The 66,370-nt window shown below is 53.4% G+C and overlaps 7 protein-coding genes across 9 annotated transcripts in view; 5 read left to right on the top strand and 2 right to left on the bottom strand.

The window, feature by feature from the left end:
• UPK1A (uroplakin 1A) overlaps positions 1-5,280 on the top strand; it is an 8,568-nt gene extending 3,288 nt beyond the window's left edge. Inside the window, exons 3-7 of the mRNA XM_065899439.1 lie at positions 1,562-1,636; positions 1,770-1,877; positions 3,575-3,754; positions 5,073-5,156; positions 5,236-5,280. Coding sequence (XP_065755511.1) covers positions 1,562-1,636; positions 1,770-1,877; positions 3,575-3,754; positions 5,073-5,156; positions 5,236-5,280 — 492 coding nt within the window. The remainder of the gene's footprint in view (positions 1-1,561; positions 1,637-1,769; positions 1,878-3,574; positions 3,755-5,072; positions 5,157-5,235) is intronic.
• Positions 5,281-27,882: 22,602 nt separating this feature from the next.
• ZBTB32 (zinc finger and BTB domain containing 32) lies at positions 27,883-31,588 on the top strand. 2 transcript variants are annotated; one of them, XM_065899414.1, is made up of 7 exons: positions 27,883-27,922; positions 29,026-30,011; positions 30,268-30,341; positions 30,458-30,526; positions 30,650-30,814; positions 31,001-31,235; positions 31,266-31,588. In XM_065899414.1, the coding sequence occupies exons 2-7, from the start codon at positions 29,125-29,127 to the stop codon at positions 31,285-31,287; spliced, it is 1,452 nt and encodes a 483-aa protein (XP_065755486.1). In that variant the 5' UTR covers positions 27,883-27,922; positions 29,026-29,124; the 3' UTR covers positions 31,288-31,588. The 2 variants fall into 2 exon arrangements, with proteins under 2 accessions (XP_065755486.1, XP_065755485.1); XM_065899413.1 differs by having other exon boundaries at positions 27,904-27,922; positions 31,001-31,588.
• A 961-nt stretch (positions 31,589-32,549) lies between these two features.
• KMT2B (lysine methyltransferase 2B) lies at positions 32,550-52,455 on the top strand. The gene is made up of 37 exons (XM_065899368.1): positions 32,550-32,918; positions 34,081-34,153; positions 34,391-36,393; positions 36,627-36,740; positions 36,835-36,985; positions 37,270-37,549; positions 37,711-37,766; positions 37,997-38,275; positions 38,560-38,654; positions 38,935-39,033; positions 39,175-39,288; positions 39,410-39,556; positions 39,656-39,751; positions 40,223-40,340; positions 40,836-40,949; positions 41,122-41,306; positions 41,381-41,470; positions 41,556-41,660; positions 41,794-41,867; positions 42,469-42,584; positions 42,680-42,771; positions 42,852-42,989; positions 43,723-43,881; positions 44,118-44,238; positions 44,316-44,394; positions 44,496-44,656; positions 45,734-45,961; positions 46,045-47,341; positions 47,428-47,517; positions 47,595-47,704; positions 50,655-50,792; positions 50,877-50,951; positions 51,057-51,234; positions 51,538-51,645; positions 51,758-51,841; positions 51,960-52,089; positions 52,180-52,455. Exons 1-37 carry the CDS (start codon positions 32,550-32,552, stop codon positions 52,453-52,455), a joined length of 8,142 nt encoding a protein of 2,713 aa, XP_065755440.1.
• A 703-nt stretch (positions 52,456-53,158) lies between these two features.
• IGFLR1 (IGF like family receptor 1) lies at positions 53,159-55,095 on the bottom strand. Its single transcript, XM_065899453.1, is given in 4 exon segments — positions 53,159-53,232; positions 53,235-53,502; positions 54,936-54,980; positions 54,982-55,095. Coding segments are annotated over 4 exon segments (501 nt in total).
• Positions 55,096-55,900: 805 nt separating this feature from the next.
• U2AF1L4 (U2 small nuclear RNA auxiliary factor 1 like 4) lies at positions 55,901-58,202 on the bottom strand. 2 transcript variants are annotated; one of them, XM_065899449.1, is made up of 8 exons: positions 58,030-58,202; positions 57,798-57,885; positions 57,336-57,402; positions 57,203-57,252; positions 57,030-57,128; positions 56,723-56,856; positions 56,517-56,612; positions 55,901-56,160 (listed from the first exon to the last, which is right to left on the bottom strand). In XM_065899449.1, the coding sequence occupies exons 1-8, from the start codon at positions 58,071-58,073 to the stop codon at positions 56,076-56,078; spliced, it is 663 nt and encodes a 220-aa protein (XP_065755521.1). In that variant the 5' UTR covers positions 58,074-58,202; the 3' UTR covers positions 55,901-56,075. The 2 variants fall into 2 exon arrangements, with proteins under 2 accessions (XP_065755521.1, XP_065755522.1); XM_065899450.1 differs by lacking the exons at positions 57,203-57,252; positions 57,336-57,402 and having other exon boundaries at positions 56,076-56,160; positions 58,030-58,073.
• A 27-nt stretch (positions 58,203-58,229) lies between these two features.
• Positions 58,230-59,690, top strand: PSENEN (presenilin enhancer, gamma-secretase subunit). The gene is made up of 4 exons (XM_065899462.1): positions 58,230-58,370; positions 58,504-58,659; positions 59,075-59,179; positions 59,366-59,690. The coding sequence occupies exons 2-4, from the start codon at positions 58,599-58,601 to the stop codon at positions 59,503-59,505; spliced, it is 306 nt and encodes a 101-aa protein (XP_065755534.1). The 5' UTR covers positions 58,230-58,370; positions 58,504-58,598; the 3' UTR covers positions 59,506-59,690.
• Positions 59,691-61,146: 1,456 nt separating this feature from the next.
• Positions 61,147-66,116, top strand: LIN37 (lin-37 DREAM MuvB core complex component). Its single transcript, XM_065899445.1, has 9 exons — positions 61,147-61,390; positions 63,943-64,018; positions 64,180-64,230; positions 64,549-64,578; positions 64,660-64,745; positions 64,831-64,997; positions 65,599-65,739; positions 65,828-65,901; positions 65,988-66,116. Exons 1-9 carry the CDS (start codon positions 61,357-61,359, stop codon positions 66,067-66,069), a joined length of 741 nt encoding a protein of 246 aa, XP_065755517.1. The 5' UTR covers positions 61,147-61,356; the 3' UTR covers positions 66,070-66,116.
• Positions 66,117-66,370: the final 254 nt, after the last annotated feature.

Raw genomic sequence — 66,370 nt, 5'->3', positions numbered from 1 at the left:
CGTGTCTGTCTCTCCTATTAGTTTGTCATTAACTAAGACACAGATTTTTTTTTTAATTGTTATGGGAAATTTCAAACAGACTAGAGGGAATGGCACGGTGCACCCTGTGTACCTATCACCTGGTTTCCACAACATCACCCGCACATCGTCCCCTCTACCCCTACCCTCTGCCTGCCCACATTTTTCTTTCCTGGGGTATTTTGAAGCACATTCCAGACACCAAGTCACTTCCCTGTAAATACCAGAGTGCACATTTCTCTGAGTGATAAGGACATAGTTTTAAAGCAGCCAGGCATGTGTGGCCACATCATCTTGTCTGAGCAGTGGAGCTGGCACATCCACACCCCACGCCCTGTTGCTTTAAGGGTGAGGGGAGGGGACAGCTGAGGATCAGAAAAATAATTTTCATTAAACACCAATTAAAGAGCTTTTTCAGGTTTGGGGTTTTTTGTTTTCTTTTGCTTTCCCCAATCACCATACTGTGGGCACATCGTGCAAAATTCACCCCAGTCCCTTCCTATCTATCTTCCAATACCCAATCTGTGTTCAGATGTCCCTGGTTGTCTCAGGAATGTCTTTATTTTTTTCTTTTCTACAGTAGGCATTCATTTTACTGCATCCAAGCCAACAGTTAACAGTTAAGGGAATACCTTACATATTTTTGTTGATTGCATTGTCCTGTAACGTTTTATTTTTTAAAATTTCAAACATACAGAAAAGGTAAAGACTTGCACGGTGAACACCTGTATATCCCCCACATAGATGTTTCCATTCACATTGTCCTATACTTTTTTTTTTTAACATCTTTATTGGAGTATAATTGCTTTACAATGTTGTGTTCGTTTCTGCTTTATAACAAACTGAATCAGCTATACGTATACATATGTCCCCATATCTCCTCCCTCTTGCGTCTCCCTCCCACCCTCCCTATCCCACCCCCCAGGTGGTCACAAAGCAACGAGCTGATCTCCCTGTGCTATGCGGTGCTTCCCACTAGCTATCTATTTTACATTTGGTAGTATTTATAAGTCCATGCCACTCTCTCACTTTGTCCCAGCTTGCCCTTCCCCCTCCCCGTGTCCTCAAGTCCATTCTCTAGTAGGTCTGCATCTTTATTCCCATCTTGCCCCTACGTTCTTCATGACCATTTTTTTCTTTTAGATTCCATATATATGCGTTAGCATACGGTATTTGTCTTTCTCTTTCTGACTTACTTCACTCTGTATGACAGACTCTAGGTCCATCCACCTCACTACAAATAACTCAGTTTCATTCCTTTTTATGGCCGAGTAATATTCCATTGTGTATATGTGCCACATCTTCTTTATCCATGTCCTATACTTTTTAAAAAATTGTGTTTCTGGGAATTCCCTGGCGGTCCAGTGGTGAGGACTCGGTGCTTTTGCCACCAGGACCAGGTTCCATCCCTGGTCAGGGCATGGCCAAAAAAATAAATAAAAACCATTGCATTCCCATCACGGATCCATCCCTTGAGGGGTGTGACTTCACAGGCTTTGCCCTGCCAGGGCTGCCCTGTGACCCTCCCTCCATCTCTGCGCAGTACCTGGTGCTCATGTTCACCGTCTACATCTTTGAGTGCGCCTCCTGCATCACGTCCTACACCCACCGAGACTACGTGAGTCGGGGGGAGGACAGGGGAGGGGCATGACTTCCAGGGGGAGTTTGGTGAGGGTCTTGGGCCGGCAGTGGAGGTCGATCTCTCTCCCCACCCAGCCCCGCTGGATCCTGTTCTTCCCGGCCCACTGCAGATGGTGTCCAGCCCATCCCTGATCACCAAGCAGATGCTGACCTTCTACAGTGCAGACTCGGACCAGGGCCGGGAACTCACCCGCCTCTGGGATCGCATCATGATTGAGGTGGGCGAGGGTAGGCAGGATGGGTGGGGAGGGCTGGAAGAGCTGAGGCTCTGACCAGGTCTCCCATTATGGCCCCCATCAGGGTTCCCATTATGCCCACGGGTAGATGATATCCACTCCTGTGGTTCTTATGAGGGAGAGGCTCTGGTCCTTGCCATTTTCGGGATGAAAACAGGCCCAAAAGAGGGAAAGTCACTTGCCCAGGGTCATGTGGTTGGTAAGGGGCAGAGCTGGGATCCAAACCTAGATCCAGAGCCCCTGCTCTTAACCATTGCACATGCTGTCTTTTTTTTTTTTTTTTTTTTGGCTGCGTTGGGTCTTTGCTGCTGTGTGCGGGCTTTTTCTAGTTGCGGCGAGCAGGGGTTACTGTTCGTTGAGGTGCGCGGGCTTCTCATTGCGGTGGCTTCTCTTGTTGAGGACCATGGGCTCTAGGCACGCTAACTTCAGTAGTTGCGGCATGCAGGCTCAGTAGTTGTGGTTCGCGGGCTCTAGAGCCCAGGCTCAGTAGTTGTGGCGCACAGGCTTAGTTGCTCCGCGGCATGTGGGATCTTCCCGGACCAGGATTCGAACCCATGTCCCCTGCATTGGCAGGCGGATTCTTAACCACTGGGCAACCAGGGAAGTCCACACCTGCCATCTTAATAGTAACAATAGTAATAATAATAACAGATGGTGGTCCAGTGGTTATGACTCCATGCTTCCACCACAGGGGACACGGGTTTGATCCCTAGCTGGGTAACTAAGATCTGCATAGCGGCGAGGCAGCGGCCAAAAAAAAAAAGAATTGTTCAATTAAAAAAATAACAACAGGGCTTCCCTGGTGGCGCAGTGGTTGAGAGTCCGCCTGCCGATGCAGGGGACACGGGTTCGTGCCCCAGTCCTGGAGGATCCCACATGCCACGGAGCGGTTGGGCCCGTGAGCCATGGCCGCTGAGCCTGTGCGTCCGGAGCCTGTGCTCTGCAATGGGAGAGGCCACAACAGTGAGAGGCCCACGTACCGCAAAAAAAAAAAACAACAAACATTAAAGAGCACTATCTTTTGTTTAGCGCCATTCAAAGCACTTTCAAGCTTATTTAATCCTTACAACCAGTCCATAAAGAAGATCAGCTCTTTAGCGGTGAGGAAACCAAGGCAGGAAGCTGAGGGTTTGCACGAGGTCACGCAGCTGGTAGGTCACAGAACCAAAAGGACTCAAACCCAGGCTGCCGGCTTCCAGGAGCCACATTCTTAATGAAACTCAACAAGATACGGCAGCACGAGAGGAGAATACTGAGGACCCAAGGGGAAGTGAGGTTCCCATTTGGTTCGTCACGCGGCTCGCCTGGACTGAGACCCAGGTTTGAAGGAGCCTGTGTTTTCATCATTTGAGAGTCACAAATTAAACACCCACGGGGGTCAGGAGAAGCTAGAAATCTGCCTTTTGGTGTCATTTACCTCAGGTTTTGTTGACAGCTAATTAAAAAAATTTAAAATAAATCACGAGTGTGGGTTTGAGCCAAATCCCCCATCAGCCTCGGGGTGCTGGGACCAGTATCTTCTGCTCCTTTGCTCACACACAGACACTGCTGCCCCTCTTCGAGGAGGCCCAGGATGTGGGGAAGTGCAGGCCAACCTTATCCTTCCTCGCTGTGTGACCTCAGGGGAGCGGCTGTCCTCTCTGAGCCAGAGTCCTCCTGACCCCTGCCTCTCTCTCCAGCAAGAGTGCTGTGGCACGTCAGGTCCCATGGATTGGGTGAACTTCACATCAGCCTTCCGGGCCACCACCCCAGAGGTGGTGTTCCCCTGGCCCCCGCTGTGCTGTCAACGGACTGGCAACTTCATCCCCCTCAGTGAAGAAGGCTGCCGCCTGGGCCACTTGGACTACCTGTTCACCAAGGTGTGTCTCCTCCCCCCTGCTGTGTCTGTGGGTCTCTCTGGCCCTCTCTGGTTCTTCTTTTTCCCTCCCTGTCTGTCTGTCTGCTCCTCCCTCCCATCTGGCTTTCTCCTTCTCTCCCCTCCCTCTGACTCTCTCAACTCTCCATCTGTCCCTCCCTCCCTCTGCAAGTCAGCGGGCTGAACCCCGGTTCCGGTTTGATCTGATCCAGACCTGGCGGCGCCCGAAACTTTTCTCAGGTTGTCTGGGGATAAGAGCAACAATAACAGTATCAGCAGCACAACGCCAATAACAACCATTTATTGAGCTGATACTTTGTACCAGGCCTCCTTGTAGGCGCTTTAAGTTTTTACCTTGTTTAATTTTCACCACAGCCTTATGAGGTAAAGGTTATAATTACGTCATTTGACAGATGATGAGCCTCGCTAGTGACGGATGGAGTTGGGATGTGATTTCAGGCAGTCAGGCCCCAACCAGGTGCTTTAACTCCTGCAGAGGGAGTGCAGAGGCAGAGAGAGAAACCAGAGGAGGAGAACCGGTCCCCTTCGCTGCATGGGGGCCCTTCACCGTCATGCCTTAGATCAGGTGTCACAGAGAGGGGAGCCTGCATGCAAACCATCACCGCCACCAGAGTCGGACAGCCCTTCCTTGAACCCTGGCTCTCTGCAGAGTGCTTGCATGCATCATCTCACAGAATCACCACGACTGCTTTCGGAGGGCAGTGCTGTCAAAGATCGCCGTTTCACAGATAGCGAAACTGAGGCTCAGAGGGTCAGAATCACAGCTAGGCCCCATAGCCAACAAGCGGCAGAGCTGGCCCCCAGCTCCGTCCTGCCTGACTCCAGGGCACGCACCCTGAACCTTTGTTCTTGGCTGCTTCCAAGTTGGGCCAAGCAGGGGTCTACATGAAGGCGACAGGTGTGGGGCTCTGGGCCCACTCAGCCTTACCTCCAAATGAGGAGGTGTCAGAACTGGACTGATCCTAAAGGCGTATTTCAAACCCTTGGAACTTGGGGGCAGCATGGAAAGCCAGCCCAAAACAAAATCACCCTCAGACTGTCATAGGCACCATCGGGGCAGCACCTGCTCGTGCAGGGCCTGGGTTAACATCACATCCCTGGCTCCCTGAAACCGCCCTGGGAGGGAGACACTGCCGTGATCCGCAGGGTGAGAAACCCACTTCCTCATGGTCCCACAGGTAAGAAAACCAAGGCTCGAGGCAGGAAGTGACTTTCCCAAGGGTGCCCAGTGACTCTTGCTTTCAGCAGCCAGCCTCCCCCCCAGGGCATTTTCTCAGACCCCCCATGTTCCCCCTGCCCAGGGCTGCTTCGAACACATTGGCCACGCCATCGACAGCTACACATGGGGCATCTCATGGTTTGGGTTCGCCATCCTGATGTGGACGGTGAGAGGCGGGAGCCTGTGGGCTGGGTGGGATGTGGCTGTGAGGCTGGGGCGCCCCTCACCTGCCTCCTCCCCTCCAGCTTCCTGTGATGCTGATGGCCCTGCGTTTCTACAGCACGTTGTGAGGAAGAGAAGGGAAGCCCACGTGCACACTCAGCTCCCCTGCCCCCGCTCCCTCCAGCTGCGACGCCACCCCACCTCTCCCTTCCCCACCTCCTCCACCCTTCCCTCCCTCCACTCCAAAGTTGTTTTTTTTTTTGCGGTACTCGGGCCTCTCACTGTTGTGGCCTCTCCCTATGTGGAGCACAGGCTCCGGACGCGCAGGCTCAGCGGCCATGGCCCACGGGCCCAGCCGCTCCGCAGCATGTGGGATCTTCCCGGACCGGGGCACGAACCCGTGTCCCCTGCATCGGCAGGCGGACTCTCAACCGCTACACCACCAGGCCCCTCCAAAGATGTTTTACCAGGTTTCTGAGCCCTGCTGGGAGTTGGGGTGCCCTGAAACCCCTGGACATGTGTGCACGGACCCTTAGACCTTAACCCCATCTCACTTGGCTGATTCCTGGCCCATCTTTCAGTGTCAACTTGAAGTCCTGTCCTGAGGCGGGGGGAGACCCTTCCCTGATCTTACCACCCCACTCGCGGATGCCTGTCTAGTAGCTCCCGGAGCTCCTTCTTCATGCTGGATGTCATCACCATCACTGAATAGTTTGTGATTGTCTATTTAAGCTCTGGTAGACTGGGACTGCCATGAGGGGAGGGACAAGTTCTGTTATGGTTACTTTAATATCCCCAGTATTGCCCGGCACAGGGCTGAGCATGGATATTCAATAAATACTGCTTGAACGAGTTAATTTGTTTTCTTCAGAGGCCGAGGCGAATGAACCAGAACTCTTCCAATGGAAGTGGCAGAAACCCAACTGGCACTGACTGAAACACAGAATAGAAAGTATTGGCTCGCGTAACTGACTCAGTAAGGCTAGCTTCAGGCATGTCTGGATCCAGGGGTTCAGTCTAGGTCTCCAGGAAACCTGCTTCATTCTCAGGCAGGATTTCTCTGGCGACACCAGACTTACATCTTTATAGCTAGGCAACAGAGCGGCGAGAAAGGGCCTCTCTCCCAATAGCTTTTGCCAAGGTCAGGGATTAAATCTCACTGACTTGGTTTAGGTTCTAGACCCACTCTTTGGTTGGGGAAGGTCAGGCTCTATGGATTAACATTCCTGCTAAGGATGCATCCAGGGGTGGTGTTAGGAAAGGGGGTTGTTTACTGAAGGAAAATCAGAGTGCAGGGATGCTGGGCCAGTACAGGTGACAGACATCCTCCTACTAGGGACTAAAGCTTCCAGAAGTTTCTCTAAGGGGTGCATGAGAGCAAACAGTTTTAAGGATCTCATCACTGCTCTTTTGTCCTCTCTGAAGCCGGCTCACGCTCTGGCCACTTTACAGCAATTAGGCCCTGTGAGGAGAGTTTGTCTTCCTTCCCCATCAAATGAGGTTTCTCAGGGTCCTCGTTTACTCTCCTGGTCTGCAGATGGTCTGCAAATGCTGAATTCAGATGTCAGCTTTTGGAAATATACTTTTTAAAAAATCTGTATTGGGTGAATCTATTAGGGTGAAAAATTGGAAACAACCTAACCTCCATCAGCAGGGGGTGGGATGTACAACCGGTGTTATATCCTTGGACTGGAATTCTCTGTGGCTGTTAAAAAGAAGGTAGATCTATGTGAACTGATATAAAAAGATGTCATAATGGTATAAAGAATTAGAAAGTTCATTACAGTAACCTCAATGAACATCAGTAGGGGACTGGTTAAATTAGCTATGCTATGTCTATTCTCTAGAATACCACACACAGTAGTAAAAAGTAATGTTTTAACGTGAAAAAAATCTCCAAGAAATGCAAGTAGAAACACTTGCAAACCACATACGGTACTTTTATCCCTGTAGTTACATATGAAGGGTAGGTCTTGTCTTTTAAAATAAATGGGTCAAGGTTTTTAAAATATTTTTTAGAAGAATTAGGGAAAATACTTTTAAAAGTCATCGATAACTCTTCCACTTAAAAGATTATAAAAATTTACAAATGGAAGTGTCCCATGTTCCGCTCCCCAGTAAACTCCCCCCCACATCTGTAGATAACTGCTATTAGTACATGATAAATGTCCTTTTTGGCTTTTCAAAAGTTTATATCGACATATCTATATATACTTATATGAGCACGCACGTACACACACACTTCAAATATTGCTTTGCAACTTGTTTCCTTCACTTAACTGTATATTTTGGGCATCTTTCCATGTCAGTATATGTGAATTCACCTCTTTCTATTTTTTTTGACTGTTGCAGTGTATTCCAGAGTATAGCTGTGTCATCAGTCATCATGCTCTGTTGTAAGTAGAGAAGGCAAGGAGCAGAATAAGCATAAGGGATTTCATTTTTATAAAAATTCTATATACGTATATATATGGTATGGGATAGAGGGCCCAGAGGAGGAATTTTCTCACCATATATATCTTTATAATGTTTGAAAAAGATGTTCGTAAAGATAACCTATTACTTTTCAAAAACAAAAACTAGTAAAGGGGTTTCTAAGATACTAAACAATGTACAGCTTTGCTTTTCAAGCCAGAATTTTTTTTAATGCCGTGTGGTTGTTACACATACCATATTTTAACACACAAGAGTCCCTCCAGGTTAACTGGCCTAACAGGCTTTTCTGCAGGCCCTGGAATGAAACTTCTCCCCCATGCCTGAGCACATATTTGACCACGTTGTAAACATGTCAAGGAAAGGGGGGACTTCATCCCAATCTACTTTTAAATTCAGGTGTGCCCTCAGGAGCAAGTTCACAGTGACCCAGCCCGTGACTTAGATTCTCTGAGAAAGGCAGAGAGGCAGTACTGGGTTCTCACCACACCTCCACCACACTCTGAGCCTCCATGTGCCCCTCTATAAAATGGGGTTCTAGCAGTCCCTACCGCATAGCTTAGGGTCCAATACATTCTAAGAGCTCCGGAACCCATAGACCTCTTTACTATGAATCAGGAATTTTCTAGATTCTGTGCCATCAGAACCAAATGCAGAAATAAACTGCCAGGTAAGGCTGCTACTGTATCTGGTGAGCCCCAGTTTCAAAGGTTTGGGGCTCCACCGCCTCGATGTACCGTAGCCAGCTCATCGAAGTGACTCACATATCTGTGCTTTCGAAAGTCAAATCATACCTGAAAATGCTTGGTGCTTTCGCTGAGAGATGTTCAACCCATGGGCTCGGCATATGTTAGCGTTAATATAACGCTTTTTGCCTGAGGGTCCTTCAAGAACGTTTGTGGAGTTAGTGGAGATTGATATGGCTAAAATCGAATTTTTCCTTAAACGTCACACTGCAAAAGAATATTTAATGTCGTGGGAGAATACCTTTTTTCACTGTTAAGTGAAAAAAGAAGATTACAAAAAGGCATGCCAAGTATGATTGCTTTTCTGTTAAAAATTCAAGTATGTGTGTGTTTGTGTCAAAGTTGTAAAACACAGTCTCCCAAAGGTTAGCCTTGGTTATCAAGGAAGAAGAGACACTTGAGGGGGATTTTTATTTCATTCCTTGGGCATTTTGGTATTTTCCAAATATTCTATGATGACTCTTGCTTTTGTCCTCCAATAAAAATAAATATTAAGAGAGCTCCTTTCTACTTACTAGACGGGATGCTGCCTAATTCATGACTTGTTAAATGAAACCAATTAGATCTTCAGATTTACTCAGTCGATTTTTCTTAACACTCCTACTCAGAGCTAGTTCTGATCATACAACCACAGCCTCCTGAAGACAGATACTCCTCTCTAGCCATCAATCTCACGTTGGCTATTGCAACGTAACAATGGAGCTCAAATTTGCCCGGTGGAATGGGATGTGATCCAATTTCCGATAGACAGTTCCTGAAGCAGAAGAAGTGGGTGTCCCTCTGTAGGCCTTTCTGTTTCAAGTAAGATCCAAATAAGTGACTGGCAAAGGAAACTTAAAGGCAGCTCACCACTGAGCAACTTCAGAGAGACCAGAGCTGGGAAAACCAGACACCTGCCCCACCCCATCTCCAGCGCCCACTGCAGACAACTACAAACAAGCTGCTCTTGATTTTTCACTTCTGGTAGTAACTGTATAAATAAAATAGATGAATAATAGAGAGACGGATGGATGAACGGGTAATGATTGATAATCTTTTTAAAGAAGAAAAAAAATAAATATTAATAAAAACTTCACTGTAGGACATGAGATGTGTACTGAGAAAAGAATTACCTTGCTAAACATTTTCAGACTTTACCTGAGCCGTTAAAACAGGTCAGGCCTTGTCAGATGCTGGGGACTTGGAGTCAAGCTGGTCTCTGGGCAGCAGGTACGGGGCCTCCGCCTCTGTCCCACATCTGCCACTCCCTTCTCTGGCTTCATCTGGCCACATATTTGCTCAGCTGGAATGGCAGCAGTGCGGCCTGGCCAAGGCAGGCCTCGGCTGGCAGGACGGGTTTGTCTGCCCTGGCCTTTTCACCCAGAGGCCCACTCCTGTGGGTGAGAGAGGAGCAAAGAGTTGAGCGCCAGGTGAGTGAGGCTCCCAGGACCACCCAAGAGTGAGGCAGCCATTCGATGGCTGTTCCTACTGCACCTCTAAAGGACCACGTCTGTCCAGAGCTGGATCCGGCCTCTAACCCTCCGTGGCCCCCCAGTGCCCTCAGCACAAAGTCCAGCTGCTCAGCCTGGCACTGAGGGGCCCCGTGGCCTGTCTCCTTGCTACTTTCCCAAGCCTATCTCTCCCTCCTGTCCCCCGTTTTAGTTTTTTAATTTTTGGCCGTGCCGCACAGCTGACGGGATCTTAGTTCCTCGAGCAGGGATCTAACCTGCGCCCCCTGCAGTGGAAGCGCATAGTCCTAACTGCTGGGCCACCAAGGAAGTCCACCCTCCTGTCCCATTGAACCAACCTCTCTTTCACCACTGGAGATCATAGAATGGAAAGAATAAACTAATGTATATTATAGCAATCAAGCAGGCACACACCTCTGGCTACATACACTGTTGCTTACATTCCTTCCATGAGAGCAAGTTGACTTCTTCACTGAAATGTAAAACCTACACCCCTTTGACCCACCCGATTCCACCTCTGGGAATCTATCCTGCATATACACTCCCGAGAGTGTGCAAAGACCCATGTACAAGGGTAACAGAAAAGCAATAACTGAGAAACAGCCTGAATCGCATCAGAAGAGAACTAGTTATACAATTCATTTTCTCACAGCATACTGCAGCTAAGTTTCAAGGGAGCTACATTTATATTTGCTGATGTGAAATCATCTCCAAGGTAGACTGTTCACTGAGAAAAATGCAACGTGCAAAACTGAATGTATGCCAGAGTGAAGTGAGTCAGAAAGAGAAAAACAAATATCATATATTAACACATATACGTGGAACCTAGAAAAATGGTACAGCTGAACCGGTTTGCAGGACAGAAATAGAGACACAGATGTAGAGAACAAACGTATGGACACCAAGGGGGAAAGTGGCTGGGGGGATGGTGGGATGAATCGGGAGATTGAGATTGACATATATACACTAATATGTACAGATATTATGTAATTATAATTATGTAATTATAATATGTAATAGATAACTAATTGACATATATACACTAATATGTATAGATATTATGTAATTATAATATGTAATAGATAACTAATAAGAACCTGCTGTATAAAAAATAAATAAAATTTAAAAATTAAACAAAGAAAAAACTGAATGTATGCTAAATGCAATGTGATATCCTATATTGGATCCTGAAAAGACAAGACATTAGTGGAAAAACTAGTGCAATCCAAATAATGTCTGGAGTTTAGTTAATAGTCCTGTACTAGTGTGAATTTCTTGGTTTCGAAAAACGTATCATGGCTATGCCTCTAAATTCCATGTATCATTTAGCACAAGGTTAGGTCTTGTGAGTAGAGGGCGCTGGAGGGACACGGCAGAAGTTAGGGGTTCTCTCCAGATTCCGGTTCTTCCTTGTTGTTCCAACGGAGCTGTGACCAGCAGGTGGCTGGGGTTCTTCTCCACGCTTTCCTAAGCCACCTTCATTAACCCAGCTAGGGACGTACCCCTTAGCCCAAGTAAGAAACCTATTGAAAACAGGAAATAGAATCCTGATTTCTCACTGTCTTTTCAGATGGTCTTCAAATGGAAATAGAAAGATGAAAAACAGAGAAAATGGTCTTTTTGAAGAACCACTTCTAGGGCTGCTGGAAAAAATGATCTAAAGATCCTGGCATTTGATCCCTGGCACTAAAATTCATCTCATAAAAATGTATTCAGAAAATCGAGGGGACAGGTCTAGAAACTGAAGGGATTTTTCAGCTTTCAAGATGTATACCCAGAGCCAAAGCAAGTATATTTGTTGCCTAGAAACCGCTCTAGCCCAGGGTATACTGGTTAATTTTGTTAACACGCCAAAACACAGTGACTTAAAATAATGATTAATTTTTAGCTGCTGATTCTGTGGGACCATTTGGGATGAGCTCAGTCAGCCAGACAGCTCTTCAGTTTTTCTCACCCGGGCGTACCCATGCAGCTGCAGTCAGCTATGGGGTGGCTGGGGGCTTGTTGGTCTAGGGTAGCCTCCCTCACATGTGTGGCTGGCTGGAAGTCGGTGTAGGTAGCTGGGGTGAGGGCTCTGACTGGGCCATGTGTCTAAAGAAGGCCAGCCCAAGCACATTCACATGGTGGTGCTTGCAGGGTTCCCAACAGCAGCAAGAAAAGACAAGTCCCAAGGTGCGTAAGCAGTTTTCAATGTTCTGCTTTTGCCACATGTGCCATTGTCGCATTGGGTGAAGCAAGTCAGTGGTTAAGGCCAGACTGAGTATGGGAGGTGTGCAGAAGGGAGGAGAATTATGGAGGCTATTTTAACAATCTAACCAGGATGATGAAAAGGTACCAGCAGGACCCAGCAGAAGTATCAAATGCCTTTATTTGAGAGTATCCCACAGTTGTGATCTCCTCAGACAGCTTACAGTTCCCAGAAGGAAGCTAGATAGGAAATAGTTAATGCCAACAGTAGCCTGGACCTTGAGCCGTTCCTCCAGCAATCAAAGAGTTGTCCTGTGAATAAGTGCTTTTTCCAAATTTCAGATATCACAGAAGTTTGAGACAATGTTTTGACTTAATTCATGTTTCAAAACCCAAGCAGGAGATCTATTAAAGACATCAAGTTTCCCTTAGATAGCTCTCAGATGGCCGCCTCAGATGCCATGGGCACTGGAATGGAAATAAATAAAATATAAAAGGTAAAAAGCTGTGAATTCCCTGGCGGTCCAGTGGTTAGGACTCCACACTCTCACTGCCAAGGGCCTGGGTTCAATCCCTGGTTGGGGGACTAAGATCCCACAAGCCATGCAGTGTGGCCAAAAAAAAAAAAAAGTAAAAAGTAAAAAGCCGAGAAAGTGGTCTTTCTGGAGTTCCACTTAGGTACTGTTGGACACATAATTAAAAGAAGGTCCCTAGGGACTTCCCGGTGGCACAGTGGTTGAGAATCCGCCTGCCAATGCAGGGGACATGGGTTCGATCCCTGGTCCAGGAAAATCCCACATGCCATGGAACAACTAAGCCAGTGCGCCACAACTACTGAGCCTGTGCTCTAGAGCCCACGAGCCACAATTACAGAGCCCACATGCCACCACTACTGAAGCCCGTGCATCTAGGGCCTGCACTCAGCAACAAGATAAGCCACCGCAATGAGAAGCCAGCACACCACAGTGAAGAGTAGCCCCCGCAACTAGAGAGAAGCCCACACACAGCGATGAAGACCCAACGTAGCCATAAATAAATAAAATTTAAAAAACAAAAAAGAAGAAGATCCCTAGTAGTCAAGTTCCTCTTGCTGTACCTAGGATCAAATTGCCAAGGATGTCTCATCTCACCACTCCTTTTCAACATCATACTGGAAGTCCTAGCTAATGGAATAAGACAAGAAAAAGAAATAAAATGTACACAGATTGAGAAGGAAGAAATAAAACTGTCTTTGTTTGCAGATGACATAATTGTCTATGTAAAAAATCTAAAAGAATTGACAAAAAACCTCCTGGAACTAATAAGCAATTATAGCAAAGTTGCAGGATACAAAGTTAATATATGAAAGATCAACTTGCTAGTGCAAGCATTACATCTATTGATCACATCCCTGCCTGATGGCAACTGAGATACCCCCAGGACTTACAGAGGATTGGTCTAGAAATAACAGGTGCAATCACTGACATTTTTTGGAGATTTGCAGTCATGAGCACAAGTGCTGTTCCTTATTAGTTTTCCTGACCTTCCTCAAGAAAGAGATTATCAATCAAATCAAAATAGATGAGTTTATTGTACATTTCCATGCCAAAGTACCAAATCTTTTATTCAGCAAAGGCAAATTTTCTGATCAGGAAGGAATGAGGTTAACAGACACCGTGAGCCACATCATATGCTTTTTACTTAACGATCAAGATATTTCATGGGTAAAAGCCCTATTTTGATCGTAGATACTTGTATTTCGAATGTTTACCATACTAATCCTCAAGCCGAGTATGTGATAAAACCCCAGTCAATTTTAATCTTCTAAAAACATTCTCTTAAAATGCAGGCACGTCTCAGAGATATTGCAGGTTCAGTTCCAGACCACCACAATAAAGTGAATATTGCAATAAAGCACGTCACCAGAATTTTTTGGTTTCCCAGTGTATATAAAAGTTATATTTACACTATACTGTCCTCTATTAAGCATACAATAGCATTATGTATAAAAATACAATGTATATACCTTAATTTAAAAATACATTATTGCTAAAAAAACGCTAACCATCACTTGAGCCTTCCGCGAGTTGCAATCTTTTTGCTGATGGGAGGGTGTTGCCTTGATGTTGATGGCTGCTGACTGATCAAAGTGGTAGTTGCTGAAGGGTGGAGTGACTGCGGCAATTTATTAAAATAAGACAATGAAATTTGCTGCATCAGTTGACTCTTCCTCTCACGAGGAATTTCTCGGTAGCAGGCAATGCTGTTTAATGGCATTTTACCTACAGTAAAACTTCTTTCAAAATTGGAGCCAATCCTCTCAAACCTTGCTGCTGCTTTATCAACTAAGTTTATGTCATATTCTAAATCTTTCCCATTTCAACTGTCTTCAGAGCATCTTCACCAGGAGCAGATTCCATCTCAAGAAACACTTTATTTGCTCACCCATGAGAAGCAACTCCTCATCCGTGAAAAGGTTATCATGACATTGCTGCGGTCCAGTCACGTTTTCAGGCTGCACTTCTAATTCCAGATCTCTTGCTATTTCCACCACATCTGCAGTTACTTCCTCCAGTGAAGTCTTGAAACCCTCACAGTCATCCATAAGGGTTGGAATCAACTTCTTCCAAACTCCTGTTAATGTTGATATTTTGACCTCGTCCCATGAATCACAATGTTCTTAATGGCATCTAGAACAGCAAGTCCTTTCCAGAGGGTTTTCAATTTACTTTGCCCAGAGCTATCAGAAGAATTACTATCTATGGAAGCATAGCCTTACAAAATGTATTTCTTAAATAAGAAGACTGGAAGATCGAGATGTTACCTGGTCCATGGGCTGCAGGATGGATGTTGTGTTAATCTCACTGTACGTCTCCATCAGAGCTCTTGGATGACCAGGTGCATTGTCAAAGAGCAGTAATATTTTGAAGAGAATGTTTTTTTCTGAAAGAGTAGGTCTCAACAGTGGGCTTAAAATATTCAGTAAACCATGTAAACAGATGTGCTGTCATCCAGCACATCTGTTTACAGCATCCATTTATAGAGCACAGGCTAAGTAGACTTAACAAAACTGTTCAGGGACCTCGTATTTTCAGAATGGGGAATGAGCACTGACTTCAACTTAAAGTCACCAGCTGCATTTGCTCCTAACAAGAGAGTCAGCCTGTCCTCTGAAGCCGGACATTGACTTCTTCTCTCTAGCTATGAAAGTCCTAGGTGGCCTTCAAGAACTTTTCCTTTGCAGTGACAGCATGGCTATTTGGCACAAGAGGCCTAGCCTTTCTCACTAAGCTTAATGATTTCCAGCTTTTGATTTAAAATGACAGACATGTAATTCTTTCTTTTTTCTGGCCACGCAGCATGGCCTGTGGGATCTTAGTTCCCCCACCAGGGATTGAACCCGGGCCCTCGGCAGTGAGAGTGTAGAATCCTAACCACTGGACCACCAGGGATTTCCCATGTGATTTTTTTCACTTGAACATGTAGAGGCCATTGTAGGGTTATTAATTGGCCTAATTTCAATACTGTTGTGTTTCAAGAAACAGGGAGGCCCTAGGAAAGGGAGAGAGAAGGGGGGAATGGCTGATTAGTGGAGAAATTACACCAGTAATCCCACAACATTTATTGATTAAGTTTGCCGTCTTATACGGGCGCCGTTTTTGGCGCCCCAAAACAATTACAATAGTAACATCAAATATCACTGATCACGAATCACCATAAAATATAACAATGAAAAAGTTTGAAATATTGCAAGAATTACCAAAATATGCCACAGAAATATGCAGTGAACAAATGCTGTTGGAAAGATGGCACTGATAGACTTGCTCAACGTAGGGCTGCCACAAACCTTTGATTTGTAAAAAAGGCAGTATCTGTGAAGCGCAATAAAGCAAAGCAGAGGGGCTTCCCTGGTGGCGCAGTGGTTGAGAGTCCGCCTGCCGATGCAGGGGACGCGGGTTCGTGCCCCGGTCTGGGAGGATCCCACATGCTGCGGAGTGGCTGGCCCGTGACCCATGGCTGCTGAGCCTGCGCGTCCGGACCCTGTGCTCCGCAACGGGAGAGGCCACAGCGGTGAGAGGCCCGCATAGCGCAAAAAAAAAAAAAAAAAAAAAGCAAAGCAGAATAAAACGAGGTATTCCTGTACTGTTCGTGCTACTGATTGGTGCTAAAAAATTTTTTAAAGCATTTCACAAAATGTGTCATTTAAAAAGCATGCATTATCACTAGATAAAACCAACTATGTGTGTACCTTTCCTCCCTAATAAAGTGTGTTTGTATATTTCCCCCTCTCAGGAGATTTTTGTCCCAATTGCTTTCATTGTCAAGTAGAATGTGTTCAAGGAGAGAAATATTTAAAAGAAAAAGACTGAGGGAGTACTGATGAAATAAGAAAGGCAGAATGTTGATAGCTCTTGCATCTGGGTGATAAGTATTGTACATAGAGGTCCATCAAACCAGTCTCTGTTAGAAAAAAAAAAAATAGACACTTCCTTCTGTGATTCTGCATGGTTCTTAGGAGAATGCCAGCACTCCTGGCAAGGCCAGGCCTTGCCAACTACACCAGGTCTCCCTCTCCCCTGCTTTCCCTGTACCTCCTTGCTCTGCTCTGAGACATTGGATTCTGGGCCATGTTTCCTCTCACCCCAGAGCTCTGGAACCTACTTTCCTACTGCCTGGAAGCCTCTCCTCGCTCCCTAGTCTGGTTAGTGAGTACTCATTTTTCAGACCCAAGTACAAGCATCACTTCCTCCAGGAAGTCTTTCTTGAAAACACTGGCCAGATGAGAGTTTTACTTTCTTAATCTATCTTGTGGTTTTCCTTCGGAGCATTTAGCACAATTTTAATTTTACTTGTAATTAATAACAATAGCCAACATTTAATGAGCACGTACTCAGTGCTAGGGGCTGTCCTAAGGACTTCAAGGGTATCTGCTCATTTGATTCTCTCAAGGCACAAAAAGTGGAAGAAACTTGCTGAAGGTCACATAGTTGGTAAATGACAGAGGCAGGACCCAACCCGTCAGTGTGATTCCAGAGCTGACATCTTAACCATTCTGCTCTGCTCTCTCCACATGTTGTTAATAATATGCATCTCCCCTACCAGGCTGTTTAATCCCTCAGTGGTAGATATTTAGTGTCATAGACTGAATTGTCAATAAGTCCAAATTCCCCAGATTCATGTGTTCAAGACTTACCCTCAATGTAACTGTATTTGAAAACAGGGCCTTTAAGGAGGGAATTAAGTTAAATGAGGTCCTAAGAGCATGAAGCTAATCCAATAGGACTGATAAATAAGTTTGTATTGTTTAAGGACTGATGTCCTTCTGTCTTAGTCTGTTTGGGCTGCTGTAACAGAAACCAAAGACTGGGTAGATTATAAACAACAGAAATGTATTGCTCACAGTTCTGGAAGATGGGAAGTCCGAGATCAAGGCACTGGCAGGTCTGGTATCTGGTGAGGGCCCGCTTTCTGGTCTATAGATGGCTGTCTTCTCACTGTAAACTCACATGGGGCGAGGGAGCTCTCTCTGAAGCCTTTTATAAGGGCATTAATCCCATTCATAAGTGCTCCACCCTTAAGACCTAATTACCTCCCTAAGGCCCTATCTCCAAATATCCTCACATTGAGGATGAGGTTTCAACCTCCGGATCTGGTGTAGTTGGGGGTGTGGGAGGGGGCGGCACAAACATTCAGTTTACGGTACCTTATCAGAAAAGGAAGAGACACCAGTAGTGTGCATGCACAGAAGAAAGGCCACATGAGGACACAGTGAGAAGGCAGCTACCTGCAAGCCAGGGGAAGAGGTCTCAGGAGAAACGAACCCAGCTGGCACGTTGATTTTGAACTTCCAGCCTCCAGAGCTGTGAGAAATAAGTTTGTATTGTTTAAGCCACCCAGCCTTTGGTATTTTGTTACAGCAGCCCTAGCAGATTAATATATTTGGTCTCTTCTTTTTTTTTTTTTTTTTTTTTTTGCGGTACGCGGGCGTCTCACTGCCGTGGTCTCTCCCGTTGCGGAGCATAGGCTCCGGACGCGCAGGCTCAGCGGCCATGGCTCACGGGCCCAGCCGCTCCGCGGCATGTGGGATCTTCCCGGACCGGGGCACGAACCCGCGTCCCCTGCATCGGCAGGCGGACTCTCAACCACTGCACCACCAGGGAAGCCCTTTGGTCTCTTCTTGTTTGCCATTATATGTTTTGGACTAAGCACCATGCCTAGCACATAGTGGGTCCTCCAAAAATATACACTTAGGGGTCACCACCTTCTCTGAAAAGTCTTCCCTCACCCTTCTCCCTCCCCCAGCCCTGGCTTAAGTGCCCCTTCTGGGCTTTAGTTGCTACACTTTCCACTTGGTTTTGGAAGGATATGTTTTAAGGTCTAATTCCTTTCTATAAGGTTAAATCTTTTAATTTAAAGATTTTGCAGGGGCTAAGTCTTCCCTGGGCTTGGCACAGATGGTACATGCTCTCGGAGTTTAATAAATATTCGAGTGAATGCAAGTCTTCTGACCCCTACACATGAGCCCTGGTTCAAGACGACCTGAGTTCTAAGCAACATCTCTAAATCCCTGTGCTTGGACACTGAGCCTCAAAAGTAATCATGGCGGACTTCCCTGGTGGTGCAGTGGTTAAGAATCCGCCTGCCAGTGCGGGGGACACGGTGTTCGAGCCCTGGCCTGGGAAGATCCCACATGCGGCGGAGCAACTAAGCCTGTGAGCCACAACTACTGAGCCTGCACTCTAGAGCCCGCGAGCCACAACTATGAGCCCTTGTGCCACAACTACTGAAGCTCGCACGCCTAGAGCCCATGCTCCACAACAAGAGAAGCCACCGCAATGAGAAGCCCGAGCACCGCAACAAAGAGTAGCCCCCGCTCGCCACAACTAGAGAAAGCCCGCGCGCAGCAACGAAGACCCAATGTAGCCAAATAGAAATTAATTAATTATTTTTAAAAAAAGTAATCATGGCTTTGGGTTTCTCCAGAAATCAAAGCTTGGGTAAAGTCCATTATGCTCTGAAAAGTACAGGGTCGTTTTGATGCCTGTTATGAGCACACGTGCAGTTGGGCTGAGCTCCTGAGTCTTAGTCATCTGCCTGGTTCCAGCCGGACTTCTTGCTGTACCTCAGACACACTAAGTTCACTCCTGTCTCAAGGCCTTTGCTCTTGCTACCTCTTCTGGGAACACACTTCCCCCAGACTTTCCCAGTGCAAATATCCAGCCTTAATTTTCAGTATCTACAGCAGAGTCAAGGCAAGTGATGTTGATTGCAAGGAAACAACTCAGTTTCAGAACACTGGAGAAGAAAAGAGATGCCACTGTTCTATTAGCTCATTTAAAATCCTCTTAACAGGGGCTTCCCTGGTGGCGCAGTGGTTGGGAGTCCGCCTGCCGATGCAGGGGACATGGGTTCGTGCCCCGGTCTGGGAAGATCCCACATGCCACGGAGCAGCTGGGCCCATGAGCCATGGCCGCTGAGCCTGCACATCCGGAGCCTGTGCTCCACAAAGGGAGAGGCCACAGCAGTGGGAGGCCCGTGTACCGCAAAAAAAAATAATAATAAAAAATAAAATAAAATCCTCTTGACAGTCCTGAGAGGTATTTATTATCATTATCCCCACATTACAGATGAGGAAATTGAGGCCAAGAGAGGTTAAGTAACCGGCCAAAGGTCTCTCAACTAGCAAGTAGCAAGGCCAGGACATGAATCCAGGCAGACTGGATCCAGTGTCCAGCTTCTTAACCACAAGGCTTCTCAACATATATTAAAGTGTAGTTAACATAGGGCCTGGCATGGGGTAGTTGTTCCATAACCCATAGTTATTTCTCTACTCCTCTCAGACAGCTTACTCTTCAAATCTTACAGTCCAGCCTCCAGAATGAAACCAACAACCATTCTGACTCCATCCTGCCAGAACCCAGGGTCCCTCACTCCATCTTCTCATGCTTGTACACACTGGGTAGTAGCTGGAATTGAGGGGTCTCAAAGTTCCAATCCAGGCTCCACCATTCACTAGCTCTGTAAACATAGAAATGTTACATCCCGCCCTGGGTCTCAGTTTCCTCACCTGTAAATTAGGGACAATAACAACCCCTATATCCTAGAATTATTATAAGGATTCAGTGAGATGATACATGCAGAATGTTTTCCACCTAGCCTGGCTTACAAAAAGTGTACAATAAATTGTAGCAATTATGATTAAGGCTTCTCAATGAGAAGCCCCCAAAGGCTCTGAGGCTGTGAAATACTCTCCCAACCACCTTTAGGGCCAAAGTTGGGACCAGATGACCTCATTGCTTGCAGACAAGGCTGGCTGGGTATGAGGACTTCTCACCTGACCCAACAACACAGGATCTACCAGACACATACTTCCTGGAGGTAATGTGGTTCAGGGAGTGACCTCTTGGGTCTGATAGACCTAGGTCTGAATTCCAGCTTGGATTTCTCCTCAGCGCCTCAGTTTCTTCGTTTGTCAAATGGGAAGGGAGCAGTGTGAGGAGTGATTAAGAATGTGGGGTGTGGATTCAGCATATTAGGTATGATTCATTCTACTCCTTGCTCAGCCATGGACCAGCTATGTGAGCTGAGTGTCTTCACCTCCATGAGCCTCTGTTGTCTGTTCTAATGAGTGTTGTCATCATTCCTCTTCCTAGAGTGGCTACGAGGATTCCCCAGGACCACGTGTGCCCACGCTCTGGACACTGTAGCTGTTAGGATGACAGGCGTTGTATATCAGTGGTTAGGAGCTTAGGCTCTGGAGTCAAACTGCAACAGGCCTAATGCAAATTCCAGCTCTGACAATTACTCCTGGTGAGATCTTAGGGAAATCAGGTTCTTCTGTCAGCCTCAATATACTCATCTGTGAAGTGAGAAAAATAACAGTAAACATCTGATACAGCTTATGAGGATTCAGTCAGAGGATGCATGTAAAACACTTAAAACTGGCCTGGTTCGGCGTCAGTGGCCAAAAAGTGGCAAAGATATTATGAAGCTGATTTTTAAAATATCCTTTTCTAGAATGCAAATGCATTTGCCCCAGAATTGGAGGAGTTGAAAATATATGCTGAGTGCTGAGCCTTCAGGATGGGATTCAAGTCTAAAAGAAGAAAAACAAACAAGCAAAAAAAACTCATTTATATGATGAAGTAAACCAAGGTCATGTGACCACATCAGACCCCATTCCACATCTATATAAGATCAATCCTACTTAATTGTAGTGTAGCTCGGATGTTGGACTCTCACCAGAACAATGTCGGAGTCCCAGCAATGCCCATACTCACTGTGGAACCTGAGACAAGTGACTTCACCTCTGACCCTCAGCGTTTAACCCGGCTAGTAATAGACTCCCTCACAGAGCTATTTAGAAGGATTCAGTGAGATGATGCACAAAGCGTAGTACATGGAAAGGGCTGTTGTTACTACTACAGCGCCCGTCTTTCCCCTGCTTTTTGAAGGGTTATCTCCCGCGTGCCAGGCGCTCGCCTTAGGTGGTCTCGGTTCCCACTGTCCTAAGCTCCTCTAGTCGAGTCACGCCCTCCTCAGCGGGGCCCCTTCCAGCTCCTCCCCCCACCCCACTCTCCATCCCCATTTCCCCACTAGCCGTGGGGAAGGAGACGCCAGACAACAGTCGCCAGAACCCCGAAGCTGAACAGAAGCAAAGGGGCAGAATTCTAACCACCGCCCGAAACCACTGGGCTGGGCTCCCTCCTCCAGGTCCCCTGATCAATCAAAGGCGAAGAAGCAAGCCTCGGGACCAATCAGAAGTGGAAGCGGTGGAGCAATGCCCGCCTCCTTAAAGCGCCCTCGCGCCTGATTGGATGTGTCCAGGCTAAGTCACTTAGGCGTGGGGCCAGCTGATCGACGGTTGCAATGGCAGCGGGGCCGGGGGAAGGAGGGAGGCAGTCGGCCAGCCACAGATTGGTACGGTGTGTCAGCACCAAAGCCCTGCCTAGTCAGAAAGCCTGTTGGCCGGGTTCTAACCCTGGGCCAGTTAATGGTGGGGCAGCGTAACGGGTCATTCTCTTTACGGTGTGGTGGGGGCTGGTACGTGAAGTACGCAGTTAATCCTGACTCAACAGACAGCTGAGGCGTCATCGTGTATTTGCAGCGCGAGTATCTAGGCCAATGAGGGGGGTCAAGGCACTGCCCTCTCTTGTGTCTTCCCTGTCCCCGCATACTTCCGGATGAGGCAGGGTGCGTTCTGCAGCCAATTAATGGTGGTGCAAGGAAAGAGGCGGGAAAGGGGAGCTGCCCACTGGCACCCAAAGCCTGATGGCCTCCTATCCAATCCCAGTCACTTCTCCACAGATTGTAAGGGGTTGAGAGAAAGGTGAAAGGGTTTGCAACGAGGACTACACAGGATGGAAAGATAGAAGCAAGAAAGCAGTGGTATCCCTGAGCACTTTCAGAGGGAGCCTCCAAAGCTATGCAGGTGAAGGAGGTTCAGGCCCCAGACTCTTCATAAAGAGGGTGGGACAGAGCAATCTGCGCAGCCAGAAAGCATTGAGGACCGGCTGGTGGATGAGCTCTCAGCCTTAGAGCCCTGAAGCCTAAGTCCGCGGACCAATCAGATTTAAGGCCCTGTCCCTCCACAGCGCCAGCCAGGTGGGCGCGAGCTCGGCTCCGCAGCCAATCAGCGGAGGTCGTGAGGCAGAGTTGGGGACCCGGGGGCCGGGAGGGGGAGGGGCGGGGGTGGTGAGGAGTGGAGCTGTCCTAGGTGCCTCCCAGGCTGTTGTGATTCCCTCAGCCGGCGGGAGCCAGGAAAGAGGGTGTGGCCAGCACTGCGGCCAATCAGCGTCTGCTTCGGGATCCAGGGCGACCAGCGAGCTGTGCACGCGGCCCCGACCTCGAGCTCCGAGCCTCGCGCCGCTCCACTTTCTAACGGCTACTCGGGCTTGTGCCGCCCGGAGTGTATGTGGGGCGGAGTGAGGAGAGGAACAGGGTCTGAGTCGGTGAGTGCCATGGATTTTCTTTCTTTTCTTCGGGCTTGGGCCTGGCCCAGGCAAAGCTGAGGTATGGGGGCTTGAGTGGTCGCCCTGAGGATGAGGATCGGGAAGTGGGGGTGAGGGCGTTAGGCTTTGGGGACTCCCCCTGCCCTGGAGAGGCTGGAAATGGGGCCTCCTGGGCACCGTTGGGCCCGGCTGGGCAGAGACCAGGCCGGCATGTCCCCGGTCCCTGAGACAGCCTGATTTGGAAGTGTGTTGTGGGGCAGGTGGAGGCACTTGGAGCTCTGTGTGGGGTCATTGGCCATGAGGTATGGCCTCTGACCTATGAGAGGTTGTCCGGGGTCTCTGGACTGAGACTGGATCTGGTGACTGGAGAGGTCTGTGACTCTCCAGAGGTTCTTGGGAGTCTTTGACCAAGAAATGAAACTAGTGAGAACTTGAGAGGTTTTCTGGAGTCTTTGGATCCAGCCTGGGCTGAGAGTGAGTGTTGATGAAGTCGAAAGCCCAATGGGAAGTCGTCAAGAGTCACTGCATCCTGGCTGTGATGGGAACATGTGGCTGCAAGACTTTTGGGGGATCTGGCTTCTGGGTTGGGGTGCTCATGTAAGATTTTCCAGGACTGGGGCCAGGTTGGACAACGTGGCCAGGAGCTTAGGGCCATGGTCTTCTGGAGGTTCCGGGGTGGGGAGGGTGTCTCTGAATCCCAGCAGGTTTTTTGCCCTCCATGAAGTATTATTGTTTTGTGGTGGCTCTAGATAGAAACAGGATTGAGTCGTGTCTTGGGCCTTTTAGTCCCTGTTCCCATTCTTCCGCAAACTGTTTCTGGTCATTCCCAGAAGACATCAGGCTCTAAGCATGGGGCAGCTGCTTGGAGAAGATGGACGTTGTACTGGAGCACAGGAGGTGTGTGAGATATCCTGCTCTTTAGGAAATCACCCAGGTTGTCTTTACTGAAGATCTTTTTATACTTATGAGGCAGGATGTTGATATCTAATTTCACTCCGCTGTTCAAGCTCTACCTGGTACTAAAGCTTTCAGGGTACTTTCATGTACACCCAGAGTTCTTAAACCAAGGGTGGAGGTGCATGGGGGGAGTCTATGAGTGGATTACAGGGTCTGTGAGCTCCTGGAAATAATCCAAAAAACTGTATGTGTGTTGGCGGGGGCAGGCGGTAAAAGCAGCCACAAGGATGAGGAGTGAAGCCTGTCCAAGGGTGAGTTTCAGAGCAGTCTGTGACTCTCTTGTCATTCATATGCAAAATGGTATGAGAATCTACAGTTTTCTGATGTAAAGAGTTGATTCCACGACTCACAATTTTAAAAAGCATAGTGACCCCCTGAGAGGTTAAGAACCACTAAAATAAAGCAGGCTCCCATATTATTTATGGGGCTTAGGCAAGACTAGAAATGGAGATTTCCCCTCTTATCCCCACATCTGGTGTTGGCACATACTTCAAGGTGTCTCACGTACTAGCCTGCATGTCCAAGTTCCGTCTACGTGCCCCTCCCACCCAACCAGGGCCACACAATTACATCAATCACATAGCCCACTCAGAAGAGTATAGACCTGGGTCTGAGGCCAATGTAAACCCAGGAAGTGGGCTATTTGGGCCAGGAGGTCCAGGGTTCCGAGTTCCCAGAGCATGGTCTAGAATTGGGGTGCACAGGTTCCAGGGGGGTACTTCCTAGATACCCTTGGACTCCTCAGCCCATGGGGAGGGACACAACTAGAGGTCAGAGTGGGGCCCTCTGTCTGGATTTGAGGCAATATGGATATTCAATACTGGTCTTGAAAATAGTCCCTATGAGGAAGTTGAGGGTCTCAGAAGAGTTAACCCCATGTTAGTGCTGAAGAAAAAGGCAGTCCACTGTGAGGATGCAGTAGAACCTAAGTTGTTTTTACTTCTCATCTGGTTGTTTTGCCACTTAATCCACAAAAGGTGTGCTATGATAGGGTCTCTATGATCTAGATTCAGCTCACCTGCCTATTACTATATCCAGATCTTGGGCTATGTAGAACATAGATTTAAGGGAAGAAAGAAACTCATTCATCCTGTAGTGTCTCTCCTCTGGTATGTGTTGGATGTACTTAACTAAAAAGAGTGAACATGTGAAGATTTATGTAAGGTTTGGATAATTGGTTTTAATCTATATAAAATGAGGCAGGGAGTTTAACCACCTTAATTTGCCGAAAGTGATGTGTTCCTGGGAAGAGTGGAAAGTTCATAGAACTTTTCTGAATTGAATCTTGTTTAACCTGGCTTTTGGAGGTACTCAATACCTCAATACGTGAGACCAAGGGAGAATATTTTCATAAGACAAATAATCATCCCTCTAATTGGCATATTCTGATGGTTTCGTTTTAATTATAATATTTGAAGAGACTCTACACTTGTTTTGCTGTGTTGACATTTTTACAGCAAGCTGGGTTGTACCTGAAGGTCAAGTCTATCAGTAAGAATAAAAGATATCAGATTTCAAACTTTATTTAGTAATATGAATATTAGAAAGGATTGAGAGGCAAAAATCATACCTCCTTTTCCCACATTCTTTTCTTCCAATTATATCCTACCTAACCTCTCCCACCTACGGCACCCTCTCCCAGGATGCAGGCTTGTGTCCTCATGACCTGTGGTTTCCTGGCTCCGCCCCAGAGAGACAACTGCAGGAGATCCCTACTGAGTCAGCCTGGGAAGTGGAAGGTGGGCAAGGTTTCTGAGGCTGGGGAGGAGAGTCCTTTCAAGAAGGGAAACAGAAGACTTCCCTGGTGGTCCAGTGGTTAGGACTCAGGGCTTCCAATGCAGGGGGCACGGGTTCGATCCCTGGTCAGGGAAGTTTTGCATGCCGTGCAGCCAGAGAGAGAGAGAGAGAGAGAGAGAGAGAGAGAGTCAGCAGTGTCCCTCCCCTTCCAAGTCAAAGAGGTATTTGCTTCTGCTTCTGCTGTCACTGCTCAGTGCAAGGTGGTTCGGACCGTGCAGTCAAGAATGTAGGCCGGAAGGGCTGAGGGTAGAGGCCTGGAGGTACCGCTAAGGAGGCAGTCTCTAAAGGGGTGTCCTTAGATGGGGTAGACACCAAGTGGGAGGAAAGGCGGGGCTTCCCAATCTGGGGGCTTTTGTTCACTGAATGGAGAGTCCCCTTGCCCCTTGCCTGCGCTTCTAGGTTCCCTGAGAGCCCGCTGGCACTCCCTGTCAACTGCGTAAGACGACGCTGCCCTTTGAGCACAGCCTCCAACTCTTTTGAACATCAGTGGGCAACCACCAGGAGGGGAGCCGAGTCATGGGCACATGATGTAGGCCTGGGAGGTGAGGAGACTCTACTCCACTGGGTGCTGATGTAATCTTCCAGACCCCTATACCTACACTTGGGGTTTCTCCTTCATGGCTTTCCCCACCTATCCCATATCCTCAGGGAGTGTGTATTTCTGTATTGGAGGAAGGATGTTTCCCTCTGTATACCTACATGTCAGGGATTGGTGCATTTCTGTGTCCAAATCAAGCGTCTTTTATATGGGTATCTAATGAGTCCCTGGGCGTGGTGGTGTGAGGAGTTAGAAAGCTCAGAAATGGAAAATATTTAACGACCAGAGTAGCAAATGAATACAGCTTGCCCATTTGCATTTTCCCTTTCACTCTGACTCATCTTCCCCTCTCCCCACACTATTATTGCCCCTCCACTAGCCCCACCCATTGGCACACCCTGTCTGATCTAGGAGGGATTAACATCCGTTTGCACCCAAGCTAGAATGAGAGGTAGAGGGAAGGCATATTAGGTCTGGAGAGAGAGTAGAAGGATGGTCTGAACATTGGGGGGTCCTGGAGCCAAAAGGTGAAACAGGAGTTTTAGAGACATAATATTTGAGTCTAGGAGGGGACCAGAATCTAAGAGAGAAGCCCAGGGGGAACCAGACCGTGTCTTGGCACCAGAGCAGCCTACCAGTGCCTGACTCGTTAACCTTCCAGTTATTTACTAGGCACATATCGTAAGCGATTTAGCAGCAGTTGTTCTGTGAATGAAAATTCTGCCACAGGACGAGGAATAATGAAATAGTAAGAAACAGAGAAAGAAATTTGAGTCTCTCAGAGCTCATCTTTTCCCCAGGTTAAGGGGTGCTAAAGTGTGAAAAGAGGGGAAATCTCTGAGGACCTTCACCCCCTGGGCAGGAAGTCAAAGAAACCTCGGAGTCCTGATTTCAGAGAAATGTCATTTGTCATCAACCCAAGAAAAGGAGTTTTTCTCTTCGAAGACCACCACAGGCCCTTCCTGGGGTTGCCCCCATCAGAGCCTGATGGGAGGATCTGAGTCACTCACACACCCAAGTCCCCAGTGATGTCCCAGATGACAGGGGTCATTCCCACAGAGCAGTTGAGGCTTCCTAGTACCAAGGCAGAGAGAGGGAGGAGGAGGCATGCTTTTGGCCTCCTTCACTCTCTCCTTAGAATGCAGATGTTTCAGTCCTTTTTACTTTTGAGGTAGTAGGAAGAGCTTCCAGCTGCTAGAGATCTACTGACACCGCTAAGAAACAGAACTAATACTATTTGAATGATGCTATGTACCGAGAAACCACTTTCACATACATCATGTCATTTCATCTTCACCCCACCTCCAAATGAGGTAAGCAGAGGTTATCCCTATTTCATGGATGAGTTAACTGAGGCTCAGAGAGGTGACTTGCCCAAGGTGACTCAACTAGTAAATGGCAGAGATGAGACTCAAACGCAGGTCTGATTATCCCAAAGTTCTTATTGCTTTAGATACACTTCTTTGACTCTAGGGATTCACAAATGAAATAAGGAGACAGGAGGTTAGGAGGCAGAATGCCAGGGCTCTGGAGGGGAGGAGTGGTCTCTCCTGGAGGAGTGAAGCACAGCCAGGGTATAAAACCACACCCCTTGGAGGACTGTGGCAGACTGATACTTGGGACACCCAATGGATGACTGTGAGGTCAGGGGCGGGGCTAGCTCCAGGGTGGGGGTGCCCAGGAGCCCCAACAGCAGTTCAGAGCATGCGGTGTCCAGGAGGAAGCTACAACCGGTGAGTGGCTGCTTCTCCCCAGCTGAGACTTTCCTCCCACTACACCCCTCTTTCTGTCCACTTCCTGCCAGCCTGTAGCCCTCTCCGTGAAGTGTCCAGCTAGTAACCCTCCCTCCTATGGGGTCCATACTCATGGTGAGCCCACACCTAGGAATATGCCTGCTGGGCACTGCAACACTTAGGTGCGTCTCTTTATATCTGGGTTCCCAGTTTTCTTAAAAGCCAATGTGGTGGTTTTGATGTGTGATAAATTTCTGCCTTGTTCGGTTCCGTCCTTCTGTTCTTCACTTTTGCCTTGTGAAAAACAAAATTGAACCGTCCCCTTATCCTAATCTTGAGAGGAAATAGCCTCTCCGTCTATAGTTCCCATTTCCCTTTCTCTGGCTTCCTCAAGGGTCAAAGCCTTCTCCAAAGTCTCTCCATCTTCGGATGAGGAGCCTTCTCTCCTGTGGCTTCTGACCTGCTCTCTTATCTCACTGCATGGGAGTCTTTGGTCTCTTCCAGTTCCTTCTCTGAGGATGGGTTCTAGAAGTTTCGTCCTCAGGTAGATGATTGACTGATGCCTTAGAGCCTGCCCTCCTGCAGTGACGACCCCTGTCTTGCTGCCCTTTCTTCCTCTCGGGACCCTCAGCTCCACACGATGGGCTTGCAGGGGGAGGACACACCAGCTTTCTAACCTCACCCATGAAGCTGTGTCTTGCTCCATCCCTAACTTCCAGGGCTGACTGGGTTTTGTGGTGATCTTCTTGTCTGGAATGAGGAGAGCATGACCTACTCAGAGGTCTTTCCCTGCAGAGGAGCTTGGAGAAGCAGAAGTATCAGTGTTTGCTATCCTTTAAGTCAGACATTGCCAACTGGCAGGACCCATCTATACTAGTCTTAAATCCACTACTTGAGATAGTTCTTAACTGTCTGGCCCTTGCTCTTTAAGTCCTGAATTTGGTCTAATTTCCATTCTCCCACCACCCCACCTCTACCCCTGGCCCCTGCTATGATTCTGGATAAGCTCAGGTCCTCTCTCGGGTCAGTTTATCTGTTCCATTCAGGACAGAGAGCTCTGATTCAGAACCAGCAACTCACTCTTTCTCCCCTCACCTCCACAGGCTTGAGAATACGCTGTTCCTGCCTCCCCTTTTCACCATGGACCCCACACTGTGGCCCTTCTCTCAGAACCTCTGAGATTGGTACCCAGGCAAGGCACAATGCCCACGTCCCCAACAAGACTGCCTAGTCCCTATGGCTCTGATCGGCTGGTACGGCTAGCAGCCAGGCTCCGGCCAGCACTATGTGATACCCTGATCACAGTGGGGAGCCAGGAGTTCCCTGCCCACAGCCTGGTGCTGGCAGGTGTGAGCCAGCAACTGGGTCGCAGGGGTCGCTGGGCTCTGGTGAAAGGCATCAGCCCTTCCACCTTTGCCCAACTTCTGCACTTTGTTTATGGGGAGAGCCTAGAGCTGCAACCTGGGGAACTGGGGCCCCTTGAGGAGGCAGCCAGAGAGTTAGGGGTGCAGTCCCTGGAAGAGGCATGCATGAGGGCTCGAAGAGATACGGCCAGAGAAGAGCTGGGTCCAGGGCTGAAGGAACAACAGGAGGAGCCAGAGAAACCCACAAGGGATTCTATGAGAGGAGTGGGGGGCTTTGGAGAGAAGCAGAGACCACAGAAGTTTGTTAGAGCTGGTGGGAAAGAACAGGAGACGTTGCACAGGCACAGGCCACCAAGAGAGAGCCCTGAGATGGCAGAGGCAACTCTGGAGGAGCAAGGGGAGCAGATGAGACCAGAGGAGAAACTCAACCAATCCCCTGTTGGCCGCGGAGGAGTAGATGGGAAGCAAGAAGTGATCATGTGGGTGAGGGACAGTCCAGGGGGCTCTGAGGAAAGTCTGCGGGAGTTCCCTGGCCCCCTTCCCCCACCAGGTTCCCTCCAAACCGGCATCACCCCTAGGCCCTGGTGGGCTGAGGCCCCTTGGTTGGGGGAGGGCCAGCCTGCCCTGTGGAGCATCGTGCTGTTGCCGCCCAGATATGGCACTCCCTTCTCCCATAGCACCCCCATGACTGCAGCCCAGCAGGAGGTCTGGCCTCGGGACCAGAGGTGAGTTGAAGGGCCTATGGAAGACCTCCGGCTGGGAGGGGGTGGCTTAGGAGAGGCAGCAGTGAAGGGTGGAAGTGCACCACATCTCTTATCTCTACTATACATTTCCTGAGCTGGGGAAAGGACAAGAAGCTCCCACCACAGGGAAACCCAAAGCCCAGCCCCTGAGGACTCATGACACCTCCCTCTCCAGAAAGGAATTGGCCAGGATCCCAGGTGTAGCCAAAGCTGTAACTCTTCCCCATCGCACTCCCAGGATCCCACTGTCCCTGAACCTCCACAAAGGCCTCTGGAGCCAGAACCAGTTGGCCTCCTGCAGCCCCACCCCAGGTAAGCCCCTCATTGCCCTGCATGCACCCCGTAACATGTTCTCTCAGCTGGGGCTGAGGCTGGGGCTCCAGGAGTCCAGCCTGAGCAGAGCCCCTACTTCACTCTGCTCCCTTCAGGTTCCCTCCCCCAGGGCCCCACACAGCTCAGCCCTGGGGAGATGGAAGAGTCTGATCAGAGGCACACAGGTGAGTAGGGTGAGGGCACTTTTGCTTCAGCCCCACTGTAGCCCCTGATGTCTTGCCTGAGTGTTCCAGTGATCCGGCTCTGGGATTCCCAGCCCTGCCCTCCTTTGCCTTTTGTCGCCACAGGTGAACTTGCAACCTGTGTGGGTCATGTGAGCACAGCAAGCCACCCATCTCACCAACACCCTCCCCCACCCCCTCCTGCTCGGTCTCGGCCCTATTCTTGTTCTGTCTGTGGAAAGAGGTTTTCACTCAAACATCAGATGGAGACGCACTACCGTGTCCACACAGGTATGGGCGCCCTGCCCTGTGTGAATTGTCTACCTCCTTCCAAACTCCAGTGGGCCCGCTCCTAAGTCCCTCTCTGAGTGTCTGGCTACCCCACAACGACCTTGCCCAGTTGCCCCAATCTACCCCTAGGCCAGCCTTCGCTCCTTTCCTCTTTCCTTCATGGGTCTTCCCCTCCACGTGCCCTAGGAGAGAAGCCCTTCTCCTGTAGCCTCTGTCCCCAGCGCTCCCGGGACTTCTCAGCCATGACCAAGCACCTGCGGACGCATGGGGCCGCACCCTACCGCTGCCCTCTGTGCCAGGCTGGCTGCCCCAGCCTGGCCTCCATGCAGACGCACATGCGCGGCCACTCGCCCAGCCAGCTCCCGCCGGGATGGACCATTCGCTCCACCTTCCTCTACTCTTCCTCCTCCTCCTCCTCGAGGCCATCTCGGGCCTCGACCTCTCCCTGTAGGCCCCCTTCCTCAACCACCTGACAGGGTGTCAGTAGCTTCTTTGGCTTCAGCCAAGCGTACAGAATGAAAGATGGGCCGGCGGGCCTGCTAGGCTTCTGACCTCGCACCGCGGCTACGGCCGCCTAGCAAACTCTGCTCCAAGAAGCGTCGCAGGAAGGGCGCCAAGAGCCCTCTCCCAGATGACCGCGGGCCACAGAAACCTGGGCCAGCGAGCCCGTGTGGGGTGAGGGCAATGAAGTGTGCACGAGTGAAGGTTAACTGTGCGGGGACTGGCGGTTCATCACCAAAATAAAGAGTTTCCTGTGCCCTCCTCTTGGGACCAGAAAGCCGAGTCCGGACTTTAGCCTGCGGGCGGGGGACAGCCTTGCCCCTAGTCCTGTAGCGGCCCCTGGTGGTTCATCGCGGCGGCCACCTCCTCCGTCTCCCGGGGCTCCCTCTCCTCCCCCAGAGGCAGAGGGCCGCGAGGACTCGGCGTCCAGGCCGACTTAGCCCTGTGTGGGGAGGCTGTCAGAACCCAAGTCACCCGTCCCTTCCACAGCAAGCAACTGCGCGCGGAGTCTGAGTCTGGGCCTCCAGCCGGGGGCTCGAGAGGAACGCGTGCTCCGCCCTGCTTTCGGCCACCCTCCTCCTTTCCTAGAGCACAAGAGCCGAAAGGCCGCAGCCTCTCCAGCATCTTCCCTCCAGGCTGTACGAAACGGCTGCCGGGTTTAGCTCCGAACTGAGACTAATCTTTTGCCGCCGCCCCTTACCCAGCCCACGCCTCCTGCAGAACCGAACTTCATTTTCCAGTGTCTCTGGCGTTCCCAGGGTCCGAGGCCCACCGCACTCTGGGAGTGGTAGTTCACACGGGCCGCTGGCCTCGACAAGAACAATGGGAGGAGTCTGGGTCAAGAACCACATCTCCCGGTGGCCCCGGAGATCGCTTTCTGGGTCGGGTCAGGACCCCATAGTCCCAGCTCTCGCGGCCCTAGCTCGCCAGGAAGGAGCGAGGCGCTCGAACTACATTTCCCAGAGGGCCCTGCGCCTCATCCTCTCCCGCCGCGACGCGGGGGTCTATGCTCTTCAGATGCGGTCTAAGGGTGACGGCCGGCAGGCCTCGGACTCCCGCTCCCGTGGTGCCCCGCGCGCGGCCGGCCCAGCCCCCGGCTCCCGGCGACCCCGCGGCGGCGCTGGTGGTTGTCGTGAGCCGCCGCCGCCCCGCCCCTCCTCTGCTCCCCTCCCCCCCGGCCCTGCTTACGGGCCGCCCCTCCCCCCGCCTCCCCGGCCCCTCTCACGGTGCCAAGATGGCGGCAGCGGCGGGCGGCGGCAGTTGCCCCGGGCCTGGCTCCGCGCGGGGCCGCTTCCCGGGCCGGCCGCGGGGCTCTGGCGGGGGCGGGGGCCGCGGCGGACGGGGCAACGGGGCCGAAAGAGTGCGGGTAGCTCTGCGGCGCGGCGGCGGCGCGGCGGGGCCGGGCGGAGCCGAGCCCGGGGAGGACACGGCCCTGCTCCGTTTGCTGGGGCTCCGCCGGGGCCTGCGCCGGCTCCGCCGCCTGTGGGCCGGCCCGCGCATTCAGCGGGGTCGGGGCCGGGGCCGGGGCCGTGGCTGGGGCTGGGGCCCGAGCCGGGACTGCCTGCTGGAGGAGGAGAGCAGTGACGGGGAGTCCGACGATGAGGTGAGGCAGTCGGAGGCGTCCCCATCGTCGGGCGGGGCGGAGGTGGGGGGCTTCCAGGGGTCTGGGTGGCCCCGAGGGGTGGCGTGGGGAAGCGTGGTCCTCAAGGCCTCCTGAGGAGGGAAAGGGCCCTGGAAATAGGCATGGGAGGAGGTAGGCTGCACGGGAGCTGTCGGAGGAAGAGGCCTCTGAAAGTGGGTAGAGAAGCCCGGGCTGCAGCTGGGCACTTGGGCCCGAGGCAGGTCCTGCTGAAGTGTCTTGGGCTGATTCTTCTTGGTAGTTGGCAAATCCAGGGCAGGAGAGGTTTGGGCTAGGAGGCTGTGGGGACTGCACGCCCAACCGGTGGTTGACAGCAGCAGCGTGGCTCGAGTGGACCCAGGCTAGGGCTCTCTGGGCTCTTACCTGCAGGCTGCCCCGCCCGGCCGCATAACGTCCGGCACATCCCTGATTTCACCAGCGCCCCAATTCTTTTTCTGACTTAAAGTGGAGAGAGGGTAAAATGGTGGAGGTCTTCCTCTTGGGGGTACAGGTTGAAGAGAAATGGAATGCAGGATGAGACTGGGCACTCTAGCAGGTCTGAGTTCAATTCAGGATTTATCACCAGTGTCTCAGAAAAGGCAGGAAGGTGTGCGTTTTATTACTTAGGACAGTTTGTAGCCACCTGAGGACTCAGGGCAGATTATAATATGATAAACCGCTTGATACACACACACACACACACACACACACACACACACACGAACACAAACACACACCCTGCTTGGGTGCCCCAATTCCCATTTTCACTGAGGAAGAAACTACAGCCCGAGAAGTTATAAGCAGAGGTTCCACTTTTTTCTCAGTCGGAGAATGAGGGAATCTGAGGGTAGTGCCTACTGCCTGATCTGAGGAGACCCTCTTCTGTTCCCTTTGAACCAGTGAACCACTGATGGCTGTGCTGGTGTGGTCTGGAACGGGGTGCAGGTTCAAAATACCCTCTGCCTCCATCCCTAGGAGGAGACTGTCTTTTCTTTTTCCCTCACTTTCTAGTCTTTTTAGTTCTTTTGTAAATAGGGATATGTTAAGGGGGAAGCTGGGGATATTCCTCGGAACCTGAGTCTCACATGAAACGAGGGCTTTGGCACTGACTGCTGTTTCTCCCCTCCACCCCGGTCCCCTAAATCAGGAGTTTCAGGGTTTTCATTCAGATGAAGATGTGGCCCCCAGTTCCCTGCGCTCTGCGCTCCGATCCCAGCGAGGTGAGTGACGGGGAAACTCTACCTCTATAGCTTTACAAGAATGTTATTCTTGCTTTTCGTGTCAGCTCTTCCCTGTTCAACTAGAGTCTTCATCAGTTACCAAGTGTGTTCTGTGTTCAAAGCTCAAGCTAGGCTGGGCTGTCGGGGAAACAGACAAGACTTAGTCCCTGCCCTCCTGGACTCCCTCAGTCTGCAGGGCTACCTTGACCCATCTCCCCACACCTATTCTCCTTTTAGGTCGAGCCCCCCGAGGTCGGGGCCGCAAGCATAAGACGACCCCCCTTCCGCCTCCTCGCCTAGCAGATGTGGCTCCTACCCCCCCAAAGACTCCTGCCCGGAAACGGGGTGAGGAGGGCACAGAACGGATGGTGCAGGCACTGACTGAACTTCTCCGGCGGGCCCAGGCACCCCCAGCCCCCCGGAGCCGGGCATGTGAGTCCTCCACCCCCCGTCGGTCTCGGGGGCGGCCCCCAGGACGGTCAGCAGGCCCCTGCAGGAAGAAGCAACAAGCAGTAGTGGTGGCAGAAGCAGCTGTGACAATCCCCAAACCTGAGCCCCCACCTCCTGTTGTTCCAGTAAAACACCGAACTGGCAGCTGGAAGTGCAAGGAGGGGCCCGGCCCAGGACCTGGGACCCCCAAGCGTGGAGGACAGTCTGGGCGAGGAGGCCGTGGAGGCAGGGGCCGAGGCCGAGGCGGGCTCCCCCTCGTGATCAAGTTTGTTTCAAAGGCCAAAAAAGTGAAGATGGGACAATTGTCCTTGGGACTTGAATCAGGTCAGGGTCAAGATCAACATGAAGAAAGCTGGCAGGATGCCACTCAAGGAAGAGTTGGGTCTGGACAGGGAGAGGGCCCCTGCTGGAGGAAGGAGCAGAAGCTGGAGGAGGACGGAGAGGAGGAGAAAGAAAGGAAAGACAAGGAGGAGGAGGAAGAGAAGGAAGAGCGAGCTGTAGCCGAGGAAGAGATGGTGCCAGCTGAGGAAAAGGAAGAGGCGAAGCTGCCGTCACCACCCCTGACTCCTCCAGCCCCTCCACCTCCTCCTTCCCTCCCACCCCGCTCAACATCTCCTCCGTCCCCACTTTGCCCTCCACCACCCCCAGTGTCTCCTCCGCCCCCACCATCCCCTCCACCGCCTCCTGCCCCAGAGGAGCAGGCAGAATCCCCTCCTCCCGTGGTCCCAGCTACATGCTCCAGGAAGAGGGGCCGGCCTCCCCTGACTCCCAGCCAGCGGGCAGAGCGGGAAGCTGCTCGGGCAGGGCCAGAGGGCACCTCTCCTCCCACTCCAGTCCCCAGCACCACCACAGGAGGCCCTCTGGAAGACAGCCCCACTGTGGCCCCCAAAAGTACCACCTTTCTGAAGAACATCCGGCAGTTTATCATGCCCGTGGTGAGTGCTCGCTCTTCCCGTGTCATCAAGACGCCCCGGCGATTTATGGATGAAGACCCGCCCAAACCCTCAAAGGTGGAGGTCTCACCTACTCTACGGCCTCCTGTTGCCACCTCCCCACTCGCACCCCAGGAACCAGCGCCAGCCCCATCTCCACCGCGTGCCCCAACTCCTCCACCTACCCCAGCCCCACTCCCTGAGAAGAGACGGTCCATCCTAAGGGAACCCACATTTCGCTGGACCTCACTGACCCGGGAACTGCCCCCTCCTCCCCCTGCTCCTCCACCAGCCCCACCCCCGCTTCCTGCACCCGTCACTCCGTCCCGGAGGCCCCTGCTCCTTCGGGCCCCTCAGTTTACCCCAAGCGAAGCCCACCTGAAGATCTACGAATCGGTGCTTACTACTCCTCCTCTTGGGGCCCCTGAAGCCCCTGAGCCAGAGCCGCCTCCTGCCGATGACTCTCCAGCTGAGCCTGAGCCACGGGCAGTGGGCCGCACGAACCACCTCAGCTTGCCTCGATTTGCCCCTGTGGTCGCCACTCCTGTTAAGGCCGAGGTGCCGCCTCCTGGGGCTCCAGCTCCAAGCAGTGGGCAGCAGCCTGAGGCTCAGCTGCAGCAGCCCGTACAGGCCTTGCACAGCCAGCTGCTGCCTCCAGCGCTCCCACCACAGCAGTCACAACTACAGCCGCAGTCACAGCTGCAGCCGCCGCCACTGGAAAAGGCCCGGACTGCAGGCCTGGGTTCCCTGCCACTGTCTGGTGTGGAGGAGAAAATGTTCAGCCTCCTCAAGAGAGCCAAGGTGCAGCTAATCAAGATCGACCAGCAGCAGCAGCAGAAGGTGGCATCTTTGATGCCGGTGAGCGTGGTACTGGGGCCATGCCCCTGCACCAGCCTCAATTCTCTGCAACCCCTGAACCTCGTTCCCTCCCTAGACGCCCTCCAGCATTGCAGGGAACCTTCAGAGCCAGTCCTTCCCCTGTCCCCCAGCTTCCTGTGTTCCTTCCCTGGCCCCATCCCTCCCCATTGCTAGTCTCCTGGCCCCATTTTTTCTCGCTCTCTAGCCTCTGACCCTGTTTATTCCCCCACCAGTCAAGCCCTGGAGGGCAGATGGAGGAGGTCGTGGGGGCTGTCAAGCAGATCCCAGACAGAGGTTCTGTCAGGTCTGAAGATGAATCGATGGAAACTAAGAGAGAGAGACCGTCGGTATGGAGTGGGAAGAAGGCCCTCTGAAGAAGGCTGGTTGCGGGGCCACAAGGGGCAGTGCTCCACATATGTTCCTGCTTTCTCCTCCCCCCAGGGCCCCGAGTCCCCTGTGCAAGGCCCCCGCATCAAACATGTCTGCCGCCACGCTGCTGTGGCCCTTGGTCAGGCCCGGGCCATGGTACCCGAAGACGTCCCCCGCCTCAGTGCTCTCCCTCTCCGGGATCGACAGGACCTCGCCACGGAGGGTAGGGACGGGCATGTTGGGAAATTTGACAGCTGTGTCAAGTTTGGGGGCAAGTGAAGGTATCAAGAACCTGGGAGAATGGCAGCTGAGTCGGGTGCTTGGGGCCAGGTGGCAAGTGGGTTGGAGTGCTAGGTCTTAGAGCAGATTTGGGAGCACCTGGAATGGGAGCACTGTGGGAAAGTGGGGACCAGAAGGCCAGTTGAATGGAATCTAGGGGAGGTTAGGGAAATGAGGTAGAACTCCTGGTGGCTTTGTGGCTCCATCCCGGCCTCTCCGCTGCACTAGATACGTCGTCAGCATCTGAGACTGAGAGCGTCCCATCTCGGTCCCGGCGGGGAAAGGTGGAGCCAACAGGGCCTGGGGGAGACTCAGAGCCTGCGGGGTCTGGAGGGACCCTGGCACATGCACCCCGGCGCTCACTGCCCTCCCATCATGGCAAGAAGATGCGGATGGCACGGTGTGGACACTGTCGGGGCTGCCTGCGTGTGCAGGACTGTGGGTCCTGTGTCAACTGCCTGGACAAGCCCAAGTTTGGCGGCCCCAACACCAAGAAGCAGTGCTGTGTGTGAGTAGCTGGGGTGCAGCCTCCATTCCCACCCATGGTTGTCGGTTACCCAGGCCTCCTGCCCCAGCAGAGCAGTGGGATTGGCATCCTTGTGGAGAGCTTCCTCTCTTCCCCCAGACCACCAGTCCCCTACCCTGGTGACGTGCTGCTCCCCTCCCCAGATACCGGAAGTGTGACAAGATAGAGGCTCGGAAGATGGAACGGCTGGCCAAAAAAGGTAACGAGGTTTGAGGAGCATTTCTTTACACAATCTTACTGAGATGCGTGGTACGGAGAAAACCATGTCTTCTTTGCTCTCCTCCCCATACCTTTGCAGTCCACCACCTTTCTTTTCTTTTCCATCGTGTGCTTGTTCGCTTCTGCCCCACTTTTTTCTGGCTTTTCTCCATCCCAGTGTCCCATGTCCCTGGCTGAGCTCAGATCCTACTAAGTCCCCTGTTCCCACAGGCCGGACGATAGTGAAGACGCTGTTGCCCTGGGATTCCGATGAATCTCCTGAGGCCTCCCCTGGTCCTCCAGGCCCACGCCGGGGGGCGGGAGCTGGGGGGCCCCGGGAGGAGGTGGTGGCCCCCCCGGGGCCCGAGGAGCAGGACTCCCTCCTACTGCAGCGCAAGTCAGCCCGGCGCTGCGTCAAACAGCGACCCTCCTATGATATCTTCGAGGACTCGGATGACTCAGAGCCCGGGGGTCCCCCTGCTCCTCGGCGTCGGACCCCCCGAGAGAATGGTGCGAATTGTTCGTGGCTTCCTCTGTCAGTCAGTCCTGTGTCTTTTGTGTGGAAGGGTCAGGACTCCCAGACCCAGGGCTTGTCGGTCTCAGTGTAGGGAAGGGGGGTGGTTTTAGTGGAGGGTTTTAGGGAGGACGGGTGCAGGAGGTTTTCAGTAGCCTGCTGAACAAGGCCCAAGTCATCCTAGTGGACCTCGTCTAGTTAAAGAAGGCCCTGGGGATCCAGGTAACAATTGGGGGTTGTAGAGGAGGGGGAAACCTCACCGCTCACGTGTCCTGCCTAGAGCTGCCAGTACCAGAACCAGAGGAGCAGAGTCGGCCCCGCAAACCCACCCTGCAGCCTGTGTTGCAGCTCAAGGCCCGAAGGCGCCTGGACAAGGTCAGCATAGCCCCACACCAAGAACCCCGAGTCCTGTGGAAGGCATGGCTCCATCCCAAGGAGCTTCCTGGCAAGTCAGGGTAACAGGCTCACCTGAGTGCCGTGGTGTGTCCACGCCAGAGGACAGGTCCTGAGCGGGTGAAGCAGGCCTATCCTTCTGGAAGGCCAAGTAGGATCTGGGCAAAAGGCAGGGTTGGGAAGGCTGGAGGAGAGGGCGGTGAGGAGAAAAGTTGGTAAAGGGTGGGGCTGGCAGCACTCTGAGCACCACCATCTTCCCTAGGATGCTTTGGCCCCTGGCCCTTTTGTCTCTTTTCCCAATGGCTGGACTGGAAAACAGAAGTCCCCTGATGGCGTGCACCGGGTTCGTGTTGATTTTAAGGTACGGCATGGAGCAGGGGAGGGTGGTGGGGACTACGGTGGGAAGAAGCTGGTTAATTATGCGTGAGAAGCCAGGGCTCTAAGGTTGGATCTGGCTTGTGTTCCTGGCTGCCCTCTGACCCCTTGTCTTCTCTTCCCTCAGGAGGACTGTGATCTGGAGAACGTGTGGCTGATGGGCGGCCTGAGCGTACTCACCTCCGTGCCAGGGGGACCACCGATGGTGTGCTTGCTGTGTGCCAGCAAAGGCCTGCATGAGGTTGGACCCCTGCCTCTTTTCACAGCCCCCCGAATCTGGTTTCTCGGGCCCTCTCCACAGGGTCACGTTCCCTAGCCTTCTGGCCTCACGCTCTGCCTGTCGTTCCGTCTCCCCACCCCAGCTGGTGTTCTGCCAAGTCTGCTGTGACCCTTTCCACCCATTCTGCCTGGAGGAGGCTGAGCGGCCCCTGCCCCAACATCATGACGCTTGGTGCTGCCGCCGCTGCAAGTTCTGCCATGTCTGTGGGCGCAAAGGCCGGGGATCCAAGGTTTGGGCACGAGGGCCATGGCAGTGGAGGCATGAAAGAGAAGGGGTATCCCTGTGCCAGTAGGTTCTGCCATTGCTGTCTTTCTTCAACATCCAACAGCACCTCCTGGAGTGCGAGCGCTGCCGCCATGCTTACCACCCAGCCTGCCTGGGGCCCAGCTACCCAACCCGGGCCACACGCAAACGGCGCCACTGGGTGAGAGATGAGGCCCCCATCCTTTACTTTGGAGTTCTGATTAATGCCGCACACCACCCCCAGACTTGCTCTAGGCCAGGGTTCTCAGGAGGAGGGGAAGGGTGGAGGTCCTTCTGAGAGTTTGATAAGCATTACACGTCCTCTTCAAGAATTTCACATAGACAAGATTTATGTGCAGAATTTGTATGTAATGGTTTTATGGGCTCATGCATTCCATGGCCCCCAGCTCACAGCCCCCTCCTGCTCTAGCCTAATCTCTTCCGTCTCACTCTAGCGATCTCCCCACTTCATTTCTCTCCTGCCCTGCTTCTTTCCTTCTCCCTTCCTCCTCCTCTTCACCTCTCCTGCACACCTTTTCTCCTCTTACCCATCCTTCCTCATCTGTCTCCTGCCTCCTTTTTGCCCACCCCCGCTTCGCACTGCTCCAGCCCGGTGTCTGGCTTTCCCCCTAATGTCGCCCTGCCCTCCCAGATCTGCTCAGCCTGCGTGCGCTGTAAGAGCTGTGGGGCGACTCCAGGCAAGAACTGGGACGTCGAGTGGTCGGGAGATTACAGCCTCTGCCCCAGGTGCACCCAGCTCTATGAGAAAGGTGGGGACCTGGCAGGGGACCGGGGCCCCGGGGGCCACCGGGGAGTGGGCCAGGTTCCTAGACAAGCAGTTGGAACAGATACTCTTCTCTAGTGGCTTTCTACTCTCTTCTAACTATGGAGCCTTTCCTTCCACTCAGAGTACTCTCCCACTGAGGGCAATGGGAGTGGAGGGCGTGGAGCCCACCCTTGTGGTGGTCCCTGAGATGCCTCCTGGAACCTCAAGTCTCCACTGAGCTCTTTGAAGACCTGGGCTTCCTCATTTACTCAGGCAGCATGTTTAGCAAAGCTCTTTACTTTGTGAGGCCTTGGGGCTGCAGAGTTAGGAAAACAGCCTGTCCTCAGCCAGCTTTTGGGGAATGGTAGGGACCCAAGTGGGGCATGATAGAGGCAGCTCCTGCAGCAGTCAAGGGGTGGCTGGCCTCTGGACAGGGGCTCTGAGGGCAGCCAGTGGCACCAGCCCCCTCTGACTTGTCCCTTCTTCTCTCTCGCTCCAGGAAACTACTGCCCGATCTGCACACGCTGCTATGAAGACAACGACTACGAGAGCAAGATGATGCAGTGCGCCCAGTGCGACCACTGGGTGCACGCGAAGTGCGAGGGGCTCTCAGGTGAGTGGGTGGATTACCTGGGGGGTGGCCTCAGTCCTTTGGGGATCCCTGTTCTACCCTTCACCACAGGCCCTCAGGGGACAGGGCTGAATGTTCTTGGTGATCTGGGGGCTGCTGAAAGCCCTCACATCTCCCTAAACCATTTTTTCCTTTCCTGCCCTGGCTGTTCTAGATGAAGACTACGAGATCCTTTCGGGGCTGCCAGACTCGGTGCTGTACACCTGTGGGCCATGTGCTGGGGCCACGCACCCCCGCTGGCGAGAGGCCCTGAGTGGGGCCCTGCAGGGGGGCCTGCGCCAGGTGCTCCAGGGCCTGCTGAGCTCCAAGGTGGCAGGCCCACTGCTGCTGTGCACCCAGGTCTGGGGGCCCAGGTGGCAGGACGGGGTGGGCCTAGGCCCAGCACGAGCCCTGCTGACTTCCCCTCTTTGCAGTGTGGGCAGGATGGAAAGCAGCTGCACCCAGGGCCCTGTGATCTGCACGCTGTGAGCCAGCGCTTTGAGGATGGCCACTACAAGTCAGTGGTGAGTGGGACACTGAGAGGAACAGGTGGGTGCCAGGAGGAGAGGATTGGGGTCGAGGCTCGAGTCCTGACAAACCCCCTTACAGCACAGCTTCATGGAGGATGTGGTGGGCATCCTGATGAGGCACTCGGAAGAAGGAGAGACGCCGGAGCGCCGGGCTGGAGGCCAGACGAAGGGGCTCCTACTGAAGGTGAGCTCTTTGGGGGATGCCTGGAGGGTAGCTAGTATGGTAGTGGGGAGGAGAGAGTGGGTCCTTTAGACCCTGCCCCCGCCAGCTCTCCTGAGGAAGCCAGTTCTTCTCATCCTGTTAACCTGCTCCCCAGCTGCTAGAGTCTGCGTTCGGCTGGTTCGACGCCCACGACCCCAAGTACTGGCGACGGAGTACCCGGCTGCCCAAGTGAGCGAGGCTGGGTAGCAGGAGGGGAACCAGGGAGTGAGGGCAAAGGCAAGGGCACCTAGGAATCCAGGGTCAAGCTGGACTGAGAATAGACGAGGAACAGGGTTAGGGTCTGGAGGGTGGTGGAACCAGCATGAAAGTCCCCAGTGGTTCTAGACGAGCAGAGACTCAGATTGTGTAGTTAACTCGTACTTCGGTTCTACTTTATGCAAGGCAGTGTTGGGGACAGCAGTGGGCGAGCCATTTTTGGGAGGTTGGGCAGGCACTGATGACCCAGACAGTCAGGGCACTGATGGGGAGACCCAGGGGCTGTGGGAGCTCAGAGGAGGCGCCTGCCTAGGAGCCTAGGGCCTGAGGCTTTCCGGAGAGATGACATCCAAGCTGAGAAGTGGAGGGAAAGTATTCCGGGCATGAGGAACAGTGTTTCGTGGCCCAAAGGTGGCATGAGAGGGCCTGGCTTGTTTGGGAGCCTGAGAGAAATTCCACGTAGAGAGAGGACAGAGGGTGTCATGGCATGTTCAGGCTGATACTGTGGGTGGGCCCCAGTGCATCCCCCACCCCGTTAAGAGACGTGTCAGAGGCTGACCCTGCCTGTCCACAGCGGAGTCCTCCCCAATGCCGTGTTGCCCCCTTCCCTGGACCATGTCTACGCTCAGTGGAGGCAGCAGGAACCAGAGACCCCAGAATCAGGGCAGCCTCCAGGGGATCCCTCAACAGGTACTGGGAAATTGGGGCTGGAAGCCAGATCCCCTGGTTGGTGGGCCAGGCTCCAGGTCCTCATTCTTGGACCTTCCTTCCCTCACCCCTTCCAGCTTTCCAAGGCAAGGATTCAGCTGCTTTCTCACACCTGGAGGACCCCCGTCAGTGTGCGCTGTGCCTCAAATATGGGGATGCAGACTCTAAGGTGAGGGCTACTGCATGAAGCCCAGGCTGTGGGATTTGGTCTCTGGGTCCTCCCCTCCTGCCACCCTCCTCTGTCCCCAGGAGGCAGGGCGGCTTCTGTACATCGGGCAGAATGAGTGGACACACGTCAACTGTGCCATCTGGTCAGCCGAAGTGTTCGAAGAAAATGACGGCTCCCTCAAGAACGTGCACGCTGCTGTGGCTCGAGGGAGGCAGATGGTGAGGGCACGGGCCTGGAGAGGTGGGCAGTCCTCGGGGCTCTGCTCCACTCGGAGACAGCTCTTGTTGAGTCTCTGCCACAGCTTGTCCTTCTACTGCTGGTCCTAGGTACCTTTCTTGGTTGTCCCAGCACTGTGGTGCTGCAGTGACAGCAGCTCTTTTCCTGTTTGTGCTCTCTGGCCATAATATGGGCCTGAAGCCTGGGAGACTAAAAGTTAGTCTGTTGAATCTTGTTGATTAAACCTGTGCTGGATGCTTTCCATACAGTGTGGCATCTAGCTCTTATTACATCCCTATGAGGTGAGGTGTAGCCTGAGTTAGAATCACCCTTACAAGTTTCGAACCTGAGTCTGGTACTGTAGAACGTCTCCAGCTCACCCTCAGAAAGATGATAGACGTACTACGGAGGGCAGATGTGAAGATTAAATGAGATAATACAGGTTCCATGCTAGAACAGCATGAGGAAGATGGTAAGGTAAATGCCACTCTCAGCCTTAGCTCTTGTTATTTTTCTTCCTATTGCAATTCTGTATCAAACAGTCTGAAATGGTTTTGATGTGTACCTGGCCCTGGATGCAGCTAGGGGAGAGGTAATGTTTGGTGAGTGCCTTTGCTTGGTGAGGTGCTGGGCTAGGCAGGGGCCCAAGCAGAGTCTCAAGGACAACGATGCTGAGTGTCAGACCCTGGCTCGGGTCACTGGCTTCTCCCTTTAGCAGCCCCTTCCCCCCCACAGCGCTGTGAGCTCTGCCTGAAGCCTGGAGCCACGGTGGGCTGCTGCCTTTCCTCCTGCCTCAGCAACTTCCACTTCATGTGTGCCCGGGCCAGCTACTGCATCTTCCAGGATGACAAGAAAGTTTTCTGCCAGAAACACACAGACCTGCTGGATGGCAAGGTGGGCCCGCACCCTGGGGGAGACAGCTCCCCACTGCACTCTCTTCCTCTTCCACTCAGGGAGCTCCGTAGCCCCTCAGGCCTGGCCCCAGCTGCCTCTCAGTGTCTCTTCCTTGTTCCCTTACCCCCCGCCCCCAGTCCTTTAGTCAAGCCCCTGACTGACCAGTCTCTGCCTCCAGAGCCTTCCCTCACATCCCCCTCACCTGCCAGCAACCCCATTTGCCACCCCCCTCCCAGGAGATCGTGACCCCTGACGGTTTTGATGTTCTCCGCCGAGTCTATGTGGACTTTGAGGGTATCAACTTCAAGCGAAAGTTCTTGACGGGGCTTGAACCTGATGCCATCAATGTGCTCATTGGTAAGCAGCTTGCTCTCTACCCTGGTCTTCCTGACCCTGCCTGCGCCCACCCTCCTGACCTCTCCTCTGCACCATAGGCTCCATCCGAATCGACTCCTTGGGCACTCTCTCTGACCTCTCAGACTGCGAGGGACGGCTCTTCCCCATTGGCTACCAGTGAGCAGCCCAAGGGACATTGGTGGGGCTGGAGGTCTCCAGGACTGGATCTTGTTTCCTAAGTTGTCCTGACCCTCTTGTCCCACACGCCCACCCGTCAGGTGCTCCCGTCTGTACTGGAGCACAGTAGATGCTCGGCGGCGCTGCTGGTATCGGTGTCGAATTCTGGAGTATCGGCCATGGGGGCCGAGGGAAGAGCCGGTTCACCTGGAGGCGGCAGAGGAGAACCAGACCATTGTGCACAGCCCCGCCCCTTCCTCAGGTACAGCCTTGGAACTCCTTCATTTTCTTCCCTGAGTGCTGCCCTCCCCAAACAGTTACCCACCAGCCCTGACTCTCCTTGTGCCCTAAGGAAACCCCAGGATGCTTGCCGTTGTGCCACTTGTTGTAATGGCAGTAGTTTGCGATGACTTAATGGCTGCGCATAGTGTGCGGGGGCTGTGCTCAGCGTCTCCCAGGACGCTGAGGGGAGAGAGCCATGCTACCTGCTTGTGCACAAATGCAGGGAGCATTTATGGCCACCTGACTTGGGGCTGCGTGCTCATGTAATGCTCCCCGCAGCCCTTTGAGAAAGGTATAAGCTCCTCTGTACAGCTCAAAGAGGGCAGTAGCTCTCCACAGTGACCTAGTGGTAGAGCCAGGATTCAGACCTAAATCTGCTCATTTCCCAAACTGGCACCTTCCAATCTGTGCTAGCACTGAGGGATGTAGCTGAGTGCTGGATGGCACAAAGCAAAGAATGGGCTTGGAGATAGGTAGAGGGAGAGGTCCTTGTGGACCGAATGGGAGAAGGAGGAGATTTGGATTGCACTTGTGGGTGAGGTGTTTGTTCTGGGTTGGAGCGTGACACAGGGTAGAGAGGGGAGGAGGGTACAGCCATCCTGGCTGGAAACAAGGAAGTGTTGGGAGGAGGCAGCAGAGATCAGCTTGCACAGATTGGGTGGAGCCAGGTAATGGGGAGCCGCAAGCACCAGGACGGGGTGGATGCATTTGATGTGGCAGGGATGTGCAGAGCAGGTAGGACTGGCCGTGCTGGAGAGAGGGCAGTGCCCTGTGTGGGGCCTGAATCAGAGAGCAGTAGGCAGCCAGGAAGTGGGGAGATGGCAAAGGATGGGTGAGGAGGGGTCACAAAGGAACTCTGACCCAGGTGTGTATGGACGTTTTGCAGAAGCCACAGAGGGGTTTGGGACCTGGGTGATGACTGGGAACCCATGCACCTTCCCCAGCTCAGGGGCCAGGCAGAGAAGGTGCGGTTGGTTCAGAAGAACAAAGGGTATGTGAGGGGAGGCTTTCACAAAGAGCCCCTGCCACCCATGATGCCATTCTTTTGCCTCTTTAGAGCCCCCAGATCATGTGGACCCCCCACCAGATACAGGTGCCCTTATCCCTAGAGCTCCTGAGCACCACTCACCCGTTGAGAACCAGGACCCCCCACTTCGGCCGGATCCAAGCAGCGCCCCACCTCCAGCCCCCCGCTCCTTCTCGGGGGCTCGAATCAAAGTGCCCAACTACTCACCATCCCGGAGGCCCTTGGGGGGTGTCTCCTTTGGACCCCTGCCCTCCCCTGGTGAGTACCTGGGAGTGTCTGGGAGAGGGGTGGGGCAGGGTGAGGCAGGAGCTCCTGGCTGACCCTGACCCTTCTCCCTATAGGAAGCCCATCTTCTCTGACTCACCACATCCCTACGGTGGGAGACCCGGACTTCCCAGCTCCCCCAAGACGCTCCCGTCGTCCCAGCCCCCTGGCTTCCAGGCTGCCACCATCACGGCGGGCCTCTCCCCCTCTCAGAACCTCTCCTCAGCTCAGGGTGCCCCCTCCTACCTCAGTCGTTAGAGCCCTCACACCTACCTCAGGGGAGCTGGCTCCCCCTGGCCGGGCCCCATCTCCTCCACCACCCCCTGAAGACCTGGGCCCAGACTTTGAGGACATGGAGGTGGTGTCAGGACTGAGTGCTGCTGACCTGGACTTTGCGGCCAGCCTGCTGGGGACTGAGCCCTTCCAGGAAGAGATTGTGGCTGCAGGGGCAGTGGGGAGCAGCCACGGGGGCCCAGGGGACAGCTCGGAGGAGGAGGCCAGCCCCACCCCCCGCTACGTCCACTTCCCTGTGACTGTGGTGTCTGGCCCTGCCCTGGCCCCTGGAGCCCTCCCTGGAGCCCCCCGCATTGAACAGCTGGACGGAGTGGATGATGGCACCGACAGTGAGGCCGAGGCAGTCCAGCAGCCTCGGGGCCAGGGGACTCCACCTTCAGGGCCAGGAGCAGGCCGGGCTGGGGTCATCGGGGCTGCAGGGGACAGGGCTCGACCTCCCGAGGACTTGCCGTCAGAAATTGTGGATTTTGTGTTGAAGAACTTAGGGGGGCCTGGGGAGGGGGGCGCTGGGCCTAGAGAGGAGCCACTCCCCCCAGCACCTCCCTTGGCCAATGGCAGCCAGCCCCCTCAGGGCCTGCCCCCTAGCCCAGCTGACCCCACCCGGACGTTTGCCTGGCTCCCTGGGGCCCCAGGGGTCCGGGTATTGAGCCTGGGCCCTGCCCCCGAGCCCCCCAAACCTGCCACATCCAAGATCATCCTGGTCAACAAGCTGGGGCAAGTGTTCGTAAAGATGGCAGGAGAGGGTGAACCTGTCTCACCCCCAGTGAAGCAACCACCTCTGCCCCCTCCCATCCCCCCCACGGCCCCTGCTTCCTGGACTCTGCCCCCAGGACCCCTGCTGGGTGTGTTGCCAGTAGTAGGGGTGGTCCGCCCTGCCCCTCCCCCACCCCCGCCTCCACTGACGCTGGTGTTGAGCAGTGGGCCCCCCAGCCCACCCCGCCAGGCCATCCGCGTCAAAAGGGTGTCCACCTTCTCTGGCCGTTCCCCACCAGCACCTCCCCCAAGCAAAACTCCCCGGCTGGAGGAAGATGGAGAGTCCTCGGAGGACCCCCAGCAGGGTCCAGGGCTTTGTGGCAGCGGGTGAGTGAGCGTGCCCAGGCTGCGGAGTGGGAGAAGGGTGGGCAGGAGAAGGCAGCTCAGCCTTCTCACAGTCCACTCTGCACCAGGTTTAGCCGAGTGAGGATGAAAACGCCCACTGTGCGTGGAGTTCTCGACCTGGATGAACCTGGGGAGCCCACCTGGGGGGAAAGTCCGAGGTGAGTGGCCAGCCTCCCTTCCCTGGAGGCTCTGGAGCCTCTGCCGCTTCCTCCTGCTGACAGGTCTCTCCTCACAGGCCCCTCCAGGACCGGTCCCCTCTGCTGCCACTTCCAGAAGGTGGTCCTCCCCGGGCCCCCGATGGTCCCTCTGACCTGCTGCTTGAGTCCCAGTGGCACCACTACTCAGGTAGGGGCCAGCGTTTCCCTCTCACTGCGTCCTTCCTGGTGCTTGCCTCAGCTGAGTAACTCACAGATACAGAATTGGTCCACTTAAAAAAACACACACACAACGCACTGGGTGTTGCACATTGCACACCTACCTGGGTACGGCCTGAGGTTGGGTGTTAGAGTTACAGAGACACCCTTGGGAGCTTATGGCCTGTGTCAGAAACAGACACATGCCTGTTCAGTGTGCCCAAGAGCCCAAGGAAGGGCTTCAGGAGCTCGTGCACCGGGGTCAGAGGTTAGGTACCTAGTAAAGCCAGAGATGAAGTTTTGGGGATCATCCACAGAGGATGGAGCCCACCTAGGACCCAGAGGAAAGACAAGAACAGTGGGAAGGAGATCAGAGGAGGGTGGTGTCCCAGAGGCTTAGGGAAGGGAGTGGTCAGCAGTCCCAACTGCCACAGAGAACACCAGGCATGTGGGGTCTCGGGTTGGTGTACTGTCTGGGCAGATGGCACAGGGTAGGTAGGATGTTGTGTCAGAGTCCAGAACCGAAGACAGTGTTTGCCGAGGAAGCCAGAACAGCAGCCAGGCACCTTGCCAAAAAGCTCAGTTAAGAGTCTGGGGTGGGGGTTGGGGGGAGCAGCTCAGAGGGGTTTGGTGTGAGGGCTGTGACAGCAAAAGCAAGGATGAGGGTGAAGGGGACTCGTGGATGGAAAAGGAGGTGGGAGGAGACATAGTGGTCAGGTTTGCATAAGAGACCCCTGAGATGGAGGGAAGGACATGAGGAAGGTGTACAGGCGTACCTCGTTTTATTGCCCTTTGCTTTGTCACGTTTTTTACAAATTGAAGGTTTTTGGAAACCCTGCATGGAGCAAGTCTATCAGCGTCATGTTTCCAGCAGTATTTGCTCACTTTGTGTCTCTGTGTCACACGTTGGTAATTTTCTTAATACTTCAAACTGTTTCATTATTTGTTACGGTGATCTGTGATCAGTGATCTTTGCTGTTACTCTCGCAAAAAGATTACAACTCCCTGAAGGCTCACGATGTTTAGCATTTTTTTAGCAATAAAGTATTTTTTAATTAAGGTATGTACATTGTTTTTTTAGACATAATGCTGTTGCACACTTACTAGACTACAGTATAGTATAAATGTAACTTGTATATGCACTGGGAAACTAAAAGATTTGTGCGACTCACTTCGTTGCAATATTCGCTCTGTTGCCGTGGTCTGGAATTGAACCCGCAGTATCTCCGAGTTATGCCTGTACTTGCAGAGATACGAGACATCAGTATGCAGGATGGGGGCACGTGGAGCAGTTCTGGCTGATGGACTCAGTGAAGCTGGAAGGGCAGTGCTCTGTTGGTCATGGAGGGCAGTGGGAGAGGGAGTAGGCTACAGCCAAGTAAGCTGATAATTGAGCAGACTGAGGCTTGGAATTCCCTGTGGCCCCAAGTCCTGTCCTGATGTGTGGATTTTCTCATTATGTAGAGCTAAGCTGCTGTCTATGGAAGTGGAATGAAGTAGACTGAGACTGTTTTACTGAAAGGCTACTTACAGGGGTCGGAGATGGCATGAGGATATGGCAGTGACCATGACAGACAGGTCCCTGCCCATAGGGACCAGACCACATTTTGCTAGAGGAAACAGATGCATAATTAACAAGCGCATTGATTCTAGCTGAGGATGAGCACCATGAGAAAGAAGAAAGTGAGAGTGTGCCCAGGCGAGGCCTCTGTGGTTGTGCTCAGGGAACAGAATGGAAGTGAGGGTGGGGAAAGGTGGCAGAAGTCAGAGGTGGACCCTAGGGCATTGCGGACACACAGCGAGAGTTAGGTTTAGAGTCTTGCTTAGGGCTGGAAGGGCATATAGGCAGGTTGGCCCAGAGCAGTTCTGTGGGGAGAAAGTGTGGCCATGTGACTCCTGCCCCTCCTAAAGTATGCTCCACTCAAACGTATGCCCCCCACCCCACTCAACCCAGGTACAATGGTCAGGCCTCAGTCCACATCCTGCTTGAGCCAGTAGCAGCATTTGGTGTGCTGATCCCTCCCTCCTTGAAGCACTTCCTTTCCTGCCTTCCAGCACCCCAGCCCTCTCCTCACCTCTGGCTGTGCCTCCTCACTGCCCCAGCCTGTCAGCTTTGGTGTGTCCCAGGGCTCTGGCCTTGACTTCTCTAATCTCCACTCACTCCCGCCCGAGTGCTCTTGTCTAACTTCCTGACTCTAAACCCCATCTCTAATTCTGATAGCCCCCAAATCACTAGCCAGGCTCTTATATCCTGCTGCCTGTTCGCCATCTCCACAAGCAAGTTGAAAGGGGAGGTTTTCTAAGAGGAATCTCAGGCTCAACATGTTCCAAACTGAGTTCTTGACCTTGACCCCAAACTCGTTTCTCCCTCACCTTCACCATCTCACTCAGTGACCATTTTATCCTTCCAGTTGTTCAGGCTCCACACCTCAAGAATTGTCCTTGACCCCCCCTTTTCTCTCACATCCACCTCACCTGTGTCAGCTAGTCCTATCTGTTCTAGCTTTAACATTTTTAGCCCCTGAGAAATCCATCATAGTGTACATATACTTGATTGTGTGAGTATGGGCCTTTATAATAATATATTGGTAATCTTTACAGCAATGTGGTACACATAAGAAAAATACATGTGCAAAATGTAGTAGTTCTCCAGTATTTTAAATTTTGTGTGAGATGCAGAGAAATGAGGAATAGATTGGCATTTACGGTAGACTGAGTTTGAGTGAGCCATAAGCATGTCCTGCAGTAAAGAGACTGTAGGCCCTTTAGAAAAAATAGTGTCCATTCTATAGGGTTCACTGGGCAAATATTGCAGGAGGAAGACCCTCAGACCCAGCAACTGTGCTTATACACGGGGAGGAAGGAAGGGCAGAGGGGAACCAGGGGCTTTTGAGTCCAGGAGGGGTGATCGTCACCAACTCTGATCTGCTCCTTGGGACCAGGTGAGGCTTCAAGCTCTGAGGAAGAGCCTCCATCCCCAGAGGACAAAGAGAACCAGGCCCCTAAACGGGCTGGCCCACACCTGCGTTTCGAGATCAGCAGTGAGGATGGGTTCAGCGTGGAGGCCGAGAGCTTGGAGGGTGAGTTTGGGAGTAGCATTGACAGGGAGGGAAGGTGTCCCGTAGAACACCATTCTGACAGCTCTGGCCCTGCCCTCTCCCCAGGGGCATGGAGAATTCTGATTGAGAAGGTGCAAGAGGCCCGAGGGCATGCCCGGCTCAGACATCTCTCCTTTAGTGGTAACTGAGGGGTTTCACAGGGATGCTGGGGGCCGGGATGACTCCCTGTTGGCAGGATGGGCCTCCAACATGACTTATGTGTCCTCACTTTTGACTCTCCCCCAGGAATGAGTGGGGCAAGGCTCCTGGGCATCCACCACGATGCTGTCATCTTCCTGGCAGAGCAACTGCCCGGAGCTCAGCGCTGCCAGCACTATAAATTCCGCTACCACCAGCAGGGAGAGGGCCAGGAGGAGCCACCCCTGAATCCCCATGGGGCGGCCCGCGCTGAGGTCTATCTCCGGTGAGAGGTCTGGGGTGTGATGCCTGAGTCGGGGTAGCCCTGTAGGAGTTCTCAAGGGTGGGAATTAAGTCTTACAGATTAGAAACTGAGGTCTGAGGAGAAGATACTAGGTCACTCCAGAAGTTATTCCTAGAGTTCACATCAGAAGAATGAACCTCATCTGTTCCCCGTTTGCTGTGTCTTCAGTAGTAGCAGTATTGCTCCTACCCTACCAGCAGCAGGCCCAGGCCAAAGAATATACGGGCAGCATCTTCTTGAAAGAATGGCTATGAACCTCCTTCCTTTCCTCCCTCCCACCTGCAGGAAGTGCACCTTTGACATGTTCAACTTCCTGGCCTCCCAGCACCGGGTGCTCCCTGAGGGAGCCACCTGTGACGAGGAAGAGGATGAGGTGCAGCTCAGGTCAACCAGGTACGGAGGGCAGGCCAGGGTGCTGGGGATGGAAAGGTCCAAAAGAGGGTGATCGGGGCAAGAGAGGTCATTCCTGGGTACCAACCTGTGTGACGCTGCCGTCCCCCACCAGACGCGCCACCAGTCTGGAGCTGCCCATGGCCATGCGCTTTCGCCACCTCAAGAAGACATCCAAAGAGGCTGTGGGTGTCTACAGGTCAGTGGGGTTGGGGGGAGGATGCCCCTTGGGTGGATGGACCGGTGCCCTAGTGTGGGACTACCTTGGTTCTGTCCCCCTGCCCCCTGACCTCGCCCTTGTCCATGCAACCCTGCAGATCTGCCATCCACGGGCGGGGCCTGTTCTGTAAACGCAACATCGATGCTGGCGAGATGGTCATTGAGTACTCTGGTATTGTCATTCGCTCCGTGCTGACTGACAAGCGGGAGAAGTTCTATGATGGGAAGGTAGGCTCTGCCAGGCCATGGGAATGAGACGGGTGAAACAGTGTGGTCCACGGGAACGGAGCCCCTGACCGCCCCACCCTATCCCTGTAGGGCATTGGGTGCTACATGTTCCGCATGGATGACTTTGATGTGGTGGATGCCACCATGCATGGCAATGCCGCCCGCTTCATCAACCACTCGTGTGAGCCCAATTGCTTCTCTCGAGTCATCCACGTGGAGGGCCAGAAGCACATCGTCATCTTCGCCCTGCGCCGCATCCTGCGTGGCGAGGAGCTCACCTATGACTACAAGTTCCCCATTGAGGATGCCAGCAACAAGCTGCCCTGCAACTGTGGCGCCAAGCGCTGCCGTCGGTTCCTTAACTGAAGCTGTGGCTGCCTGCCACGCCCCCCGCTGCCATCTTGCCCCTCGTCCCTCCCAGAGCATCTCACCCCACCCTCATGTTCAGGGTGGATGTGGGCATGCAGGTGGCAAGGGCCCTGCCTCCACCCCTCCAGCCCACCCAGCAATCGCCCCCTTCTTTCCCTGGGGGCCCAGGATGTAGATATTGTACAAAAGTTTCTAAATCCCTTCTTTTCTATGCACTTTTTTATTTAAGAGGGTGGGATCCCAGGTGGGAACCCCCCACAATAAAGTCTGTCAATGTTTGGAGAGGTGGTCTTCCATTTGTATGGTGCTGGGGGCAGGTAGGAGCTTCTGTTCCTCTGCGCCCCACTCATCCTGAGCCAGGGGAGGCGAGAGGGCATCGTTCAGAATTAGAAGTAAACTGGGGGGGTCTGTCAAGGCTCAGCATAAATGACCTGTTCCAAGTCAGAACGCAGATGGCTCCCTATAGATGAACCCTCCCAAGGGGAGCAGGGCCATTTCTCAGAGGGGACCCTGGTTGCCCAGAGGTAACCCACATCTGGTCTTGTGTGTGTGGTGGGATTGGCCCATTCCCTGAATGGGGAGGGGAGTGAGAGGATGTCTGCTGGGTTTTGGCCCAATTAAGACTATTTTAAGAGGACCCGTGATGAGGCCCAGAGACAGCAGGCACTTACTTCAACGGAAACTTTATTTTTATCGGGTACTAGGCCGGGCAGGCCCCAGCTCAGCCAAGCTTGGACAGCACCTGCAGTGCATCTGCCCGCCCTCTCTGGGCAGGTGTGCGCCAACCTGGCCCGGAGAGGCAGAGGGCTCCCTTGCCACCACCGCCTCCATCAGGGCCCACCGAGGCCAGCGACTGGGCTGCACGGAGTAGGCGGAAGTGGACCAGGCAGCAGGCAGTCCATATTTTGCAGCCAGGTGTCGAGTGCTGCCACAGGCTCTCCCCCATCCTGGCCCAGGCTCAGGATCCAGCAGCACGATCAGCTCCTCCAGCACTTCCAGCTCATCCAGGAGGCGAGACAGCGGCTGTGATTCCAGACTTGGCAGCTCTAGGAGACAAAGGGAGGGGTGAAGGGGAGGAAGCGCAAGCTTCCAGCCCACCTCCCCCCGGCCTTGGTGTATCCTCAACTAACCCCTGCCTAGGAGTGGAGGCGGAGGGACCTCCTTCCCTGAGTCCCCTGCCTCTGAAGCCTCCAGGGAGCCTGGAGGGGACAAGTGCCAGGAGAATAGGGTGTGGGTGTTGAGGTGGTTGCAAACCAAGCCAGGACAGGGGTGTTGGACAGCTTTCCCCTGGTGGTTGCGACGGCGGTGCCTTTGCAGGGCGAGCAGGAGAATTTTTGCTGAGGTCATGAGCAGAACCAGCACCAGGGACAGGTCAAGACTCCAACTCGGCCAGGCCTAATGAGGGACTTTGTGCTCAGATGTCCACAGGAGACTGGAAATCGCCGGTAAGCTGGGCTCCTGGGAACTAAGGACGCTCAGCTTTCCACGTGTCAGGGGGCAGGGCTCCTTGTTAGGGACCGGCTTCTGGAAATAAAGTGGGAAGCATGCCCTACTCCTGCCTCCTCAGCACAAACTTCCCATCCTTAAATCCCTCAATGGGACCACATCTCCGCCTGATCCTGCCCTCCCAGCCCCCCACCCCGACTCCTTTAACCCCTGATACTATCAATACTGTGCCCCCATCCCTGTCCTCTTCAGTTAGGTTACACCCTCCCTTCCCTTGATACAGACGCCACCCATCCAACCCCAAGCCACGCTCCCCGCCCCCGCCCCACTCTGGCGGGCTGCACCTTGCCCAGGCTCTCCGGAGCCCAACCAGCACCTGTCTGCCGCGCCTCCGGGTCCCGCCGCGGCTCCCCAGGGAAGTGGGGGCCGTTGCTCCGCCGCCACAAGGGCTACATAGCTCCTCGCTGTTGGGGTTGCACTGCCCAGGAGGACACTCTTTGAAGGGGTGCGTTACGTGATTGCCCGCATCATCGGGCCCGCAGTTTTCCGAAAATTCAGTCTGGTGGGACACAGCGTCTCACGTGCAACCGCCAAACCTGCCTCCTCTGCGCTAGCTACGTGCTTCCCCCTTTGTCCTATCCCAGCAGTCCCCGCCCCTTGCACTGTACTCACCCAACCTATCAGCGGACGTGCCCATCTCTCTATTCCCCCCTCAACCCCCCCCCCCGCACACTAGCCCTGCCAGTCTCCCAACCTTCTCTACATAGGCCCCGCCCCTTTCATTCCCCCGCCCGCCTCTTCCTCGCCTCTCGGTTCCCGCCTGTCTAACCGGCCACACCCCTTAACCATGACCGTCTTAACTCACACTGTCCCTTTCTTCGCAGGCTCATTCCCCATCCCCACTTTGTCTACGTACGGCCCACCGCCCCCACCCCGAAGCAGACCCCACAGACCTCGCCCCTTCCCCCTTCCCTATCACCCCTTAACTCCTCCGCCTGAACATATGCAAACGCCCAGTCCCGGCTCCTTACCCGAGCAGGGGGCGGCCCGAAGCGCTGCAAGCAGCTGCCACACACAGCACAGGTCCTCAAGGTTCCAGTACTCGAGGCGGCTGCAGTGCTGAGAGGCCTTCCTCGGCGCTGCCTGGGCCAGGAGCAGCACGGCAGTCAGGAGGAGGCATAGGGGCCCCATCCTGGCGGAGCCTGCCTTCTGGGGGACCATGACCACAGGACTTCCTGCCACAGCACCTCTGCCGCACTTGCCAGGAAACCGGGGCAGAAGGAGGAAGCAGTGGATGTGGGGGCATAGGATCCCCAGTCCCCTTTGGAAGCCAGGAATCTACTCTCCAGCCCCAGACCAGCTCCTGGCCCGTTATCAGAGCGGCCACAAGGCCTCAAGATGGCTACAGCGAGGACTCTGGAGCCAGACTGCGTGGATTTATATCCCATCTCTGCCATCTTCTTGCCCTCTCTTTTCCCATCTGTAAAATGGTATAATAGTACCTGTCTTAGAAGGTTATTGTGGAGAAGTAAAACCATTACTGGAAGTAAAGCATTTAGAACACCTGGCACCTGGCATCGTGTAAGCTTAAGTATTAGGTACTACCTATTCCCATCTCAGGGCAGTGGGCATGGAGGACCCAGCCAATCACCCACTGGAGACTCCCACCCAACTCCCAGCAATCTTACCTTAGCTCCTAACCCCAATCTCCTCCAGACTGGGAATCCTCCGACCTGCCACAACCAAGCATCTCCCCCTTGAGAATCCTCTGATGGACGTGCTGAACTTTCAGCACAAAGGCAGCCCCACCCAACCAGTCCCACTTGGGGGTTTCTAGGACCCTGGGCATGCTGCTTTCCCACCTGTTGTTGGAAGTTTCTTGGCTGAGGTTGTGGCCAGAGCCCAGCCCTACTTCCCCTTTTCATCAGCAGATGTGGGGGTGGAAGGAAACCAGCCCACAGCCAGGCTCAAGCTAACAACGAAGCTCTAAACCCTCAATATAGAACTTTATTAGGGGCGGGGCGATAGAAGGTCCCTGTGTTGAAGGTATTACATCATGGAGACCCGGAGCATGGAAAAGATGGCACTAGGGAGTTAAGGGGGCTTTGAGGAGGGGTCCTGGCCAGGAACATATGTGCCTGCCAGGGGTGGAGGGCAAGGAGGTCAGCATCTCAGAAACGGCCATGCCGGTGGTCTGGGGACCGTCGTCGATTTCTTTCTCGGGGACGGTGGCCAGTATGGGACCTTGGGGGTGACCTGGGGACAGGAGAGAGGAGGATCAGAGCCATGGGGATGGTGTGCAGATCCCCCAGTTCTGCCTCTCTGCTCTGGGATAAGGCATGGCAGTTGATGAAGTAAGTAGAGTTCCTGGGGGTGGCCTCAGGATAGGTGCACAGGCGCTGACCTCAGGATTGGAGATCCAGGATGGACTTGGGTTTGGGGTTCAGGCTGGTTTGGGGGTTGGGACTTAGGTGCTCGTCTTCAGATGGGGCTCAGGGCTAGTCTTAGGGCACAAAAGGCTTGAGACACTTATTGGGGCACAGGATCAGATTCATCTCAGGATACAGGGGCCTTGGGATACGAGAAGTCTTGGCAGGCTGGTCCTGAGGTACCTGCGCCTGGGTCCCCGCCCATAGAGCTGCCGCCGGAGGTTGCGGGAGATAGGTCGCAGGTGCATGAAGTTGCAGAAACCACCCCGGGTACATTCCCTGGGTAAAGCATGGATGGACGGATGAGGCCATTGTCACTGACAGCCCCCGCAACTCATACACAGAAGTCTGGGACTCCAGGTGCCCATCCCACCCCTGCACTACCATACCCCATCTCATACTGCCGACAGCACGACTCCCGGAAGTCAGTGACGGGAGACAGCTCGGCGTGCACAGCCTGCCCGTTGAACCAGCGGTTATTGAGTTCAGCCACTGCCCGCTCTGCATCCTCCTCGCGCCGAAACTGAGGGAAAGTCGGTCAGGGTCAGCAATCAAACTCAGAAATCAGGGGATTAGCTAGCAGCTCAGGGTCTGGAGTGGATTTAGTGATGGACCTCAAGCTGTGAGGCTTCAGCGGTGGCCGTTAGGCATTGAAATGCCTCCACCTCTAGGCTCTAATGGGGAGACAGCAGGCACCTTGACATAAACATTGCCCACGAGGTGATCCCCCAGGTTGTCGCACACATTCATCTCTTCAATCTCCCCGTACTTCTCCTGCAGTTCCGTGAACACTTCCTGTGGAAGACCACGAGGAACTCAGTTGAGCTGCTGGCCCACAGGAAACTGAACCCACCCCTGCCAACCCTCACCTCGAAGAAGTTATCATAGTGTTCTTGCACCTCCACGTCGCTCACGTGACCTGGTGGAGGTGGGCAAGGTGGAATCAGGGCGTGGCCTGCTGGGAGCTGTCCGCCCTGCCCCCAAGACAGGTCCCTCACTCACAGTGCGATCCGTCTGCGGTTTGGGCGGTGTTCTGTGGATTCCGGTACAGGTTGAGCAGCACTATGGTCTGAACAGAATTTAAAGGGGGCGGGGCCTGAGCTCAGAAGGCGGGACTATATGCAGAGGGATTGGGTATGAAGGTTGGGGGTGAGACCTTGCGCCAGAGAAAAAGCATAAGCATCTTGAGTGCAACAGCAACGCCTGCCCCTCAGAAAACCAGAAGAGGGGATACCTAGCAGAGAGGGACAGCCCAGGGGTGTGGTCTTTACGTACGGGGGCGTGCCCAAGTTCCTGGGAGAAGGGCCTGAAGGTTGGGAGAGGAACCTGCAGAGCTCCGACGAGAAAAACGCCGGGCGGTAAGGTGGGCCCTAGAAATCCGGAAAAGGCGGGACCTCGTGATGGTAGACAACAGCAAGGGAATGGACAGGAAGTTAACCCCCCACGCTCCGTGCCGGGTCTCACCTGGCTGAAAGTCGGTTTGTTGTGAAGCCGGGAGCACCGGTCCCCGTGCCGGCAGGCCCCGATCTTAAAGTAAAAAGAGCAGTTAACCCTGGAAGAGGTGCAGAGACAGAGGTGAACCGAGGGCCGGGGAGCCGGACACCCCAGAAACACCGCCCCACGCCGCCCAGCCACCAGGGAACCAAGTGCCTCGTCCTTGGGCTCCCGAGGGGCCACTCCCTGCGCCCGTTCTCACTTGTCCTTCTCAGTCCCGAATATCGAAGCTAAATATTCAGCCATTTTTACCCGAACCCTCCAACTATGTCTGCTATTACGTCACTTCCGTTGCTTAAGGGCATTGGGAAATGTAGTTCTTCGTGGCCTCCGGACACTCAGAAACTCCCTAGTGCGCTTGCGTGATGGAGGCTCTCACCCTCCCCACGGGACTCACCCACTGGAATTTCCTGAAAGCGCATGCGTGCAGCGTTGCCTGACCAAAAAGACTACAAGGTCCAGAGACACTTGCGGCATCTCGCGCAAAAGTCCGTAGTTGAAAGTGGCAAAGGGGTCCAAACAGGAGGAAGTAAGACTCCACTGGTGAGTTAGGGGTCGTCTCCGTACCCCAAAAAACATAAAGAGCGTCTCAACCCAGTCAGCTTGCTGGTGGGGGCGGGAGTACCCTTCTTTCAGAAAACCCACCCTTCAATTTCTCTCCCTTTTGTCGTAATAGGGGCGTGGTTGTTTGTGATCCTTGCATCTGTCACTTGGGGTCAGGGCTTGGGTCTTGCCCTGAAGACCCTCGGAAGACCCGGCCCCAGCGCAACTATGAACTTGGAGCGGGTGTCCAACGAGGAGAAGTTGAACCTGTGCCGGAAGTACTACCTGGGTAAGGGCTGTTATCTTAGGGTCCCCGGAGAAGAGAGGGGACGGGACTAGAGCGCCTGGGGGAAGAGGGTCTGGGGGCCTGGATTCTTGGGTCTAGAGGATGAAGTGGCTAGGGACGCCGACTCCTGGGTCCCAAGAGAGGAAGGGCCTGGGTCCTGAGGAAGGAGGAGACTGGGGCTTCAATTTCTGGGTCCCAAGAGAGGAGGGGAGTTGGGGGCCTGGTCTCCTGGTCCTGCCGAAAAGATGGTTGAGGACTCAGATTCCTGGATCCCGAGGAGTCAGGATTCTTGAATTCCTGATAGCAGAGATCTCCATTTGAATTTGGGTATGGGAGAGGACCTTCCAAATTGGTCGGCTACATGGGTGTTGGGAGGATCCTCATTGCCTTAAGTCCCAGTTTATTTTCTTCTCTTTAGGTGGGTTTGCTTTCCTGCCTTTTCTCTGGTTGGTCAACATCTTCTGGTTCTTCCGAGAGGCCTTCCTTGTCCCGGCATACACAGAACAGAGCCAAATCAAAGGCTGTGAGTCCAGGGCACAGATGAAGGGAGGCCATCGGGTGTGGGGAGGGGGACTCTGGGAGCCTTGGTGGGAAGGGACAATGGAGGTTCCAGAATTCTGGGACTCTGTGGAAGAGAAGAGAGGGCCGGTCTCGGGGAGACCAGAGAGCAGGTGGTGGCCAACCTTTCCCCTCCTGTTACCTCTTACAGATGTCTGGCGCTCAGCTGTGGGCTTCCTCTTCTGGGTGATTGTACTCACCACGTGGATCACTATCTTCCAGATCTACCGGCCACGTTGGGGCGCCCTTGGGGACTACCTCTCCTTCACCATACCCCTGGGTACCCCCTGACAACTTCTGCACAGGCCTGAGGACCAGGATGGGCTCCTCTTCTCCAAGCCCACTCTCAAGCCCCTAAGACTTGTTTCTATCTCCTGTGTTCTCTGCTGACAACCCCTAATAAAGGACCCTAATTCTCAATATTGATTTCCTGGGATCTTTTGGAGGTTGAAACTTAAAATGATTATTAATATTCAGAAACATTTATTGATTGCTCACTTTGTGCTAGGCTTAGTGCTTCATACATGATGCGCATTAGTTCACTGTATACTACTCATAACCCTTCAAAAATAGGAACTTTCTTGCTTGGGAACCCTATTGTACAGATCTGGAACCAAGGGAAGGAATAATACTTCCATTACTAGGGACTGTTATCCTGTACAGGTAGTATGTGAATTTGAAAACATTACTTCCCCACTCGCCCTCATTATTCTTATCGGAAGTGTGGATCACAATGCTTCCCCCTAGAATTTATGCCAAGGCACATGTGGTAAATGGAAGTTCCTCATTTTCTGAAGGAAATTGTCTGCAGCAATAGACATGTATTCAAGAGATTTATTAGAGGAGGTTTCCTTGATCCTCCTATTTAAAATTTCAGTCCCCACCTTGGCACCCCCTGTGGAGCCCTACATCAAGGACACCCTACATCAAGGACACAGGACAAAAACTCTGGAATTAACCGAGCCCCCATAGCAACTGTTGCCATGGTCTCTCCTAATCTAAACTGGACAGCCCCCCCCCCGCCCCCGCCTGACTCCATATTAGGTAAAATATTCACCATGTAGTAACCTTGTAGCTTCCTGACCAATCACCTAATGCCATCCTGCTCGCAGGATTTTTCTTTGTCTTGAGGCTATAAAAGTTGGCTGCCAGCCCACACAGGGGGTTGACTTTCCCTGGCTACCAGGAAGTTGGCCCGCTGTTCTTGCAGCGACCCTTCTCTTTAATAAACTCTATCTTCCTTACATTCTGCCTTGTGTCTGGAAATTCTTTTCCAACCCGCGCTCGGGCCACCACACTCCCTACGTCTCAGGCTATATCCTTTCTCCTCTTACATTTCATTTAAAATGTTCTACTTATTTATTGTTCGTCTTCCATCCTCTAAAATATAAGCTCATTAGGGCAGGGATTTTTGTCCATTTTGTTCACTGCGGTGTCCCCAGTACCTAGGAGAGTACCTGGCTCAGGTACTTAATATTTGCTAAGTGAATGAGGCTGCACGTTAAAAGAGTTTAACAGGTAGCTGGCACTCACCTAGTGAGTGCTTAGTTAAGAGGGAACCCAGCCTAGCCCCAGAATTGTTTTCCTCTTAGGGACCAAGAGAGACTCCCACGGTTAAATAACTCCTGTTCAATAGCCAAATTTGTGTTACTCAAAGCTTCTAATACTATAAGTGCCAAGCAGCCTCGCGACGCTCTGATCCTTGGTCTCCCACCGTGCCTCGCGCGGCGCAGGCGCCCTTACTTCGGCTGAGTCTCGGGAGCTAGAACTACACCTCCCAGGAAGCGCCCTGGGATATTGTTGGTTTGTTTCCGGAAACCTGGACCCCCCCCCCCCGCCCCCCGAAAGGTGGGACTTAGAGCTGGGAACCGACAGCGGCAGCTGTGAATTGGCCAGGGTACGAGATTGACGGTTGCATTGACTAATGGAAACAAGGGACTGCCGAAGGGCCCGCCCACAGAAGGTGAACTGAAGGAGGTGGCAGCTTCCGCGGCCGTCGCGGCCGGACACTGCTGAGGGCGGAGGACTGCCCACACACGAAGCTTACCTTTGACTTCTCCCCGTCTGCCTCTGGCCTTGACTTGTGACCGTAGGCTCTTTTGGGCTTCTCTGACCCAGCTAGCCAGACCCCAGACCCCAACCATGTTCCCGGTGAAGGTGAAAGTGGAGAAATCAGGTGAGGACCCCGAGGTCGGGGGCCTGTAGGGGAGCACCGGACTGATCAGGGTGTGGGAGTCCCTATAGACAGCATTATCGCGATAAGGCGGACTACGCGACTTCTCCCCGCAGCCCATCTGACTATCGCTGTCAGGCATCGAGCGATTCCTGCCACCTTGATACCCTCCCGATGTGTGTTCAGGATAGCTTTGAGGTTGAATGGTGGTGACTCAGGCAGTGGTGTGGTGCGGTAAGACATGGGGATCCCGAGCCGTGTGACTCAAAGAAGGACTCTTTTCTCCGTTTCCCCATTTCTCGCAGTGGTCATGAGTCCAGCATTTGCTGAGCACCTGAAGTACGGGAAAGCTTTTAATCCTCGTAGTCACTGTATCCCAGTAATCCTAGGACGTGGGAAATGTGGTAGATGGGGAAACTGAATCTGAGAGAGAGGAAGTCATTTTGGGTTGGGGCCAAGCTTGATGGGAACCCAGGACTGGCACGTTAAGGGTGGTGGGAGAGGCATGGAATCCAGACAACAAAATAATACTAAAATGACGTGAGATGTTAAATGCTATAAGTGGTAATAAAACGAAACAGGAGAAGGTAGGGAGATCAGGAGTGAGGCCAGGTGAGGGAGAGAGCGACGAGGATAAGTGAGGGAACAGCAAATCTGACAAAGGAAATAGCTTTGAAACAGCGGAGAGGTGAAAGCCTTGTCCGGAGTGTTCAAGGGCCAGCACGGAGGCCAGTGTGGCTGGAGCAGAGTGAGTGATGTAGAAAGTGTGAGGAGATGAGAGCAAAGTGGGGGGGGCGGGGGGGGCGGCGGGTCAGGTCTTTGGCTTTTGCTCTGAGGGAAATGGGGAGCCAAGGGAGGGTTTTGAACCAAGGAGGGAGTTTTACAAGACGGCCCCCCAGATGCCAAAAAATGCCCCAAAAATCGTGGGTGGAAAAGTGAAGGGGACCTGACCACAACAAAATGATGGTGAGGAAGGAGTAGGCAGGGTCATGGAGGCCTGTGAACACCAGGCTGAAACACTCAGACTCTGCCCCAGGGGGGCACTGCAGAGTCGTGGAGGGTTCTAAGCAGGGAAGGATCAGGGTCAGGTTTGGGTTTAGGAAGATTCCCCTGGCCACCTTGTGGAGAGTTCATTAGAAGGGGAGACTGAGTCTGGGAGCCCAGGGGGAGGGAGAGAAAGGACCCGGGTGGGCAGACTAGGGAGGGGGGAGGGGGGAGAGACACTCAGGGGACCAAGTGGACAGGCCATGGGGTGGGCGGGGGAGGGAGAGAAGTGACCTTGTTGAGGCCCAGGGAGGGATGGGGTGACAGTGTGGATAAACCTGAGAAGGGGGTCCAGGAAAAGGGATAAGTTTAGAGAGACACTGAGGCCAGTGTGGGACCCAGTAGGTGGCAGGAGCCTGGGGGATATCAAGGGGAAAGTGTCCAGGGTCAGGAGAGAAACAAGGACTAGGGAAAGAGAGGTGGGCATGATCCATACCTTGGCTCCTAACCAAGGCTCTTTGCTAGAATCTCAGCTGCCCCCAGCCCTGCATCCCCACCCTGTCTCTCCTCTGAGTCATGTCTCCTGGTCTCTTCAGGAAGTCTCAGGGCTAGCAAAGCATGTCCCCAAGTGTCCTTCCAGGCTCTGAGTGCTGGGTCAGAGCTCCTACTAGTTGGAAGAGAAGAGTGAACACCCCACAAGAGTAAGAGGAGAATATTTATAACATCATCACCTACTTATGTTCCGTGATGAAGAGAGGCAAACACACAGGCTGACAGGGCCAGGCAGGGGCTGTGGCATGCAGGAAGGTGGGCCCAGATCTCATTTCCTGGGGGGAAAAAAAGCCAAAAATGGGTATTTGAGATGAAATCTCCCAATTATTAAATGTAGTCATCTTATTCAGATTTAACTCAGATTTAAAATAACACACCTACCTCAGCCAAACAGAGCACATCTGGCGGCTGGATTCTGCACCCAGTTTGAGTCCGTGCCTTATAACTTCAGCTGTGGAGCCAGATGACCTGGGTGCAAATCCTCAGCCTTGCGATTTCCTAGCTGTGTGACTTTGGGCAAGTAGCCTAACATCTCTGTGCCTCAGTTTCATCATTTTTAAAATGGGAATAAACATCATATTTACCTGCCAGGGTTATTGTGAAAACTCAATGGGTTAATATGTGTGATGTGCTTGGAACAGTGCTTGGCACATAATAATAATAGCACTCTATATATGTTACTCATTATTATTGCATCCTGCTAAGAGATTCATATACAACATAGGTTTGTTTAAACCTCAAAACAGTCCTAGCAGGTAGATATCATTCGGAGACCCATTTTCGAGATGAGGAAACAGGCTCAGTGAGGTAAGGTGATTCACCTTAGGTCACACATGAGCATGTGGGTCAGCCCTGGAAGCCAGAGCTCTTGCTCATCATTTCAGTAGTCTCTGCCCACTGTACCCTCCCAGCATGCCTGGGCCTGACCGAAGGATTGGATACACATGCCCTTCCCCGGCCCAGTGGCTGCCCACCTGCCGTGGGCCTGGGAAGTGACTCCTCGGTACCCTCTTCCCCAGAGTTGGAGATGGCAAAGGCCCGGAACCAACTGGATGCTGTTCTGCAGTGTCTGCTGGAGAAGAGTCACATGGACAGGTTGGGACCTGGCCCAGCATGGGGTCATAGGGAGTCGGGGGCCCTGGGTGGGACCCCAGAGGCTGGCTTAGGGAGGAAGGGGCCCAATGGATGAGGCCACTGGGTGCCTTCCCACCCTGGGCCCTTGGAACCCTGAGCCTACAGTTCTCCTCTGCTACCAGGGAGCGTCTGGATGAGGAAGCTGGGAAGACCCCCTCAGACACCCACAACAAGTAAGTTTTATTGATGGGATCTGTGTTTGAGGGTTTGTGGTAGATAACTTCTTTCCTCATCCAAGCCCTGACCACCCTGCCCCATGCTTTCTCCACCACACTCCTAACCACTCTCCGTGTACAAAGGCCCTGGGGCAGCAGAAGCTTAGGTCCCCTGATGATGCCACCTCGGGCCCCGGTGTGGGGGGAACACAAGGCCTAAGGAGTTGGTGGCGTCTATATGAGCTTGATCACAGTACCCCAAGGGTGCCCTTTGGGGGGTTTTGAGCAGGCATTTGTTCAAGGGTAAGCCTGCTGACGCCTTGTCTCTCCCCACAGGGATTGCTCCATCACGGCCAGCGGCAAACGGTAAGGTGGCAGGGGCCCCAGCCAGCTGATGAGAGGTCCTCAGTCCCCACCCCGGTCCTGAAATTCTCCCTCCCCACACAGGCCATCTGCCCGATTCCCCCATCAGCGGAGGAAGAAGAGGAGGGAGATGGATGAGGGGCTGGCCGAGGGAGGGCCACAGCGATCCAGTGAGTAGTCGGTGGCCCTGGAGGGCAGGCAGTGATGGCGGTCTACGTGACGATATTCATACCCCTCCCACTCTCACCACCCTAGACTCGTACGTGATCAAGCTGTTTGACCGGAGCGTGGACTTGGCTCAGTTCAGTGAGAACACACCGCTGTACCCGATCTGCCGAGCCTGGATGCGCAACAGCCCCACAGTGCGCGAGCGTGAACGCTCACCCAGTTCACCGCTGCCCCCACTGCCTGAGGATGAGGAGGTGGGATGGGTGGTAGGCCCCCGCCCAGCAGCCAGGGAGGGCAGTGGGTCGACAGTCGCAAGGTACTTTCCCCCCAAGCTAATGGGATAGACAAGCATAGGTCTCTGTGTCTCTCGGGTAACTCCTGGATCCGGTGAGGTACACAGATAGGAACCCTTAGGCCAGGGGAACGGTTGGAGTGCCCCAGAGCAGACAGACGTGGCTATCCGGTCTGGGAGGGAGAGGGGACAGGGTTCCTCTGGGCAAATAGATGTGACCTCCAAGATCAGGGGTTCCCAAGAGCTGGGGGACTGGGCAGGGGTTCTTAGTGCAAACAGGTGTAGCCACCTGGCCTAGGGGAGCAGATGGGGACCCCTTGGGCTGGGAATGGAAGTCTCCCTAGATGGAGGTCTGTGTGCTGGGCAGGAGTAATTGAGGAGATCCCTGGGTTGGATAGGAGAAAACAGGGATCATTGGAGCAGACAGACATGACTCCTAAGTACAGGTCCCTGGTGAGACCCTCATGTCTTTTGTCACTGGGAAAGGAAGGAGGTGTGAAATGTGTGCCCCTGGCCCTCTTCTCTGACTCTCTTGGGCTTGGTGTGGGGTCCTGTATCCTCAGGGTTCAGAGGTCACCAACAGCAAGAGTCGTGATGTGTATAAGCTGCCTCCACCCACAGCTCCCGGACCGCCCGGAGATGCCTGTAGATCCCGAATTCCATCCCCACTGCAGCCTGAGACCCAGGGTACCCCTGATGATGAGGTGGGTGTGCAAGGCCGGCCTGGGGCAATGGGGCAGGAGTTGTGGGGCTCGGGCGTGGCCACCCAGCCTGGCCTCTCTGTCCATGCAGCCCTCTGAGCCTGAGCCCTCACCCTCCACACTCATCTACCGAAACATGCAGCGCTGGAAACGCATCCGCCAGAGGTGAGCATCCCCCAAATGCTTGTTCCCTGTGGCCTGTGCTCCAACTGCTGAGTCCTCCCTCTGCCTTCCCCCCACCCCAACTGCAGGTGGAAGGAGGCATCCCATCGGAACCAGCTTCGTTACTCAGAAAGCATGAAGATCCTACGGGAGATGTACGAGCGACAGTGATGTTCCCCTGTCCCCACCCCCACCCCAATAAACATTCCCCTCCTCCACACTGGCCTCCGCTTTCTCCAGCCCATCCTTCCCAGATCAGACATAAAGCAGTTGGCACAGTTCTAGCACATTTATTGGGGGCGTGAGGAGACGGGGCATCAGGGAATTTGAGGCGAGAGAAAGACTGTGGGGAATCAAAGAAAGTGGCTGCTTGTTTGGGTCTTGGAGAATAAGGGGAGGGGTGTGGAAGGTGGATATGTGGTTGGAGACTTGGGGGTCAAGACAGTGACTGGGGGGTTCTGGTTAGAGCTGG

This window comes from Phocoena phocoena, chromosome 20 (assembly GCF_963924675.1).
Source record: "Phocoena phocoena chromosome 20, mPhoPho1.1, whole genome shotgun sequence".
Lineage (NCBI taxonomy): Eukaryota > Metazoa > Chordata > Mammalia > Artiodactyla > Phocoenidae > Phocoena > Phocoena phocoena.
Note: the sequence above shows the minus strand (reverse complement) of the source record. Positions and strands in the feature narration are given on the sequence as shown.

Excerpts from the sequence above, each read along its gene's own strand:
- ZBTB32 (XM_065899413.1), top strand. The coding sequence starts at position 29,125 with ATGCCCACGTCCCCAACAAGACTGCCTAGTCCCTATGGCTCTGATCGG. Across the intron at positions 30,342-30,457 it reads CTCCTGCAGCCCCACCCCAG|GTTCCCTCCCCCAGGGCCCC; the intron begins GTAAGCCCCTCA and ends TGCTCCCTTCAG. Across the intron at positions 30,527-30,649 it reads GTCTGATCAGAGGCACACAG|GTGAACTTGCAACCTGTGTG; the intron begins GTGAGTAGGGTG and ends TTGTCGCCACAG.
- KMT2B (XM_065899368.1), top strand. The coding sequence starts at position 32,550 with ATGGCGGCAGCGGCGGGCGGCGGCAGTTGCCCCGGGCCTGGCTCCGCG. Across the intron at positions 36,986-37,269 it reads ACAGGACCTCGCCACGGAGG|ATACGTCGTCAGCATCTGAG; the intron begins GTAGGGACGGGC and ends CCGCTGCACTAG. Across the intron at positions 44,657-45,733 it reads CAGCCCCGCCCCTTCCTCAG|AGCCCCCAGATCATGTGGAC; the intron begins GTACAGCCTTGG and ends TTGCCTCTTTAG.
- U2AF1L4 (XM_065899449.1), bottom strand. The coding sequence starts at position 58,073 with ATGGCTGAATATTTAGCTTCGATATTCGGGACTGAGAAGGACAA. Across the intron at positions 56,613-56,722 it reads TGTCGGCAGTATGAGATGGG|GGAATGTACCCGGGGTGGTT; the intron begins GTATGGTAGTGC and ends TGCTTTACCCAG. Across the intron at positions 56,161-56,516 it reads GGGCGGGGACCCAGGCGCAG|GTCACCCCCAAGGTCCCATA; the intron begins GTACCTCAGGAC and ends TCCTGTCCCCAG.
- PSENEN (XM_065899462.1), top strand. The coding sequence starts at position 58,599 with ATGAACTTGGAGCGGGTGTCCAACGAGGAGAAGTTGAACCTGTGCCGG. Across the intron at positions 58,660-59,074 it reads GTGCCGGAAGTACTACCTGG|GTGGGTTTGCTTTCCTGCCT; the intron begins GTAAGGGCTGTT and ends TCTTCTCTTTAG. Across the intron at positions 59,180-59,365 it reads ACAGAGCCAAATCAAAGGCT|ATGTCTGGCGCTCAGCTGTG; the intron begins GTGAGTCCAGGG and ends TACCTCTTACAG.
- LIN37 (XM_065899445.1), top strand. The coding sequence starts at position 61,357 with ATGTTCCCGGTGAAGGTGAAAGTGGAGAAATCAG. Across the intron at positions 64,998-65,598 it reads CACTGCCTGAGGATGAGGAG|GGTTCAGAGGTCACCAACAG; the intron begins GTGGGATGGGTG and ends CTGTATCCTCAG. Across the intron at positions 65,740-65,827 it reads AGGGTACCCCTGATGATGAG|CCCTCTGAGCCTGAGCCCTC; the intron begins GTGGGTGTGCAA and ends CTGTCCATGCAG.